The sequence below is a fragment of the Oenanthe melanoleuca genome, chromosome 14, assembly GCF_029582105.1.
Source record: "Oenanthe melanoleuca isolate GR-GAL-2019-014 chromosome 14, OMel1.0, whole genome shotgun sequence".
Lineage (NCBI taxonomy): Eukaryota > Metazoa > Chordata > Aves > Passeriformes > Muscicapidae > Oenanthe > Oenanthe melanoleuca.
In genome coordinates, this window is record NC_079348.1 from 3,816,324 (window position 1) to 3,887,034 (window position 70,711).

General features: G+C 43.5%; 4 protein-coding genes across 7 annotated transcripts in view; 2 read left to right on the plus strand and 2 right to left on the minus strand.

Annotated features, from left to right (window-relative positions):
* Positions 1–585: 585 nt before the first annotated feature.
* LOC130259340 (cytochrome c oxidase assembly protein COX19) lies at positions 586–5,441 on the minus strand. The gene is made up of 3 exons (XM_056503558.1): positions 2,667–5,441; positions 2,456–2,567; positions 586–1,090 (listed from the first exon to the last, which is right to left on the minus strand). Exons 1-3 carry the CDS (start codon positions 2,746–2,748, stop codon positions 1,006–1,008), a joined length of 279 nt encoding a protein of 92 aa, XP_056359533.1. The 5' UTR covers positions 2,749–5,441; the 3' UTR covers positions 586–1,005.
* Positions 5,442–9,675: 4,234 nt separating this feature from the next.
* Positions 9,676–17,824, plus strand: LOC130259315 (cytochrome P450 2K4-like). The gene is made up of 9 exons (XM_056503499.1): positions 9,676–10,036; positions 12,215–12,377; positions 12,542–12,691; positions 12,975–13,135; positions 13,601–13,774; positions 14,259–14,400; positions 14,951–15,138; positions 15,609–15,750; positions 16,130–17,824. Exons 1-9 carry the CDS (start codon positions 9,839–9,841, stop codon positions 16,315–16,317), a joined length of 1,506 nt encoding a protein of 501 aa, XP_056359474.1. The 5' UTR covers positions 9,676–9,838; the 3' UTR covers positions 16,318–17,824.
* Positions 17,825–18,476: 652 nt separating this feature from the next.
* On the plus strand, positions 18,477–29,200 carry LOC130259316 (cytochrome P450 2W1-like). Of its 3 annotated transcripts, none has more exons than XM_056503501.1 (9): positions 18,477–19,044; positions 21,992–22,154; positions 23,939–24,088; positions 24,169–24,326; positions 24,755–24,928; positions 25,916–26,057; positions 26,462–26,646; positions 27,126–27,267; positions 27,815–29,194. In XM_056503501.1, exons 1-9 carry the CDS (start codon positions 18,967–18,969, stop codon positions 28,003–28,005), a joined length of 1,383 nt encoding a protein of 460 aa, XP_056359476.1. In that variant the 5' UTR covers positions 18,477–18,966; the 3' UTR covers positions 28,006–29,194. The 3 variants fall into 3 exon arrangements, with proteins under 3 accessions (XP_056359476.1, XP_056359477.1, XP_056359475.1); XM_056503502.1 differs by lacking the exon at positions 18,477–19,044 and adding an exon at positions 19,065–19,210; XM_056503500.1 differs by lacking the exon at positions 18,477–19,044 and adding an exon at positions 19,996–20,435 and having other exon boundaries at positions 27,815–29,200.
* An 18,890-nt stretch (positions 29,201–48,090) lies between these two features.
* The window catches only part of C14H7orf50 (chromosome 14 C7orf50 homolog), a 118,762-nt gene continuing 96,141 nt past the window's right edge, over positions 48,091–70,711 (minus strand). For both annotated transcript variants that reach the window (XM_056502945.1, XM_056502947.1), the window contains 2 exons: positions 52,702–52,783; positions 48,091–48,446 (listed from right to left, as the gene is read on the minus strand). In XM_056502945.1, coding sequence (XP_056358920.1) covers positions 48,264–48,446; positions 52,702–52,783 — 265 coding nt within the window. In that variant the 3' untranslated portion in view covers positions 48,091–48,263. The remainder of the gene's footprint in view (positions 48,447–52,701; positions 52,784–70,711) is intronic.

The window sequence follows — 70,711 nt, forward strand, 5'->3', positions numbered from 1 at the left end:
CTAGAACTCAGTATGAGCAGATGCACAGTGGAGAGAGGCAGAAGCAAAAGCAGACAGCAGGGGAAGTGAGATGTATCAGAGAGGGGACACCAAATAACCAGGGAAGCATCAGAGAACTGCCTTGGCAGAGACAGCCACATACACAGAAAAATGATTCACTGGGTGAATAACAAGGACAAAGCAGCAGGGATAACAGGGCAGAACACACAGTGGGACATACATCAGAAGATTTACAAATTTATTGCTTGCTTGAAACACATTTCTAGGGGCTAATAGGCTAAATTATTTCTGCTTGAACTCAACGTTGATTGAGAAAGACTTCAGCTGCATTAGAACATGCAAGAGAAACACCACTCTTCTCAGTTAAATGATGAAAAAATTAGGTGAACGCTGCTGGCACAGTAAATAAAAGCAGAATCACTCCCTGACAGGTGCCTGGAACTAGAAATACTCTCCTAACAATGCTGGAAGATGAAATGACTGAAAAGGCACTGCACCCCAAGTACCCCCACAGGACCCAGTGTCTCCCACAGCAGGGTGGGACCACCCCAAGGACAGGCACTAATGCCAGTATTTAATAAAAAGCAATTTTAAAGTATAACAGCTTTATTTCCACCTGGCAAGTAACTCATGTGAGCATATCAGTACTGCCCATAGAAGATTAATCAGTATTTCAAGACCTACATAATAAAGAACTGTTTGGTTTGGGTTTTGTCCTCTTAAAATAAGACTTCACTGTTCTTACAGAAACATGGAGAACACTTTGGGCTGTAACTGTTTTGCCTCTAGAGAAATTAAAAGAAAGAATTTAAGAAATACTTGAGCAAAGCAGACAAAGGCAGTACATTTGCTCATTTAAAGAAAACTCTTATTTTAAGAAAATTAAACTTTGGAAAAAAGGTTCTTCCAGCAAACACTTCCTGTTGCAATATGAACAGAATGTACAATATGTACTACATTCAGAGTTATGCTTTCCCCTCATGAGGAGCAAAGCTGTCTTCATCATCACTTTCCAGGTTTTTCTTCTGGTTTCTCATTTATCAGGTCTTTAAATCCCAACTTTTCCAGTGGTTCATTAGCCATAAGTTGCCTAAGTAAAAAAGAAGAAAACAACAAAAAACATTTTAGAGAATACAGCCTACAACCAAGAGAACAGCAGCACTTTCCACCTCAATTACTATTATTTACCCTGAACAGATCCAAGACATCTATACAGAGTCACTGCTGTTTGACAAGACCTCAGAAAATTCACTTGAAGGAAAGCAATTTCCTTCAAATTCAGTGATTTATTTTTCCCCCTTAACAGTGGTTTTCCAATTAAATTTGTTATTTCCCCATTTTAGGTGCTGAGTAAGAGTTTTGTCAGAAACCAACCTGACTCCTGGTTAATTAACACATTGCATAAGAGCTTCCTAAAATTCTACCAATGCCATCTACATTTTCAAGTGAATCTGGTTTAGAACAGCCTCTGTGGTGCCACTGTAGTGATTTTCACACTAATTTTTGATTTGCAGTGTACTTTCCCTAGATACAGGGAAATTTGTGCATTTTCCAAAGTTCCCTGACTCACCCTTGCACAGGAAGCACTGCAAAGCAATGCATGAGTGGAAACATCCCTGGAAAACCAATCACCAACACTTTCTTCACTTGAACTGAGGTACAAAAACTTTTAACTTGCCTGCTTGAAACATATTTCTAAGGGGCTAGCAGCCAAATTATTTCCACTTGAACTCAGCATTAATTAAGACTCAATTGCATTAGTGTATCCAAGAAAAATACCACTGGATAATTCATTATGTTATACTCAACACTTGTAGGCATCTTGAAGACAGTCAGTGCTTATTGAGAACACTTTGCCTTGCTCACTTGAAACAAAATGGTCATTTCACACCTTAAAAAATATGGCGTAGGAAATAGAATAAAATAAAATGAAGAAGTAAATATGCTATAAAGCACATTTTAAATCTTAAAAGGCATCATCATCTATTTCAATTGATGTCTGACGATGTGAACTGTACTGAGAGCAGTCTAGATTGAAACAGATCGCTGTGGATGTCACTCGAGCAGGGGTGGTAGGCAGGGAGCTGGTTTCACAAAGACACAGGCAAAGAAATTGTGATACCATATTTTGTCCAGTTTACAACTGAACGGATGGCTTGATGGAAAATAATCTGTCCGTGAGCAAAGCTTCTGCCTCCATGAAAAAGGCGAGCAAAGTACGGGCTACAAGTTAAAAGTTTAACTTGTAAGCACAATAGAAAAGAGAAAAAAAGCTTCACTGGCCGCTGTGCTGGGAAGCTGCCCGGCTCTCGCTGTTATCCCACCGTAAGGTCGGGACAGCATCCAAACCGCAAGGCGGGTAACCTGCAGACGCCACACGCAGCATCTATTTCCTGCACGGACACAAACCCCTGCGTGGCGGGCGCTCCCCGCCGCTCTCCCCGCCCGCACTCGCCTGTCCATGCGGCACTCCAGGTAGGCCATGGCGCTCTGCCGGCAGGCCGCGCTCTCGTAGCCGCTGTGGCGCAGACACTCCATGAAGCGCTCCTTGAAGGCGCTGCACTCCCCTGCAACACACACAGCGGGGCCGCGCTAGCGCCGCGCTCGGGGGCGGCCCGGGCCCGGCGGGGCGCGGACGGGCCCGGCGCTAGGCCGCGCTACCGCACCGAAGTGATCCAGCGGGAACGCGCCCTTGTCCGGCGGCCGCGGCGTGAAGCTCTTGCTGCTGAAGTTCATGGCGGTGGACATGTCGCTGCCGGGGGTCGCTGCGGTCACTCTGCGGTCACTCTGCGGTCACTCCCGGTCACGCTCCCGCCGCCGGGGGGAGCCGCGCGCCGAGCGCACCGAGGGAATCACGTGACCGCGGCAACCCGGAAGGGGCCGGGCCGCACAGCCGCGGAAACGGCGTGGGCGTTGCTACGGCAACCGGAGCGCGGGGCGCGTCGCCATGGAGACGGCGCCGCCGCCATGTTGGGCCGGGCCGGAGCGGGGGGATCGCTCCCGTCCCCGCGCCCAGGGACCGATTCCTCCTCACTGTGATAACTGATAAAAGATCCGTGTTCATCATAAAAGTATTGGGGTTTGTATAAACCAGAGTACTTAGGTCTGAAATTAAGCGCATGATACTAAAGAAAGGAAAATATATGATTAAATAATTGTGTTTTAAATCCCCCTGCTACTGACAGCTTGCAAAACAAGGCTTTCACATCCCGACAGATCCTGCAAAATCAGGTTTCCTGCCCTTATGTGATCAATTGCAGTCTATCCCTGAGACCAGACTTCCTGACTTCTGCCATTTCTTATCTACCAAGACCAGATGTTATCTATGGGACTTGACAAATTGTCTGGAGACTCACATCGTCCAGCGATCCCACGGACCACCACTGCTTACCTGGCCAAATTATGACAACAAAAAATAACAATTATTGGTGACTACAAGGAAACTATGCTATAAAAGGGAGCTGCAAACCAAAGTTCAGTGCAGCACGGAGTGGGCAATGGCCCCCATGTATCCCCAGTGTGATAATTGATAAATGATTCGTGTTAATCATAGAAGTTTTGGAGTTTGTATAAACCAGAATACTTAAAAGAAGAAAAGAAGATGGACCTAGATAAAGGGAAATATATTATTAAACCCATTCTGTTTAAATCCTGTTATGAATTTTGTATATTGAAATGGTGAACTTCCAGATCCTCAAGATGTACAACAAAGAAAATCAGCCTTTCTGCCTGAAGGTTTACAGCACAAACTCTGCAGATTCACAATCTTCTGAAAGGAAGATGAGAAATAGCTTTAATTTAACTCTCCAAGTGTTTACCGTGGATTATGCTGGCATTTCTTCTTCTTTGCCCATAGCTGCAATTGGTTTAAGACAGTATTTTATCTTTTTTAAGTTGATTGTCTTTTAATTAAATAACTGAGCTAAGCAGAAAGAATTTGAGACTGGGAAAAAAAAAGAAATGAAATAGCTTCAATTTTTAAGGACAGCCATTATGGAAATATTAACTGCAGCTCCATTTAAAGTGTCTTTTGTTTATGCTTTGATTGCTTTCTTATTACAGTATTGAAATTGTAAATGGAAAATTACACCATGTTCTATTACATAAGCAACTGGTTTGCACAGCTTGAAATATAAGGTTTTATTACGAGGTTTTCAGGGATATGAACAATAGATGGGTTTCATTATACAGTAAATAGCACTTTTCCACTTGACTTCATTATAACACTTAATGGTAAAAGGGAAATACTCCTCTTTCATAAATACATGCAGCAAGCTGTCTCCCAGATTTCAGATGACCAAGCAGCAGGGAAGCAACTTTGGTTTATCTGGACAAGTTCAACTGACGTGTCAAAGCACTTGATTTTAGCAAACTGTGCAAATTGCATTCCTTACTTTCTGTCACAGTGATTTCCCATGCAATGAAGGAAGAAGCCAAAGGAAAAAGATGTGCAGAGATCCCACAGTGGAATTATTCCCAGGCAGACAGCACCAACCCTTTCCAGTTCTGTTCAACATCTTTACCAATGATCTGGGTGATGGGGTCGGGTGCACCCTCAGTGAGGCTGTAGATGACACCCAACTGGGCATGAGTGTGGATACCAGGAAAATTCACTTCCCCAAGCATTGCCACAGCTGCCCAGGGCAGTGGTGGAGCCCCCATCCCTGGAGGTATTTAAAAGCCACATAGATGTGGCATTTGGGGACATGATTTTAGTGGTGACCTTGGCAGCACTGGGGGAACAGTTGGGCTCAATGATCTTAGAGGTCTTTTCCAACCTAAATCATTCTAAGATTCTCTGCAAAGACTACATTGACTTGCTATATTTGATTATATCCTTTTTTTTTTTAACCTATTTAACTCAGGGTCTTAAATGTTGTAGTTACTCAAATTCAGGTCAGGTATAGTAGCAGGTGTTTGGTTATGATTACTTAATGTTTTTATTGCAAATGCCAGTTGTATCTTCTAGAATTTCCTTTAAAGGTACAGGTTGTCATACAATCTAGTACACGTGCTTTAGCAATTTAGGATATATTTTTCCCATGGAGATCAAATGAAACCCCCATTAGATAACCACTGTGAAGGAAAAAACCTCATTTGTGGATTAAACCAACCAGTTCCAAAACAACTCAACAAAAACAGAGCCACAAAGAGCAGTGCCACAAACAGAATTAAATGCTTTTCACATATTATCTTTCAAAGAAATGGGAGACTTTGAGAGCATCAGGGAAATCTGAAATAGCTGCTTCAGCAAAAGGGTGCCCATTGTACAAGAGAGACGAGATAATTCGTAGTGTTTCACAGTACCTCTAGTCTGGAGTCCTGAGCCCTTGCCAAAAATTAGTATGCACAAATTACAAGACTTCCCAAACTAAGGAAAATCTTGTCTCTTCCCCTTTCAAGTTACACAGCTTGGTAGTCTAAAAAATAAATAAAAATCCTTTGCTTGAATCAGTGATTTTCATCATTAATTATTGACTGAAGTAACATTTAAAACTGTTCTTTTCCAATCTTGTCAGATAGTGCTGAAAACTTATTCCACTACTGGTATTTATCCATCAGCTGGACAAACTCCTATTATATACTCACTTTTTGGAAGCACCAAATTGAATAATACTTCAGAGAAGAACCTTTATTCTTTTTTACAGGCAGGGAAACGTCCATGACTTTCATTATTTTCTCTCTCACCATGCTGCCTCTTTTTAGAGCCTGCGGACTCAAATTATCAGGCAGTTAATTGGAAAATAATTTATTGACAAGCCATGAAAGGCTCGGAGTAAAGCACTAGGGGATTTCATAGCTTGACTTGGGATAGCTGTAGGAAATTAATGAGTTGAACAAGACCAAGCACATTCAGATGCTGGAATTTGTGCCCTTGAGACTGCTGTTCCCAGCCCAGGCACAGGCACACCTCAGAGAAACATCCTTCCAGGATCACTCATTCCTACGCCTCACCTTCGCCAGCTCTTACATAAGGCCTCTTGCTCCATCACTGCCACAGGCTGTTGTAAACCATTTTTCTCCCTTTTAATCCAGGTTCCTAGACAAGCAAAAATGCAGAATATTGCCAGAACAGTCTGGGGAATGGGGATTTCTGTTGTGGATGATTAATGAAATATTATTGTTTTGAGCTTACAGGGAAATTGGAGTTTCATGCCAATAAGGTCAGGGCCTTAATATGTTATGTGCTCTATAAAGATGTACAGATAGTTTATTTTCTGTTATTACTGAGCCAAAGCCTCATCAGTTTAGAGAGGACCTTGTAGAAATAAACCTTCATCTTAAATTGCTCATTGCAATTCTGGTACATCTAAATCCTCATCTCCACCTGCATCAAGATGGGCCCAGAAGTAAGATGCTGGGACCCTGCTTCTGTAGGTACCAACTAATCACCCTTCATGAAATGCCTCTAATTTCTCTTGGATTAATACAATTTCTGCAATATGTTGATGAGAGAGATGGAAGCCAGAGACCCAGAACAAAAATCCTTGGAGCTGTGTTGAGAAATTTGATTTATCAGCTGTATTTTGAAAATAATCTTTTTATAACCCAACCTACCCAACACTCACCTCCCAGGTCAGGCAGCCTTGACTGTAAATGCAGATCTGGAAGATCATGGTTCTAGCTACAGTTACAAGAGATTTTACTGAAAATCATATTGTAGATATGCATATTGAAAAGTAGATTACCAGCACCAAAGCCAAGGATCTCCCATGTGTTTTCTCACTGGGTGAGACTCAGGAAGGAATGGCATCTATTCAGTCCAAGAAGGAGGCTGTTAAAAGCAGCAAAACTCCCAAGTGTGGTAAATGCTTAAGACAAGTGGGAAATACTCTCACCTTAGGCTTTGCACAGGGACAATGCACTAATCTCATGTACAGATTTTTTATTTTCTTCTCCCAGTGACCAGACTCATCACATATAATCTTGCAACTCAGAATATGGGGAAAAAAAATAAAACAAAACAAAACAACCCAGGAATCTCTTTTTTTAAAGATTGCCATAAAATAAAGACTTTTTAAAATATTTTTCAGGACTTTTTCTTTCCAAAGGAGATTTGCAACCCACACTGATTTGACAGATGAATGAAAAATTAAAGAGTCATTTGTATAGAAATGAGCAAAGTGAATATTTGAGATAATGATCACTACCCTGTAGTGATCCTGTAGAAATAAAGATTTGCAGGGTGGGAAGAAGTGGGTGTAGTCCAATAAAACAATGCAGTAATGATGAAAAATTGAAAGAGGTCAGAGTCGGAAAGCTTTTGATTTCTTTTTGCAGTGGCATTTGTCAAGGCAAGCAAAATCCATTAGCAAAGAGCAGTCTGAGTTTTAACACATCTGGGTCTTTAAAAATGTTAATGTTTAATGGGGTGTGCTCAGGCTTTATGTATCCCTGATAACAATGCATGGCTGATAGGCATCTCTGGTGGCTGTAAAGCAGTGGCAGAGCCTTGCAAGGCACACAAGCTCTTGCTGTTCACTCTCATGGTTTATGATGTTATCAGCAGTCATTGACTGAATTATGGCCTTATAACAGCTCTTTCCCTGCATTATCCTGCAGTTACTGTAGCTCTGGTAACCTGTGTCCCATTAGAAGGTGCTGTGACCTTCTCCAGATGAGCACACAGGACTTAGAGTGGTGCTCAAGTGCAGACTCATTTTCCAGGAGGAACTGATGAGTTCCCTGGGCTGTGCCCACAAAATCTGCTCCCCTGAAGGTGGTTCTGCCTTAAACTGGTAGAAAGACAAAGACATAAGCTGGGAACAACATTTTCCCCTAGTCCTGTGTGGGATCCTCACCTGTGAGCCTGTGGCTGTAGGCTGTGCTCAGGATTGTACATTGCAAGCCCAGGGATGTGAGGAAGAAATTGGGGTGAGGGCATCACATTTGTTTGTATTTTAAAACTGCAAAGATTTCCCTCCCTCCCTCTGGAGAGCCCATCCATAATTTCTCACAGGGCATCAGTCCAGCAGCCTGTAAGTCCATGGGCTCTCTACTTGAGGAAGGATCTCACCCCATATTGTCACCACAGAGTGAAGTCCTAGGAAAGGTGCTTTTGCTGGCTCTGGCACCAGCCAGCTCTACTCCAGCAGAGCTCTGTGTAAACAGCAACAGATTTCCTCCTTTAGTGCCCAACTGGCCTCACACAGGGTTTTCTTCCTCCCTCTTACTGCACATTCTAAAGTCTCAGGGGTCCCAGTAGTCACACCATTTGCTCAGAGAAGAATCTGGCAGAACAGGATATTCTTGGAAATGTCTGGGAGAGGAGGGTGCAGGCCAAGACCTCATAGCTGTGCAGAAAATCTTGAGACGGACGTGACCATCCATTGCCCTCCTTTTTTTGCCCACTCTGCCTGCTCCTCTTCTGCACAGGAAAGTTCCCTGTTGTGAAAAGCTCCACTCCTGATAACAAGCCTTGGAGAGCAGGCAGACATGCAGGCACCTTTTTCATGTCAATCTAGTTAGAGTTTATTGATTCCCCTTGCCTTTGGCTAATGTACTTTTATTATTATTAATAAATAATCATCATTTTTCCATCAGTGTAGCCTGCACCCAGGAGCCTTGGAGGATTCTAGCAAAAGAATTATTAAAACTAAAGATTTCTAAAGGGTTGAACAGCAGCACAGCCCAGTAATCTGCCAGAATCTGCAACTGGGGAGTAAAATATCCCCACTGGAGAATATGGGATAGAGCATCAAGTCAGCTCCTTCCCCCCAGAGCCACCATTTCTACAAGTGGCTTCCTGTTCTTGGTCCCTTCTGCTTTGTTGTCATCCCCCCAAGGATGCAGAGGGTGGGGGTGGCTCCTGGAGCTGTCACCTGGGCAGGTGGGCTCTTGCAGGACCCTGCCCTGGCTTGGGACATGACTCAGTACCTGCAGGGCCAGAACTGCTGCCATCTGCTCCTCCTGGCTGGCATCTCCTTGGCACCTCCATCCTCTGCCTGGCCAGCTGCAGAGTCTGATCCTGGCTCCTCCCAAGTTCCAAGGAGTCAGGATCTCTTTCCCAATCTAGGCAGGATTGCCTGCAGGGGATGGTTTCTCACAGAGGATTGCATGCAGCTGTTCATTAACAGAGAGAGTCATCACCAGCTGCTGAGCCAGGCATGGCCATCCAGACACACAGTTCTCTGGGCAGTAAATTGCCAAATAGTGACTGAGGTGGTTTCAGGGGCATTTTGGGATTGCTGGTAGAGGATTTTTGGGACAAAGACAATAAAAACACTGATTTCCTCAAGGAGATGATTTTAGTGGGGTGGTAGGAAAGCAAAAAGAATCAGAGCTGTCACCTGTAAATAGATCTGCTCCTGTCAGCAATCCTGAATTAGCACATCTTCATGCAACCACCATTGCAGCCTCTCTGTGGTCAGCCTTGCCCTCCCTGAGGGCTTGCTTGCCAGGTGCCCCCTGGGCCATGCATTATTTGGGCTTTCCCTCCTGTGTCCTGCTTCCTCCATTGCATCACCAGTGGTCCAGCTGAGTCCTGTGACCTGGCACAGTGACAGCAGTCCAGCATGGGCCCTGTCCTTGAGTTGTGACCCTTAAATCACGTGGAGAACAACACACCCATAACACAGATCCTCGCTGGAAAACAAACACCTCGTCCCAGTGTTGTGGATGAAATAAGAGCTCTAGATTACGATAATCCATGGTTCAGAATAAAAGAGGGTGTTTTATTTGGCAGGAAAATGGAGTACATCTGGTCTGAGTGGACGTAAACAAGTCTGCAGAGCCCTTTACTCTGTGTAAAACCACTTCCCCAGAAGGTGTGTTCAGGCAATGACAGCAGGGCTATAAAGGGACCCCAAAATGCTCAAACCCTCACCTGGCTTTGGCCATGGCTGTGCAGACTTTCCTGCAGTACGTGGGCTCCAGCTGGCTGCTCTGTCTGGCAGCAGGGCTGTTTGCTCTCCTTTACTTTCTCTCCAGCTCCAAGAAGTCAGTTTGCAATTTGCCCCCTGGGCCACGACCTCTTCCTCTGATCGGGAACCTGAACGTGGTGGACCTGAAAAAGCCGTTCCAGTCGCTGACAGAGGTAGGGGCTGAGCGAGCAGCCAGGGGCGAATGTGCAATTCCTGCCACCAGAAATGCAGCTGGGCAAAGAGAGATGGGATTGTGTTTCCTTTGTGTGGAGGGCAGCAATGAGATGTGGCACATGGGCAGGCTGGCAGAACGACTTTACCTTCAGAGGTGCACACACACACACACACACACACACACACACACCTATTTCTATATATGAATATAATACACTCCTGTCTTTATACACACTCAAGAGTAGACCACACACCCCCTTCAATCCACTCCAAATTTTTGGTGTTTTGAGCCCTTCAGAGGCTGCAGGTAAAAGACTTGAGTTGGGCCAGGCTGCTGCCATCAAGAGATGTCTCCCTGCCACCAGACCTCTAGGAAAGATGGGTGGATGGAAGGGATGAAGCAAGAAAAGGTATCATCCCTACAGCAGAGGGAAAGGGGATGTCCTATGCACACCTTTTCCCAAAATTAATTGTGTCTCTGCAATGCAAAGCACAACTCTGCCTCCCCAGCCCTCCCCATGCACACACTGCTCAGCGTGGTTAAGGACTCAATGCGTGGATTTTATATGTCTAAGTAAACAAATTCCTTCTTCTCTATGAATACTTATATTTCTAAAAGAGAGGGGGAAAAAAAGACTTAAATATTAAAAAGCCAGGGGCAATGTTTGTTTCAGAAAGTGTCTGCTGTGTTCCCAAAGGGACCTGGGGATAATTCAGTGGGAATTCAGATTTTATCTGGTTGCTGTAGAGACAGTTGAGGTGCTGTGAGGGATCTTGCTCTGTGTGTGTGCTGCTTCCTGGACACTGTGGTGGGGGAAAGCTGGTCCCCAGAGCACTCCTTCAGCCACTTGAACATCTGCAGTGAGAGGGCAGTGCAGACACTGCAATCCTCCAGTTAGCTGTAGAAGAAGCATCCTGTGTGCCAAAGAACAGAATTCCTACAGCAGGCACACAGTGCTCATGTGCCTTGATTTATGGGGCAGAGGATTGTGTAGAGATCAGTTCTGATTGGCCTCTGGTCCTGAGCTCTCCTCTGATCCTGGGTATGTTTGAGGATGTTGGTATGAAACTATTTATGAACTATTTCTGGTAGTACCGAGAGATTTTATGGTACAAACGTCACGTGACAGCACCAGACTAATTTTCTATAATCTACCAAGAAGCTTTATTTGGGCTTTCAGGCCTGCCACATCCAATATTTGTGCTGCTGAGTAAAACCAGAGTGGATGCCAAGAAGCAGTAATGCAAGGAGATGGCCAAAGGAAGGCTGGGAGGCAGCTGTGATTCCCTGCCCCTGGGCCTGCCACACTCTCTGTGAGCTGCCAGGGATGAAGGAACCAGTGCTAATGTTATCTCCCAAGCTGTCAAACCACTGTTTGATGAAAACAAATTCAATTTGTCTGGCATAATAACGGGAGCTGCTTCTAATCTGAAATTCAATTTGTGGAATCTATCTAATGCATGGAAAATGGTAACCCAGGCACACCAGAAACAAGAAGACATTTGCAGTGGATGGCTTGCAGTGTGTTTAAACGAAGCCTAAAATACCAATGAATGATTAGCTTGTCAAAGCCACCTTTCAGGGTAACAGATGATTCATTTTTAATTTGCTATAAAAGCCTAACACTCCTATGACATTATCTACCAGAATATGCTTCCTAGTAGGATTCAAGTTTCTGGTGGCCAGCAAATAATTCTGTGATGACTGCAACACTACCCACCTTGCCATAATTAGAGACAAGTGCTGTCCTGAAAGAAAGAGTTATTGTCTGGCTTTGTTTGTGCAGTGTTTGTGGCTTCAGCCTCAAAGGTGTGTGCACGCCCGCTTGCCTCAGGTCACCAGCACTACAATAAACAGGTCTGCCTGCTACAGCATTCTCTAAGCAGCTCCCAAGGTGGTATTGCTGGCCTGTTACTGCAGAACACCACAGGAATGCAATGGCACTGTTCTGGCTGCCCTGATAGAGCAGTGATAGCAGACACCTTGTTGTGCAAACAGGGCAAGCAGAGATGCTGGCAATCGATAGCTGCTGCTCACTGCCTGAATTACAGCAGCACCTGGAGACACCAGGCAGGGCTGAGAGCCTCCTTTTGGTCTAGAAGCCACCTAGAGTGGCCAGTACTAGTGTTTGAGTCCAGATCTGGCTTTGAATGAACATATCTATTCCCCTTGACAGCTCTCCAAGATATATGGCAACGTCTTCACGGTGCATTTTGGACCCAGGAAGGTCGTGGTACTGGCTGGATATGAAACCATCAAGGATGCCCTTTTAAATCATGCTGAAGAGTTTGGAGAGAGGGCAGAAATACCCATATTTAGGAAAATGACACAGGGAAATGGTAATTGACCTTTTGCTTGGATAAATTTTGTCTCTGTTCATTATATTCTCACAGCAGAGAGTACTGTCCTCTTATAGATCACTTTTTGTGATCTTAGGAGGTACCAGTGTGTAAGAACATTTATGAACCATGGGTGCCATAAGGATGTTACACCTTTATTTCAGGCATAGCATTCAGCCATGGAGAGCTATGGAAAACTCTGAGAAGATTTACCTTGTCTACATTGCGAGATTTTGGAATGGGAAAGAGAACCCTTGAGATCCGAATCCTGGAGGAAGTAAATTCCCTTATCAAATATTTTGAATCCTATCATGGTGAGTGTCAAGTCTTTCCTCCAGAGACAGAGAACTGGTCTAGCAGAACAATAAAGATTAATGAAAGTTTAACTCTGAGCAAATGGTATCTCGTGGTTAAAGTTCAGCATACAGTGCAGGAGGTTATTGAACCAAGGCCTTAAAACACTGAAACAGAATTCCCTGCTGAGAATTCTGGGTGGGGAATGAATTTTGTTTGGGAGCTCAGGACTACATTTCCATAAGAAACCAGACTGAAATGAGCATAGTCATTTTGCCATTTGTTTTCATGCTTGAAATACAGGGAAACCATTTGATACAAAAATGATACTCAACAATGCTGTATCCAATGTCATCTGCTCTATATTGTTTGGAGAGAGGTTTGAATATGATGATCCAGTATTTCTAACTTTGCTGAAGATGATAAATCAAAATACTAAGCTGTTGGGCTCCCCTATGGTTCAGGTAAGAGCTTACTTTTATGTTTTACCTGTTAGTTTTTATGGGGCCATCCCATTTCCAGCATTTGTTCTCCTGGCCTCCCACATTTTTCTTCTTTAGAACAAGAACATTATCAGCCAGTCAGCCTGTACAGAACACACCTGTTGTTCTGTATCTTCAATGCACAGATTTCCAGACTCCTGAAGCTTATTAGTAAAAGAAAAAAACAAAACAAAACAAAACCAAAGTCTTCACAAAATGAACAGCTTTACCCTCTTTGAAGAGCAGAAGCACAATTCCAAACCTGCTCCTTGAATTACAGAAAGAACACTCTATTTCTGCAGGAATCCAGAGCTCCTTAGACTGCAGAAGGGGTGGAATTACAGCCTCACATGTCAGGGCATAGGACAAGGGACCAGAAGTGTGATTTGAAATACCAGTATGTGTTAAAAAATGCTAATTAATATTAAGACCTCTCTTGATCCACAGTTATACAACTTCTACCCATCCCTTGGCTTTCTGTGTGGAGCTTCCAAGACTGTGCTACAAAACATCAGTGAATTGAATGCTTTTCTCCAGAAGCTCTTCCAGGAACACCAAGAGGAGCTTAATGAAAATGACTTAACAGGCTTTGTTGATGCCTTTCTGGTGAAGCAAAAACAGGTACTTTAGTGTTTCTGTTCGCTTAGCTCTGACTTATTCTTAGGACTGGCCATCTATCAGGGACTGGGAGTGAGTGGAAACAGAAGAACTGTAGTGAGCAGGATATATCAAAGCTCATACACTGAGCTGTGCTGGATTTGCTCATGGAACTGCTGGTTAAAATGATTTAGGTGTCCAGACATCCTACAAGGGTGAAGTAAGTTCCCACTCAGCACACATAAGGAGGAGCTCATCCCAAACCTTCCTGCAAAAATGATACAGTGATAAACTGTGTTGTACTAAATAAATTCCAATTTATTGGAATTATTTCTAATATCTAGACTTGGGGATATGCTTGGGACCAGACAAATTCCACACAGCATAGCCCTAATGCTAAAAAGTTTTCCAGCACATAGAAAGTCACAAAGGCTAAAATGCAGATAAAAATAGTGGCAACACAGTCACATATGGGTATCACTTGCTGTTTTACCCACATGTTTTGAAGGAGTCCAAGAAACCACACACTGCATTCAGCAATGGAAACCTGATGTTTTCAACCCTGGACCTCTTTGCTGCTGGGACTGAGACTACATCCACAACTGTGCGCTGGGGGCTGCTCCTGATGATGAAATACCCAGAAATTCAGAGTAAGGAGGACAAGTCTCTTGTACAATTTATTGTTGCATGCTTAAGGCTTTGCTTGTGGAAGGGAGTGGAGCTCATTCAGTGTTGCCTAGAGTAATTATTCTGAGTGCTCTGAAGGAGATAACAAGCGTTGGCTTTTCAAAGGAATTTTATTCAGCTGGATTGCAATAAACCAGCCCAGCCAAGTGGGAGAGGCTAAGGGGCAGCCTACAGTCACAGCAAAGCTCCCCCATCATTATTCACCTGCAGGCAATGGGCTTACGTCACTAAAGGTCTCCTCAGGAGCTGATTCTGATCTGGTTTCTGTTGAAGGTTATGGGGTAACAAAGGTGTGTAATGAGAGTCAGGCATGAGATGGACTGTAGTGACTCCATTCAAGCTCCCTGAGCTCAACAACAAACCTGAAAGAACCTCACCATGCCCTGATTTACCCACTTCTGCCCTTCCCAGATATTTACAGTTTTCCCTTTTCTTCGTCTCTGCCAAACTGGTCGCCATTTCAGTTGCAAGATGAGATTGTTATCAGCTTCTTAATCCTTTCCTTCCTCCAAGGAAAGATTCAGGAAGAAATGAACCATGTCATCGAACCAGGAGAGCTGCCTAGGCTGGAGGACAGGAAAAAAATGCCTTATACAGAAGCAGTATTACATGAAATACAAAGGTTTGCCAACATTGTCCCCATGGGCGTGTCACGATCGACTCCCAGAGACGTGAATTTCCGAGGCTATGTGATTCCTAAGGTGAGTCTGAGGCTGGCAGCTCATCCTCACAGCTTTCTTTAAAGCAGATGAAGAAATGCATAAATTACTAAAGACACGGAGATGCATGGTTTAATCTGTGCTGTGACCCTTTGTCTTGGATCCAGGATAATTATTATAAACACACAATAGATTGTGGTCTGGTACAGTTGTTTGAATCATGATTAACCAGAGATTTAATTAAATCACACTGGTTTGAATCTTTTATGTCAAATGTGGAACCTCTACCCCAGCACCTTTGTTGAAAGATCTGACTTTGTAAGAGAGGAATGTTTTGTGGTGCAAAAAATAAAACAGCAGTTACTGAGAACAGGCAGAGCCACAGTGGGGCAGAGAAACATTCCCCAGTTCTATTTGTCATGTCTTATTTGCCTCTTCACGTTAGGAAAAATAACACAGGCTCAAGTAAGGGAGTGATGTCCTCTTCCATGAGTTTCTTTGATCCCTTTCAGGGCACTGAGATTATTCCACTGCTGACCTCTGCTCTGAATGACGAGTTACACTGGAAAACCCCGGATCAGTTCAACCCTTCCCATTTCCTGGATGCCAATGGGAGCTTCATTAGGAGAGAAGCATTTATTCCATTCTCTGTAGGTAAGAGGGGTGTAGGTTCAAGGCTAATGGCAGTTCCCCCTGCTTTCAGGAAAGTCTGAAAGCCAGGCACACAGAACAGAGGATAAGGGATTTCTGGTCATTTCTCCTGTCCACCATTGGTGTAGGTAACCACCTCTTCTTTGGGAGAGATGGGAGACATGGATTTACTCACACTCACTGAACAATTTCATATATCTACAGACTTCTGTGTAGTTTGAGACCAAACCAGTAGCACCTCTAACATACTGGGAGAAGGGAGGGAAAATTTCCTACCTCAGCAGCCTGCTCTTCCACACTGCACCTCCAGTTTAGAAGATCTCAGACATCAACACTAACAGTTCCAGTGCTGATCACTAATTTCTCCCCTGGTTGTTTTCAGGACGAAGGGCTTGCCTTGGTGAAGGACTGGCCAAAATGGAGCTGTTCCTCTTCTTTACAGGCTTGCTCCGCAAATTTGTTTTCCATCCCCCTCCAGGAGTGGATAAATCAGACCTGGATCTCACTGCTGATGTTGGCTTTACCTTGACTCCCATGCCTCACCTGGTTTGTGCTGTGCCCTGTGAATGATCAAACAGCACAGCATTAGAGTAGTGAACACTTCAAGCTTTAAAGCAAATCTAGCTAGAGTAGGGAAGAGCTGTCCCTGAGCTTTAGGGGAAGGAAGACACCAGGCACTGTTATTTTCTCTCATTCCTGACATTCTCTCCAACAGCTCTTGCAATGTCTGTATAATTTGGACAGCTCTGAGTTCTGCTCTCAGAAACTCTGATTCATTCCTGGAACAGCACATCAGAAATGCTGTTTTCAGGACAGTTTGAAAGAGTGAAATGCCTTCAAACCTCCTCTATAGATGTAACCCATCAGAGCTCTCCCCTGACAGCCTCTGTGGGGAATTTCTCAGCCCAAAGCCCAAGCCCTGTAGCAGAGCTGGTAATGGATGGCCCAGCTGGAGACAAGAGACACTGAAAAGATCTGGAAATCTCCTCAGGATGGTTGTTCAGCTGAGCCTCAGACTGAGCTTCCATTGTGCGACACAACCTGCCTTATCTTTATTACAGAGTCCCAGACACAAGGGTATAACATGGGCTGATGCCAAGACCCAGGCACAGGACAGTTATCAGGAAACATCTAAGTGGTTTGGGAAGTGGGTTCTTTCCACCTCACAGCAGGCACTTCATGCTGAACAGCCCATTTATGATGGGGCCAATTGAGCAGCTTTCCGCTTCTGCTAAGAAAGGCATTTCTACCACTCCCTCACCTCTCCTGGCTTCATGCTGGCTCTGGCACCTGTCCAATCCCTTATTGGGCCATCTTAGATCCCCAAAGTGGCAGAAAATGGGCAGCCATGGCAAGGGAAGAGTCTGTGAATCAGCGTGGCTGGAGCTGGGGCTGGGCAGCAGCACTGCCACGCTCTGCCAGAGAGCTGGGACAGGCTCAGCCCTGCTCAGCAGCTGTACGTGCTCTGTAGGTCTTCTCTACCCTTCACAGAGAGAAAGGATCCTTCAGGGGATGAATCAGCTCCCACAAGGTTGATTTATTTCTCACTCTCTGCACTGGCTGCAGGGTGAACCATCATCCACAGGCTCTTAATTCCAAACTTCAGTCTCAATTACTGGGTGTGTTGTGGTGAATAGGGACAGTATTCAACTGAAAATGGGGCAGTTTTGGTAAACCTTTACAGCATCAAACTAAAGTCACTGTCATCTAAAGCTGAGCTGTGCTGCAAATGGAAGGAAAGAAAGGGGAGAGAATATGAAGGGATGACAAAGTACAGCAGCCTCTGGCCAAGACACTGTTCTGCTTGCTAGCTTTAGTTCACAGTGCTAAAGGAAGAACTCTAATAGTGATTCTGCACCTTCTACTGGCATTGTCCTTGGCCAGGGGCTGTGGCTCAGCCCCAGCTCCAGCTCCTGGGCACAGCTCAGGGAGTCCCAGCTCTGTCACAAGGAAGCCCCTGCTGCTTTGCCTGCTTGCGTTTGTTTTGCTGTTGCTCTGTTTGCAGTCTAACTGCTGCAAGCCTGACCTTATCACTTACTTAATCATTAAATATTTTTGTTCTGTTGCTGTTGATCTATCTGGTGTGACAGTATGAAGTTGATTTCAGGTCAAACTGATAAAACTGGGCTGCACCACATTCAATACCCCTGCACGAGGGAGGTGAGCACAGGGATCCATGGGCAGCCTGCAGCCAGCACAGAGTGAGCAATGCTCACAGCCACAACACCTCAAAGAAAACAGCTGGATTTCTAACTCCAGAAAATCACAACTGCTGTGTGAAGGAGGATGTGGCCCCTCTCAGTGGTTCCTGTGTCTCTTGCCCTTGCTTACAAGGAACCCATCACAGTAAAAGCCAGCAGGAGTTATCTGAGGCTGCACTGCTGGTCAAGAATGGGACTGGCAGGGAAGGTGCAGAGATTTTGGGGGATTTAAGTTAAAGGCTGCAGGGCTGGTGTTTGAGTGGCCCAGGCTGGCTGACTGGCAGTTTGTGGCTGCTTTTAATCCACATCCTCACGAGCACCACCCGGGTGACAAGCAGTGGCAGAATGCCACATGGGCAGGAGAGATGGAGGGACAAGGGGGCCACCAGCACCCTGAGGGGCCTGGCTGCCCCAGGAATGCACCCAGAGCAGTGTCAGTGCCTGGCAGGTGCTCTGTGCTCACCTCTGTGTGCTCAGGCAGGGCAGCACGTAGCAGCAGCTCCAGAGTGAAACACGTAGCAGACACATTAGTGAGACAGGAATTTCTTGTCATCGCAAGACTTTTACTTACCTTTGTCATTTTAATGCATTGCACTCAGAGCCTGGCTTGGAAAAAAAAAACAAACCACAATATGCTCCCCCTGGCTTTTCAGAGATAATTTAAGTTTCTTTCTGAAAGGCCTTTTTATGAGTTCAGAGGCTCCCAGGGCAAGGATGAAATACCAGGAGAGCAGCAACAACACCTAACACTTGCCCTGCAGGGTGCTGCTGGTTCAAGAAAACCCTGCAGGAACAAACATTTTGCCCAGGCAGAGAGCAAAATGTGCCATTGCAAGTTCTCATCACAGTGCCCACGTCCTGCACCCTGTGCCAGCCACGATCCTCCTGCCTGTCTTTACAGCCCCTCTGCCTCTCAGCTCGTGGAGCAGGCAGGGCTGAGTCATGCTGGGCATGCTCTGGGGGAAACCGTCGCCTCCAGCCCATTTCTTGGAAACTAATAAAAAAATAAATCCCAGAAATGTTGCGACACAATTGCTGCTTCTGCTTCTGGGTGGCTGTTGTGCTGCAACATCTCCACACCACACAGGCAGCTCTGGTGAGTGCCCAGCAGCCACTCGCTCCAGGACCCTGCTGACCATGCCCCACTCTGGATCAGATCCACCTCCTTCCTTGCCTTCTCTGCATTTACAAGGCTGAATAATGGCTTTTATATGATCTAACCTTTGGACAAATGTACCTTTAGCCTTGAGCTTCCTCATCATGTAAGTTAGCCCTTTCTTCCCTGAATGATTTTATTCCTTTGGCTGGTTATGCCAAACTTCCTCCTGAAAACCACTATTCAACCAGGTAGACCTCAATTATTTTCTAAAGGCTTAAGTCTTTATAAGGGATGCAAGCTCCAGGTTTTTAGTATCTTTGGCTTGAAATCATTCCCTTCTCCTGTCCTGTCCCCCTTCTGGAGCCTGCCAGACCAGCTGTCTTCATTAACTTCTTCCCTCCATCCCTTAGAAGCTGCTCTTGCAAAATGAAGTCCTCCCAGAAGTTTCAAATCTAATTTTGTCTTTCCATTGCACTGATGAATCCACTCATGATCACTTGATCCAAGCTAATTTTCTGTGGCTAGCTATTACATGTCTTCTACCTCAGACACAAAGTCTGAAATCACAGCCCTCCCAGGCACTGCAGAGCTGACTTTATGAAGAAGTTTATGGGCTACAACCCCCCAGGGATAGTTGGGGCTTTACCATTATTAACAACCTTTGATCTCCACTTGACACCAAGAAAGACAAAGTCTCCTGTAACAATACTGATTTTTCTCTCTAGCAGCGTGGAGATCTCGAATCCTAGCTAAACCTGAATCTGGAGGTTCTAACAGGATTCCAAGAGCCTTTTTATTTCCCTGTGTCAGCAGAGTGCTTGGAGGGTCATAGTACTGCTAATGAAGGACCTTGAGGTCTCAGGGAGGAGGAGGTTATAGAGGAATGCCAAGCACCTTTTCCCATGTGTATGTTCTTGCACACACATGCATGGGTTTGTAATTTGAAACTCTCTTTACTTCTGGACAGGCTTTGCAAACTGCTTAGACCACATTCTCTGAGGTGTTTAAAGAGGGTGGAGTATGCAGTATTTATTTAGGTACTCTACAAACCTTAATAAGAATTGAGTGCTTGTAGCAATTGCAGAGAGCAAACAGAGAGCCAGCTGGCAGAAACTGAACAGTGCCACTGCATTTTTATTGCTTCTAACCCCAAAAAACAGATTATTACTAAAAAAAAAAAAAAAAAAAAAATGTCTTTTTTAATTTCGTTTTTTTCTGATCCTGCATTAGTTTGTCTGCTGTGTGCAGCAGTGTTATTAGCTGTAACCTATTTTTCAACTGGCTATAAAAAGTCAGCTTTTAAATTACCTCCTGGTCCAACTCCTCTTCCGATCATTGGTAACCTGCACTTGGTGGATCTTAGAAGGCAAGATAAATCACTAATGAAGGTAGGACAAAAATCCCTAACCCAGACCCTCATAGATTCTAACACTGCCTGGGATGTATCAGTGAGAACGTTTTGTCTTTTTAAATTCAAACTGAATTGTAAAGGTGTGGAAATTGCTTTATAGTATCTTTTTTTGGCTTCTTCCAGTCAATGTCTGTGTTGATGCAATGTAATTTAGGAGCAATCAACCATTTAAAAAAGACCTCTGGGTAATATGGGATTTCTTCATGTAATTGTGATGATGTACATGAAGCCTATAATGCTTGTGGGGTTTGAAATATTAATTTGACAGCTTGGACACCCAGAAATCTTTTAAAGCATTAGGATATAACTAACATGAATTAAATTGCTTCCCTCCCCTGTGCCCTGGAGATCTGGCAAGAGGAATTCCACAATGCAGTGACCCCAAAACTGCCACGGAGAGAGCCAAACCCAGGCACTCCATTGCAAAATCCCTTTCCCTCCTGATGAATGGGATATGCATTAAAGTCTAGATGGCAGTGCAAGGGAGAGATGGGAAAGCTGTGCTAAGGAACAGAATGAATTACCTGGGAGCTCTTCCACTAAGCTGTAATTAAGACAACTTACCCTGTGATGGTGGTGAACTGTGCCTGGGTGCAGGGTGAGCTGTTCCTGGGGCACTGGGGTGGGTTCCCCTGGTTTTGGGGGTGGCTCCCTCGGGGCTGACCCACGCCAGGGTGAGGAGAGAGTGAGCAAACAGCAGGGGGGTCACAGCCAGGTGTCCACAGGTGGCTCCTGTGACAGCAGGGCTCAGCAAACACCGTGCTGCTGGGGCTGCTGCTGCCGTGGGGTGAGGCTGCAGCACCTGGAGCTGTTATGGGCAGTGTCAGGGTTGGGGTCAGTTTACCCAGCAGGGCTGGGCAGACGCTCTGAACGTGCTTTGCAGTTACCTCTGTGTGGTATTGCCTGTGTTTGCCTTTGCTTTGGGATTGCTCCAGGGGGTTATCCCTCCATCTCACCCATCTCAGAGCAAAAATTGGTGTTTGCAGCTGGCACCGACTGGGGTTTGGTGGGTGGGCACTGATGGGTGCCCCCTTTGTCCTGTGAAAGAGACACTGCTCCTCTGCTCTAGCAGGATGCAGGAGTTCTTCAGTGCATCAGGAGCATCAGACCAAAGCTTTCACTGTGTGACAGCATCATTAGTTGCACTGAACTATCTTCTCTTTTTTGGTCTTCCTCCAGTTTACCCACTTCAGCTGCCATTTGAGGTCCAGTCTTTAGATGGTTTTTTTTTGTTTGTTTTTCATTAATTTTCTCCTTAACAGCAAAACCAGATTAGTGATGCACTGATGGGGGTAGGGGCTCCTTCATGCCAAGAAGCCTGAATTCCATAGAGGTGCCAGTGAGGCATCTGTACAAAATGCCTCATGTTTGACCATGATGAGCTCTGGCTCTCACGTGCCCTTCTGCAGGCAGGACTCTGCAGCCATTCCCAGCAGGATGCCAGGATGGAAAACAACCTTTCACACAGCAAGAGGTGCTGTTCTGTACATGCTCCTTCCCTTCCTGACCATCACAGCTCTCCTCTTTTTCCAGCTTGCAGAAAAATACGGCCCCATCTTCACCCTCCACTTTGGGTTCCAGAAAGTTGTGGTCCTGACCGGGTACGAAGTTGTGCGAGAGGCGCTTGTCAACTACACAGAGGAGTTTGTAGACAGACCATCCATTCCAATATTTGACCAAATTCAGAATGGAAACGGTACTAGAGCAAGGAGTGGGGGGTTGGGAGGGACAGTGCTGTCTCTTAGTGCCCGTGGTGGTGGTGATGATGAGGCACAGCCTAACTGTGCATCCCTGGAGCCCAGCTTTTAAACATCCCCTTGGCCCTTCTGAAGATAACTGGCTGCAAACATTTGGCTTTCCTTGCATGCAATGAGTCCTGGCTTTCCATCATTTCTGCTGATGCACTTGCAGCCCATCCATATCCCAAAAGCTGGGGGGTGGGAGGAGTGGGATTTGGAAGGCACTGTGGCAATTGTGGGGTTAATCTCTGTGAGATGTCGCTGTCACCACCGTGTTTATGAACCCTCTGCACGTTTCCAGGAGACTTTGGACTACCTGGCTTGGCTGTTGGGAGCTGTTGGGTTTTTCCCTTTCTCCCAGTGCCTTTGTTGTGTCAGTTCCCACACCTTTGCCTCCCCACTAAAGTTCTCAGGTTGACCAGCCTGAAACAGGTTCAGGCAGAAGCAAGAGGCTGAGGCTGGAAATTCATCCCCACCAAAAACCCCACAGTTTTTCCAAGGTAACTTTCCAGCCCTGACTATTTCAGAGGACTTTTTGAGTTGTCTATCCTCTGCTTCATGTGAGGCTTCAGCTGGGAGAACCAAAAGGCAGCTTTATATGCCAGTCACAGGCTGAAATTGGGATTAGAATTAGAAATTAAATTACCCAGCGATAATATCAATAGGTGAATTTATCGCTACATAAATAAAAGGAATCCATGAGCAGAAAGGTATTTTTCAGAGCTAATTTACATGTAAAACATCCCTGTGGGAGCCTATCAGTATTGCACCATAAGTCCTTTCACATCTACCTTCTCAGCCCAAGTCTAAAGCACTTAGAGGTGACCTAAAGATTCAAGTTCTCAGGGGCTGTTAAGCAGCAATGGTCACAAATTTTCCCATTAAACATTTTTTTCTTCAGAAAATGCCAATTTGTTGACTGTGAAGATGCTCTAAGAGAAGGAACGATCCAGATGAAATTGCATAAATGAAAGAAAAACTTAAAATTGTAGTTTAGAAATTTGCTTTGACATATCCAAATTAAAACTACACTGCTTTAAAACAGAAGAGCAAGCGTATTTAAAAGTCTCACAGCCACAATGAAGATGTGAAGTGCTGGCATCCAGCTTTTCAACTGACCACAATCTGAGACAGTTTTTGGATTATTGACCCGACTATTTCTTTACAGCACTCTGATGGGATGAAATATCCATTCCTTTCTTGGAGGTGCTAGAGATCATCGTGGCATGAGCTCAGAACCTCCACAAAAATGTCAGTATTTTTGTCACTGCTGAAAATACAGCATGGCTGGGAATCCCCATAAAACAGTTTAGGGTTGAGGAGCCTGAATTATCCCATCCCACACAAATAAATTACCTTTATGAGTAGAATGGGATGAAGGGAGAAGCTTCAGAGGCACAAGGTGCTTGTGGCCCTAGACTTGCACCCAGCAGGGTCAAAAATATCCCATGACTGACTCAAACCAACACCTCCCCCCAGCTCTACAGCCAACCCACTCTGGTCTAAAGCCACACCTGCCCATCTGCCACTCAGGAGAGGACTGGGGTGCCTGAGCTGGGAGGGAGCTGCTTTTCCCAAACCACAGGAGAGCGGAGCTGAGAGGGCACAGGGATGAGGCGCACAGAAAGGGGGCACCTGGAGCCCCTGAATCCACGTGCAAACAGGCATTAGGAACAGCTGTGGAGATGTTTGGCGTGGGGGGCTCTGTGCCTGAGCCCAGCACGTCTCTCCTCGCTGCCAGGTCTGTTCTTCTCCATCGGGGAGCTGTGGCGGGGCACGCGCAGGTTCACCGTGTCCAGCCTGCGCAACCTCGGCATGGGCAAGCACCTGATGGAAGGCAGGGTCTTCGAGGAGCTGCACTTCCTCATCGACAGGATCAAATCCTTCAAAGGTGAGCTGGGGACAATCCCAGGGCGGCCCAGCCACGGCTGCTCCGCTGCTCACAGCTCTGCCATGCTGCTCCTGCTGCAGGGGAACCCTTCAGCCTGCCCTCCTTCAACTGCGCTCCCATCAACGTCACCTTCGTCCTGCTCTTCGGGGACAGGTTTGACTACAAGGACCCCACGTTTCTCACTCTCTTAAGACTCATAGATGAAGTTATGATTCTTCTGGGATCCCCAAATTTAAATGTAAGTAACCTGTCCCACACATAAACAATTTTATTATTTTTTTTTTTTACGCTGGCACGTGAGCCACATTAAGTATAGAATTTACTTCAGCAGTTTTCAAATGTTCAGAACCAGCCATCACACCTAAAATGTGACAGTTCTCCACATGCCACTTTGGTCACCAAAATCTGCTGCCAGATTCCCCTTGCCTACTTTCCTTTTGACCCATCCTGCACATCTGTGTGGAACTAAAATGAGAACTGAACTATGGTTGCTTTAGCTTATGAAAATCTGCCTGGGAAGTCCCTGGGATGCTGAGATATTGCTCCTAAAGACAAAACTCAACAAATACATTGTCCCTTAAGAAAAAGCTGTTTCAGCATGTACCAATGTGATTCTGTGTGGTATTTCTGCAGGCCTAATGCTTCTCTTTTTAAATTTTTCATTAGTATTTCAATTTCTACCCGTTCCTGGGATTTCTTTTCAAAACCCACAAGATTATGCTCAAGAAAATCGACGATGTGCGTGCCATTTTGAGGCAGTACATGAAGGCAAGCAGGGAGGATGTCAATGAGAGCAGTGTGAGGAGCTACATCGATGCACTGATATTCAAACAGCAAGAGGTATTGCACTGCTTAGTTCTGCTGGCCTTTTGCAAAGTTTCCTTTGGATTTTCTGCCTAAAAGAGTTGCTGAGTCTTGATTTCAGTCATGTCATGTAAATCTATTCAAATCCATGCTGTTACTCCAGTGGTACTTAAATCACATGCCAGGCTCTTACAATTGGTATATTTTTCCATCAAAATTAAGATACAAAAGCTACTCTCAGTCTGCCCCTGAAACAGAGCACTAATAATGTGAGATCTACTCCTTGCTTCTGGTAGAAAATGCATGAATTCACATGAAAGCTGACTCTGCCTTTCTTTCTATGAAAACAAATCAATTAATCATTGATACTGTTGCTCCATCAAGATGAATGATCCCCTTAAAGTACTTGAATGATAAATCATCAGTACAAGTCCAAACCCTGCCCTGCATCTTACTTAGCAGAGGCTCGGCAGTTTCACACATCAGTTGATTTCATTCAACACAAAATATTTGGTATCTGAGCTTTTCCTTCTTTCCAGATGCATCCAGGCTGACCTTAGGCATTAAGTATTCTACTCAGCTGTGTGGAGGAGGAGTTAGCACAGCTCTAAAGCCCAGGCAGAAAAGGCCTGGAAGGTGATTTTGAGCATTGCTGGGGATTCAAAGCTGAGGATCCCGTCAGAGTCCCTCAGAGCTAGGATTAGCTGAACCTGCTTCTGTTCAGGGCAGAGCCCAGGCTCTTTCCAAGCCTGCAAGGCTGAGTGTGTGAACAGCAGCTGGCTCTGGGTTTCAGCCTGCTTCCAGGGGAGATGGATGTTGAACCAAAACTCCCCTCAAGCCTTCCATCTGTGGTGCTCCATCTCTGGTGGATGCTGTGCATTCAAGATCAGGTCTATTTTATCACCCAGTTCACAAACACAAAACCACAGCCAGCTGTGCTCTAGGTTATGCAGCATTTCCCAAGCTTGCTGAATACTCAGACTGATGGTTTCATGACTTTTCTTACCTCATGTGTTTTTCAAGGAGAAGAACAAGAAAGACAGCCTCTTCCATGATGACAACTTAATGGCATCCATACTTGACCTGGTCATGGCTGGAACAGAGACCATTGCCACCACGCTCCAGTGGTCCATCCTGCTCATGATGAAATACCCAGAGATTCAAAGTGAGCAGCTTTTACCTCCCCTATCCATGGCAAGGCTGAAATGGGGAAGGAAGAGGCCTGGCCTCAGATCCACAGCAGCTCTTTTGCCTTAAGAGCTGAATGCTAGCTCTCCTCTGTGATGAACTCCTAATGTGACTAGGTGCTGATCAAAGTCACAATAAAATAGCCCCTTTGACTTGCTAGGAGAGAGGATGAGTGGAGATCAGAGCATGATGCTGAGGAAACAACCCACCCACATGCCTGAATTAAACAGAGCAGGGAAACCCACACACTGCTGCTTTAAGAATCCCCCTCTCTTCAAACTCTGGAAAAATGGTTTTTTTCCCCCACCTCAAACCAAACCAAACCCAAGGAGGGAGTTGGCTTCCCTGCTGGGACACATCCCTTTTGTTTGTTCCTTGCAGAAAAGGTTCAGGAGGAGATTGGGAGGACAGTGAAGGCTGGGAGCTGGGCCACCTACGAGGACAGGAAGAACATGCCCTACACCAACGCGGTGCTGCACGAGGTGCAGAGGTTCATCACCCTCCTGCCACACGTGCCCCGCTGCACTGCTGTTGACACCCACTTCAGGGGCTACTTCCTTCCCAAGGTGGGTATCTGCTCCCTCCCAGGAGTGCAAAACCCTCCCCAGATTCCCCACTGCCACTGCAGAGTGGTTCCCTTAAAGGAAATTGCAGGACAGAGCCCAAAACCATCCCCAGAAGAGTTTCTATACTGAGCCCAGAGTGTGTCAAAGGGCTCAGTCCAGTCCCTCTCATGCTCAGGATTTCCTCAGTCCATGAGTAGCCCTGGTTTACCTCCTTGCTGCATCTGCACAGTCAAGTATCTGCAGAGAATTTGAAGGATCTTACCCTCCTGTTGAGGTTTTCACAGCACCATGTGGGATTTAGTTTCAATCCTGGTGGGAAAATCTCACTGATGTCTCTCTGCTGGATGATGGGATAAAACCCTCATGGTCTCCATCTGTCCCAGGTGGAGCAAATCTACTGGGACACCAAAGTCTGTGTAAGAAAATGAACCAAAACAGCACTTAGCTATCTTTTGTGCCTTTGTGTACTTTTCTTCCAGGGTATAATTGTAATCCCATCCCTTACCTCAGTGCTGCTGGATAAGACACAATGGGAGACACCACATCAGTTCAACCCAAACCACTTTCTTGATGCTGAAGGGAATTTTGTAAAGAAAGGAGCTTTCCTGCCCTTCTCCACAGGTAACTAAAGAGCTGGTCTGCACAGAGCTGGGGCTTTTCATTACAAAACATATTATTGAGGTCTCCATGTCTAACTCAGTCAATAACTAAATGGAATCAGTTGTTCTGCATCTGGGCAAGTGGCTGCTCTCAGGGCACAGCTCTGCCACTGCTAAATATAGCACAAAGAAGGGTGATAAAGAAGAAACACACTCTTATCTAAAAGTGGTATATAAAGATAAATTCCACAGGAAAAGTAGTTTCAAACTATTCCACTTTGGAAGGTGGTGGGATTCTTCTATCAGGCTGCTTTCCAAAAGAAAGGGTTAAAGATGCTGAGAGGGTTGGAAGAGCTGAGGAAGGAGTGGGCACACCATAAATGTGTAATAACCCTGTGACAGAAGAGACCAGGCAGGAGCCTTTAGCAGCACAGGCCCCTCTAGTCCAAAACGCTTCAGTGCATTTCAAGGTTTCCCTCCTGCTCCCATTGCACATCTCAGATGCTGTGTCCATGGCAGACATTGCAGCTGGGCTTTTCCAGGAGCAAACGCTGTGCTGTCACCCGCAGGGCGGCGGAACTGCATCGGGGAGAGCCTGGCCAAGATGGAGCTGTTCGTGTTCTTCGTGGGGCTGCTCCAAACATTCACCTTCCGGCCCCAGCCGGGCGTGTCAGAGGCTGACTTGGACCTCACTGTCCCCCAGACGACTTTCACACTAAGGCCTCAGCCCCAGGCAGCCTGTGCTGTCCTGAGGGAATAACCATGGCTTGTCCCAGAGCTTTGGGGTCCACGACCCCAGGTTTGCTCAAACTCGCCATCCCCCCTCCTGCCACACCACCACATCCCCTCCCACTGTCTCAGGCACTCCCTCCCTGCTCCATCCATCCCCCAAGGGCTGCTCTCTGCCCCTGTGCTGTGGGGAGATGCACACACACACCGTGGTGCCGGCAGTCACTCTCCAGACAGACAGTGCACGGAGCTGCTGCAGGACCAGGCTGCAGCCCACGAGCAGCAGGGACAGCACCCAGGCTCCCAGGGCTCACCCTGCCACAGAAATCTGCCCAGAATCCTGAGGAAGAACAGACCAGGCTCTGCTGGAAGCCACAGAAAGAATCAGTGGGTCATATGCTCGAGCCATCCACAGACACCTCCTGAGCTTTTCCAGAGCCCACAGCAAAATCCTACCAGGATTTCACCACCAGGCAGCCAAGGTGAACACCAGGAGTGAAAAAACTGATTGGTTCATGTGATTTGAGGACTAAGTCATTTCTGCCTTGGAGCAGTGTCCTGGAAGATGCCCCAGAGTCTGCAAACCTGTTCAGATGAGTGCTGCAACCCAGCTCAACCCTGCTCCCCAGGCAGAGCAAAACAGGAGCTGCATTTCTGAGACTGCAATTTAAACCATGAGGCCACATGAGATTTGCACCAGCATCCGGTCATAAAGGGCTAATGACACAGAAAAATAAACTACACCCACTGCTGGTTTTACACATCTCTGTCCTTCCTGACCTTGTTAAACAGCAGCAAAGACTGTTCCCTCTCTTTGGATATCCTGGTTAATGTTAAGAGCCTACACCAACAGTCATTCTGGTGTTTGGGATGGCCTGGCCTTTGGAACCAGCTGTGAATTGCCCTGCAAATGCAGTCAGATTTCACAGTGCTGGTTCTGCACACACACACACACACACAGAATGGGGATCAGGGATTAAATGAGAGGTGGTTTTGGTTGGCTTCCTTCCCTCTGCAGTTCAGCCTGGCTGTTGTCTCCATCTGCAGCACTCTCACATGCCATCATATTCCACAATATTCCTTATTCCAGCTGACTTATAGCTGAGGCAATTTTCCATCCATTTATCTGCCTGTGACTTCCCACTCCTCCACATGCATTTTCTTACCATGTGCTTTATCATTTTGTTTGTTTCCCCTCCATGGGAACCCAATAAAGTTTTAATTCCATGTCCTCGTTACATTTCCTATGCCTGGCACCCAGCTTGGCAGCACACAGAAATGCAAACACCATGAAAGGCTGGTCCTGAGCCCAGAGTGAGCACAGATATAATGTTAGCTGTATCTCATGGGTGAGCATATGCTCATCCTAGTAAACAGACCTTCCATGCCTGCAGGGTGGTTTTCACCAGGGCAATTTCCTCAGCTATGGGCTGTGAGACAGCCTCAGTTCTTCCCTTCTCTGCCTCTTCCTTGCAGAGACTGAATTAAAAATTGCCACCACAGCCTCCCTGATGCTGGCTTTGGATGGGAAGGCAAGGAGAGACAGGTAAAGCAACTGGGGAACAAACCATATGTCAACTCAGTGAAGGAAGTCTTGGTCTTACTGAAATTAAAAAAAAAAAAACCAAAACTTTTGGCTTTTGGCTTGAGAAAGGCCAGGACTGCTCCAGTGTTAAAACCCCCAAAAATAGTGTGAACTCAAAAGTTAGATAAGGCAGCAGTGTAGTGCTCTAGGGAGCAGCACTGAGCTGGGCTCCACTCTGCACAAATCCACTGGTGGAACCTCAGACCTGCCCCTGGCTGTGGGCTCTCGGGTTCTTGGCTTTGAAGGAGGGAGATGGATCCCTTCCTCCACAGCACAGCAGCCTGCAGAGCTGCAAGCACCCAAGGAAAACAGGTTCCTTTGATTCCTTTGAAAAATGCATCCTCCTTGTGCCTGTGTCAGCAGATGGATAGAAGTGATCCCTCCCCAGCACACTGAATTACACAGCTGAATATATCCCCACTAAATAAAGTGCCTGTCTCCCATCTATTTGCTCAGCCAAGCGATGGCAGAACATTGATTATGACTCAGCTATCTATTTATCTAGCAGAAAACATTGGCTCTCAGAGGTGGAAATTCCATTTCCACATTCCTCAGTGGCCCTCAGGGTCTTCCCTGTAGCTGCAAAACTTGTTTGTGCCTTGCACCTCTCACCTGGACTGGAGGCAAACACCTTGGGGCAGGACAGGTGCCTTGATGCTCAGACTCAGATCTGAACATCACCAATTCAATCTGTGGATCCCTGGCAGCTGTCCCATGGCCCAGGGCTGTGTGATGGTGGGACCAGGGGCTCCTGCCCTGAGAGGGGCAAGGATTGCAAAAGCTCCACCTGCAGCCCCTCTGCACCGGCCAGAGCAGCGAGCACTGCACACAGTCTGATTTCTACTTTATTTGTGCCACGAGATGGCACCACGATCCCTCTGAGTCACAGCCAGCCCAGCCCTGTGGTCCTTACTGGGCTGGAACAGCACAGGAGAGTCAGGACAGCAGTGACACATCAGCTGCACTGCCCCTGCTCCTGCTGCTGGTGGGGAACGTTCCCTGGTCACACTGCCCGGCCCAGGAATGTGGATGCAAACACTCAGAGAAAAAGGGCAAACACAGGCTGGGCCAGACTCCCACACAACTGCTCCTGTTGTGAAATCCAGCACGTGGGAGCTGGTGAGGGGTTTGCACAAATGCCACAGGAATTTCTGCATCCCTGTACTCTGCTGCCTCTTCCCCTGCCCCTAGGGAGAGAGCTGGAAAAGTGACATTGCCTCACCCTCCAGCAAGGAATGCACTGCTGCTGACAGCTGATGACAAGTTTTTCTGGCTTTTCCTTCAGTATGAAGTGTTGAACCTACTGAAATAGGAGGATGATCACCCAAAATTTAAATATTTCTGTACTAACAGTCACGGAGTGTGTTCATTAGACAATAATCTCATCAGCATCTCTGAATAAGGTACAGCACTAGGAATCATCATATGGTCAAAATGCCTCTTGTTTGACAACCAAAGCTCAGGTTGTTCTCGTTAATACTCCCTTTCCTTGAGGTTTTTCTTTATGATCACACCCACATCTTCTCCCTTTTTCAGTATCATCTTGGGAGGTTTGAGAAGTCCAAGGAATGGGTAGAAATTAAACAACAAAATAGAAAACAGGAAAAAAAAATCAGAATAAAATTAAACCCACCCATTACCTTGCAACACTCAAGTGTCTTAATGGAGGAATCACTTATGTGAGTAACCACATGATGTGGTTGGAGTCTCATTTTTTGGTAACTAAAAAATTTTAATGTGTAAAAGGGCCTCCTCTTAGTTCAAATGCTCTACAGAAATGAATTTGGCTTATCAGACTTGCCTAGATAGAGCCTATAAACATGAATTTAAAAAATACAATTAAGAGAAAGTGATAGTAAATTCATGAAACAATGAAATCACTTTTTTTAAAGAGGTAATAAAGCAAAAAAGATAAAGCATTTCACAAAGAAAACTCAAAATGTTTAGTAAGCCAAAACACTTCTGTTTTGCAGTTAGATCATTGATTTTATCTTTCACATGAATTATAAATCAATTACACTCAGCATCATTAAATTTCACAGCACAATAAGCAGCTGCATTTTATGTGCAGGGAAGTTACTTACACCATTTCTCAACGTTATAGATAAACTGGCTGCAAAATAAGATTCACAAATCTCTTGCTCTTGCTAACTGGCTAGAATTTTTGCTGGTTTCTGTAAAGCCCTAACTTAGAAACCCCCAAATACACATGCAATTGTCCCTAAGACAAGAGGTTAATTCTGGACATTCACAGAATCCAGCAGAAAATAACTGGAATGAGCTTTTCTTTCTACATCCACAAAGTCAGTTTTCCAGGAGTTTTATCACTTTGTTTTCAAAGAAAGGAACTCTGGCTATGCCTCCCCTGATTCCTCTTCTTTCCTCTTAGCCTTGCTTGGACTGAAAATCCTAGAAAATAGAGCACGTAGGTATTTTGTGGTTTATTCTGGGTATTGCTGCAAAGAATGCTGACAAAAGCAAAGGAACAAGCAAATTCCCCCCAGAAATCCCAGGCATGCAGAACGTTCCTGGGCAGGAGGCATTAATTCAGGCAAATTCACACCAGAGCTCTGGGCTTGGCTTGTCTGTCTCTAGCTCTGTCTCCTGCAGCCTGACACAGTGAGAAGCTCAGTGCTGGGATCTGTCTCAGGCTCGTTTTTCCTTAGAAAAGTGACCCAGCTGTTTCAGAGAGCAAGGCTGGGAGCTGATGACACTGCTCCACCCCTGTTGTGAGCAGGAGAAGGGATTTCACTGAAAAACTTGTGGTTTAGGGGATAAACTGCAGGGGGACAGGAGGGGTGGCAGGTGTCACCTCTGCTGATTGGGGAACTCCCTCCCCCAGCTGGCTCAACCTGCAGCCAAAAAAAAACTCAGTCAGGAGGGCATGGATGTGTTTGGGTCCAGTGCAGAATCCTCCCTGCCCAGGAGGGCTCTCAGGGCTGAGCAGAACCAGGATCTTCACCCAGGCACAGGGTCCCTTCCTCACTCTGAGCCTCCCCCTTAACAAGCAGATGAGCCCCCTCACACACATGCTGTATGCATTATATACACATTAGCTCATCAAATCTTTCTCATCCAGCCTTGGATTATTCCCTTCATTGTTTTCCAATGTCTAGTCTCAGGCAGTGTATTAGTCTTTAACATGCAATTCAGAAACATGACCAAACTCTGTTTACAGAGCTAATTGTCTGAGGTACAAACAGCCCGTGCTACTGCACTCCTGCCAGTTCTTGCAGCCTTTACCATGAGTCATCATGATCCATGCTCTGTCTGAATTCCCAGTAACTGCAGAGGGGATTGCATAAGGACCTCAGTCTTTGCATTGTCAAAAATAGTTTTCTTCCCTCTACACTGCAAAAAAACCCCAAAACCTTGAAATGCCACCCAAGAGCCACTAAAAACAAAACAAAAAAAAACCCCAAAAAACAAAAACCAACCAAAAAAAGAAAACACCAAAAAAACTGATAAGGGAAAAAAGACACCCAGACATATTTTTCTTAATTAAAAGAAGTCCCCCAAGCCCTACAAGAGTAGCCCTGACAATAAATACAGAGCTCAAGATTCAGTTCAAGACTGAACTGAGACCCCTGAAATTTTGAGAAGCAGCACAGCCACCACATCCTTGTCTGCTCCACCTGTGCTGTGCCCGTGCTGGGTGTGACAGAACATGGATCCAGCTGCTCTGCCTGCCCTTCCTGCCAGCCAGCAGCACCTCTGGAAACCCCAGATGGACTGTGAACACGGGATGTGCCTCTGCAACACAGAGGAGAGAGAAATCCGAGCGAGGAGATCAGCAGGGGGAGTGACAAGTCCTGCCTGGTGGGTGTGAGGGACCTTCTGGCACTCCTGGCAGTGGGAACAGCACTTCAGTAAAATGACCCTGATCTCACAATTGCTGTAAGCTGGGAAAAGCGTTTGACATCTGTTTTGTCTGAGTCCTTTCAGATCCCCAGGATGCTGCACTGCTCCATACTGTGCTCTGAGATTGCATCAGCCTTGAGGATGCTTGGGGGTTGTTCCAAGGGGCAGGAAGGGTCACACCTGCACTGGACACAGCCCCCCCCATTTAAACCTGTTCTCTCCCATCTCAGGAGGGACCTGGCAGACTGGAAAGGACACGACCTCAGCTTGCTGCCATCCTCTGCACCAGCCAGGAGCCCCAAACCCAGGGGTGTCACAAACAGCAGTCTGTGGTGAGAGCAGGAGCCTGGCAGTCTGCACATGCACATCCTCATCCCTGCCTGGACAAGGGCTGCCTGTGTGGCTCTGAGCAGACAGGGCTGTGCCCCCAGTCGGCCCCAGGGTGTGTGTTGGGCTGGTGTGAATGAGCCCTTGTGCCTGGAGCCCCACTCTGGGGCTGGCTCAGCTCTGACCCTTCCCCATCTCATTTCTGGGAGGTCCATGCAGAGAGGAGGTAAAGCAGGGCACACTGCAGCAATGGCATTGTCACACAGTGTAAGAATTACCAGAAGCAAGGGGCAGAGAGATGTCACTGTGACACTAAAAATGTGTTTATGTTTCCCAAAGGGAATGGAGAAGGAAGCAATGAGACCCCCTCTGCCAGCCCTCAGCCTGCCCAGCAATAGGACAGGTTACTCATTACCTGCTGGGTGAAGCAAATGAAAGAGGCAAAGATAACACTTCTTAGATAGCCTACAAAAGCATTGACACCTCAGAGACACAGGTTAAAAATTAAAATTAAAATTAATGTTTATCTAGGAGTAAATGATCTCTCAAAAAAAAAAAAATCAAAACTTCCCCTGTCAGCACAGGGTCATGTCACAAGTCACAGGAGAAATAACAGAAAGGGAAGCCCAGAAGAAAAGACAGGGAGCCCGGGGTCTGCACCACCCCCAGGGCTGCAGCTGGGAAAGAAACTTATTCCTTGGGCTGTGCAGAATGATTTAAATCAGATTCTCTTGGACAGAGAGGATCAGAGAGCAGAACCTGAGGTCTCCCTCCTGCACCTTCCCTTGGAGCCAGCCAAGAGCAGGTGGGGCTGGGGACATGGACAGAGCCCAGGACTGGCAGCTCTTGCAAAAGAACCCCAAAATCAGGGAAAGCCTCCCACCAAAGGGACCACTCCAAACAGGAGCCAGCCTGGCCAGGAGGACGGGGCAGGTCCCAGCTTGGGTTTGCCAGGCTGCATCCTGGAATCTGCCATTCCTCTTTCAGCAAGTGGCCTTTCCCTCCCACTGCTGTCTCTGCACAGACCCCTAAGAAAGCACCAGGGTGCTGAGGGCTGTGCCCTGGGGGGCTGGTGGGACCCTGGACAGGTCAGGGCTGGGGGGATCCTAGTGGGACCCTGGACAGGTCAGGGCTAGGGGGATCCTGGAGGGATCCTGGTGGGATCCTGGACAGGTCAGCCAGGATGGAGCTGCAGTTTCCAGTGTGGGTGGCCTCAGCAGCACTCTCTGCTCATGGCCACAGCTTGCAGGCGGCCACAGGAAAAAACTGAGCCCTCCTTCATTTATTTTTCTTGCCAGCTGTGTTTTAGCTGTTCCCCTGAAGGGCCCTTTGAAGCAGCACAAGCTGCCCCAGACCCTTCTCAGCTCACTGCCTGTGCCGACAGCCGGCACCGCCTGGAGCAGCTGAGCAGGGACAGCCCTGAGCGAGCCCTGGCCCAAATCCATCCCCCCAAACCTGCCCTCAGACTCCTCTCAGCCTGCCACAGCCAAAATGCTGCTGTCCCTGAACCCAGCAGGCTCCTTTAAGCCATTAATCCATGTGCAAGCTTTGCCTTCCAGGCTGGAGCTGCCTGCCCTGAGCTCAGAGCTTGGGGGCACCAGCTCTTACTGGGCTTGAGAAGTCTTGGGTTTTCTGTTCAGAGCTGCAGGTCAGGCATTTGTCAGAGGAAGGTTAAAGTGTTTAAATGGAGTTAAGTGTGATACCAGCTTCTACAGCCCTGTGTCTTTAAAAAGCCCCATCCTCTTTCTCTGTGCAGGGAGTCTGTGACACATTTCAGCAGCAACTTGAATGTGAAGTGCACTCCAGCTAAAGAAATACCATTATCCCTGGCTTAGAGAAGAAAAATCCAGATGGAAAAGATTGGTTTAAAGGCCACATGAGACAGTGACAGAAACATGATCAGAACCAGTCACCACTAACAGGTGTACCAAACAGGTAACACAGTAAATGTGCCCCCAGCAGATAATAAATAACAAAATCTATCAAAATTCAGGTGTTTTATCACCCATGAAGCACTTGAAACAAGAGTTGCAATTGCAAAATCCAGCCTGTGGTTTTATACCCATGGTCTCAGCAGTGGCAATACTGAGAAACGAGCTCATCTCCACCTAAGAGCTGCTTTAAACAAACCCTGACTGCCCTGGAAGCATTTCAGGGATTTCCAAATTGTGAGGTTCAGAAATGCTAATGGATCATGCACAGCATCACCAGCCAAAGGGGGACAGTGATCCTTTGGAGATTACAGATTAATATTTAATCCAATCACTAATTTTAAGTTAAAATGTATCAGTGTTACCTGCCCAGGTTAGCAGCAGGGATGGGCACCAGGCTGCAGTGAGTGAACGAGGCACTTTGCCCATCTCAAAGCAGGAGCCCAGCACCAGGCAGCTGCATTTCACTCCTGAGTGATTCTTCAGACACAAAATCCTTAGAGGTTTGTTCCATAAATCATTAGCCAGTAAAAGTCTAATTAGGTCAGAGACGTGTGGCCTGAACCAGTAAAAAATCCAGCATCAGTGACTACAGTGCTATTAACCTCACAAAATGTGATGTATTTCAGAAGCTGCTGGGCTGAACATTGAAAACTGCACCACATTCAGTCTTCAGCAGTGAGACTTTGCTCTCCTAAACCAGCAGAAATGGCAAAAGGTTTGCCAATGAAAACTGCTTTTTTCTTGCTATGATTTCAAGGATGAGCATGAAGATGCCACAAAAGATCTTTTCAGAAGAGGCTTTTCCCAGACACTAACATATCCAATGTTGAGCCCACCTGTACAGGTGAGCTGAGCCATCACCCCTGTGAGCCTCAAGGAAACACCCCCAGTTCCCCACCATGTCCCCACTCCCTGGGCAGGTGAGCCCACAGCTCAGATCAAGGCACTTTCTAACTCCAGAGAGAGGGGATGTCCTCAGCTTGCCTCTTGATTTATGTTTCATCTCATCCCACTTATTCTGGGCTCCTGTGGAGTGGGAAGTGATTCAGAGGGTTCTGAGCTCTGGGATGAGATGCTTTAGGGAAGATGGATCAGCTTCAGCAAGGCCAACTTTCACCAATTTACTTCAGCTGAGCTTTCCCATTGTTTATTTTAAGCTTGCCAGTAGCAACAGCAGGAATTTGAGTCCCTAACAGGCTCCAGCAACACTCACTCTCCCTCTCAGGTGTCCCAGTGGTGATGTGCCCTGTTCCCTCTGGATTTACAGTTTCTCTGGCACAGCATGAGGCACATGCTGCTGTCACCAGCTCCACGGGGATCTGAACCAGTGTGGCCACATCTCCAGCCCTGCTCACACACAGACATGCACACGAGGGAGGCCAGGCAGAATTTAGCCCTAATTTGCATGTTCTGTCCCTGTAATAAACTCTGGGAAGTATCTTTAAATGGAGACTGCTTCCTAATTGCTTCTTTAAAAAGCCTTCAACGTGGATCCTTGGCATGACTCAGGGCTGCATTTCTAAATCCAGTTTCTCCCATGAAGTTCACCCTGGCTGTTTGGTTGGGTTACATCCATATGCTATTTTTATTTTTTGTAATCATCAAGCCTGTTTACAGCATGGAGGAACAATATGGGAACAGAAATAAAGCTGGGCCAAGCCCAAAGGAATGAGCCCAGCAATGGCACTGGCAGCATCTCTGTGTGAAGAGCAGGAGGCCCTGCAGCTGGGCCATTCCTCAGGGAGACCCAATTCACTTTTCCCTTCTGGCTGTGCATTTCAAACCTCAGTTGTGTTTGATTTACCCATCATCTGCAGACTTAATAGCAAACAGTTAAAATGCCTGCATGTCCTTCTGCTGCCAGCTTTGGATCTGTGGTGCATTACAAGAGAGAATATTTTCTAGAATACAAAGGCTGAGGGACTGGCTGTCACAACAGTATCACTTTTGGCTTCCTTAAATACAGTAATCAAAGTATTTTGAACAGTAGCCTACAGCTACTGAATACTTTTCTGTCTCAAAATAGACACAAGTCTCCTCCCACCTTCTGCCAGGAGCTCTTTGGTCACTCTGAGGTTTTGGTGGTCCAGTCCAGCTCCTTTTGCAGTATCCAGTGAGCTCAGCCCAGCCAGCTCCTGGATCTTTGATCCAAATGCTGCCAGGTTATTCTGTGAAACAGAGTCAAAAGGACACAGAGCGTTCACAGGGAAGGTTTGAAAAAGGAAAGATTGCCTATGTTTGCATTTACATTTTTAATACAGTGTTGTCTAGAGGCCAGATTTGGGGAATGGAAACCAGGAGCCTGGTTTCTATTTTCAGCACAGCCACTGATTGCTCTGTGTTCCTGGCAAATCTTTTAATCTCTTTTCCTCTGTTTTACCCATCTGTAATAAAGGGATGGTCAGACCTCCCCAGCTCTGCCTTGTGTGGCAGCATCTTCTGATGAAACATGGCAAGGACAAAGCATTAATAATCATTCCAAATAGAAAAGCCAAGAGGTCACAGGCATTTAAGTAAAGTTTAGCTATTCAGTGCCCCTTTATGCATGCAGCAAGCCTTGATGTTAATAGAAGTTATATATTAAAATGGAATGGAGAAGTAGGCCCTTCAGGGCACATAAATAACCATATCGAGAGCACCACTAAATAAATACAATATAAAGATGAAAATCAGTTCAAATACTGAACAAATTGAACGGCAAGGAGACATTTAAGAGGAAAAACAAAGTCATGCAGCCCTGCTCCCAGCTGACATCCAACTGCCCTCAGCACAAAAACAGGGATGAAAAGGAGGGTCAGGCACCAAGAGGGGACCCTACAAGTGGTCCCATAAGTGGTTCAGTGTTCTCAATTTCTTTACCTCTCTGGCACCTTCCTGAGGAGATACCAAGGAGGAGAGTAAAGGACTGAGCTCCTTAAATGCTCATGTTTAATTGACCCTGTAAATTATCCCATCAGTCCATGCCTGCATCCTCCACACCTGCCCACGTGTCCTTTCCCCCCACAGAACTGCCCTGGGGCTCCTTGCACGCAGCCACCCTGCCCTGCCAGGCACCACAGCCCCTCTCTGCTGTTCCACAAAGCCTTTTGGATCCCTGCACAGCTGTCACAGCTGGGAAATGCCTGATGTACCCACCTGCTCAATGCCAGCTGCTGCACCTCTGGCCAGATGTTTCACACTCACTTTTGTGAACATGAATGGCCTCTGACACCATTCTCAGACCAGGGATGAGCCATCCCTACCACGAGCAGCCTCTGCTCATTTCATCCACAGTGAGCAGCTGCACTGGCAGATTTTGGGGAGGATTTGAGGGATCTTGGTGATGAGCAAAGATCTCTCCAGTGGACCACTGCAGCCAGAGCAGGGTGTGTCTCTAAAACCTCCAGCATCCTCTTGTCTACCCCTTCAGTCCAGTTAATGAAATAATTTCAAACAAATCAGTGCTGCCCAAAGCTGTTCAGCAGGCAAGCTGCTTATTCCTTGCACAGCCTCTTGGCTCATCTCAAAATAACGTGCATATGCTTTTGGGGCAGGGACCAGCCTTTATTTTGAGAGATGCTTTAGGATCAGGACAGTCACCACCAGCTCATCACATTTACTATTCAGGATTATTGGACCACAGGCGACCTTTGGGTTCTTAAGACTTGGATTATGAAGGGCTTTATTTACTAAGCCTAATGACTTGAATTACAGCCTTAGCATCCTGACAATCAGAAAGGGACTACAGGCATTTTACTTTCTTCTATCCACAAAACAGCTTGGGCCAGATTTTGAACCCATTTCAAGGTTATGTCAAGCTGGTGCCCATCAGACTGATCCAGCTGAGTTGCAAGAAAGGCAGGATGACCTAGGTAAGGGTCATGTCTAAGAGAAATGACAGGATTTTCTAGATAAGCCAGCTGAGACATCTGTTTGCTTTCCTCTGAGACAATTATTTTATCATTTCCACATATTAAAAAATCACTCTGAAATGCTACAGCACATTTTAATCCATGGGGCTGTGGTAGCAGTGTATGGTATTTTGCCATTTCCAAATCTCAGTGGCAAAAAGTTTAATGGGATTGATAACTACCTTCCTGTAACTGGCTGAATGGAAATGTCTTTCAGCCCTCAAAAAAAAAAAAAAAAAAAAAAAAAAAAAACCAAAAAAACAAGTATCAGCAACTTCTGTGGCACATGTGCTGTTGTTGCCAGTTTCAGTCAGCACACAGTTCCACATGACAGTGAAATTGGTTTCCTGTGTAAAATGTGAGGTTTCTGTTCCCCATTACCTGCACTCAGGTGCCCTTTTCCAGCACCAGTGATGGAGCCCACCCAGCACCCTCTGAATGTTCCTCTGCACAATCCAAACCACCAGTGCCTTCAGCTGTAGAGCAGGTCAGAAGTTTAATTTGACCCTTAAAGCAACTTTTTGAGGGAGACAGGACCCACAGCAATGATGCAAATAAAGGCTGACTGATCTGTTCTGCCAGCTGCAATCCCATTCCATCAGCAAGGAGAGGGAACCCTGTCACAAGCAGAGCAGAAAAGTGAGGAGTGCTGTCTGCAGAAGGACAGCATTGTCACATTCCCATTATTCTCTTGGAGCAGTACCTGCAGCACCTGTGTGGGGAGCAGCACAAACCCACCTGCCACCCTTTCAGCTTCTGCTGGGACCCCTCAACACAAAAGCCAAACAAAAATGAAGTGACACGCTCTGTCTGCTCTGTGTTAGCAGGGTGATCCAACAAGAGTCACTGTTTTCTCATTAAACAATGGCAAGATGAACTCCTGAGCTCTCTGCGGTCACTTTTTTCCCCTCCCTTTGTCCAAAGACAGCTGCAATAATAAAAAAGGGATTTAGAAAACAACGGGGGAACCCCTGGTTTTTTCAGCCAGCCAATGAATATTTTCTAGGACTAAACCAATCTCTGGAAATAATTGTCAAGTTTGCTGTAGTTTTCCTTCCACATTGTGTGCTCTGTAGTTGGCAAACCTGGCTGCTCAAAAGAAGAGAAACACAATAAAGTGCAGAGGGCTGTTTTATGCCATATTGCTGCACAGGTGGTAATTTTGGAATGAGTTTTATCAGACCTAGAATCCAGACTTGTCCTATTTTTAACTTATGCATTTCCTAACTTTGATGAGCTGTCTTCCTCCTCATCTTCTTTGCTAATTCAGCCAGCTGAACTTTTCCATCTATCAGTTAAATTAAGTTGTAATCTGCTCAGGAACTTGCACAGGAAGGCAAGAAAGATGCTGGTGCAATATTCAAAATGCAACCATCTGCCCACTGCAAAATGTCCATCTCTGAGATTAAACACCACGTTAAAAGCACTGGAAATTCAAATTATATAAAGTGTTTTCTTCTTTTTGATCATAAAAATATCTGACTATGGTCTGGGTTCTGACTGAGGTGTGTGTCCCCTACAAGGAATGAATCATTTCTAAGAGCAGCATCTCCCTGCCACTGTTCCTTCACCATGTTCACCCTTCCCACTGCTGAGGGGCTCATGAGCAGCCCTGTAATTTGGCCAGGGAATGTTTGTTTTCATGAAGGGACAGCCTAGAGAGTGACCCTGCACCCAGGAGCCAGAGGAGGCACAGCAGGTGTCACTCCCAGACAAGAGGCAGAGCCTCACAGCTCTTACCAGGGCACTGACAACCTTCTCTTTGAAGGTTCCTTTTAAGTCATCTCAGGCACTTCTACAAGTGCTTAAATAATTTCCACCACCTCAGTCAATTTTTACAAGACACACAGTCTGGGATGAGGCTCAGACTGGCCTCATCTCTTCCAAACAAAAGCAGGTCCAGATGCAAGGTCTGCATTTGTTTGGTGGGACGTGTCCCCAGGGAACAGCTGGTGGGATGGAAACCCAGAGCCACCTTGAAGGAACGTGGGGGAAATTTTAAGGATGGTTTCATTCTCATAACTACAACATCAAGATCTTTCAATCCTCAGTGCTTCCTGCTATCCTAGCTGAAGTGCCAAGCACCTGAACACTTTTTCCACACAAAGACAGAAAGTGGAAGCACAGTTGGGTGCACGGGGGTGGTGTGGGTACAGCTGGGGGCCTAAAAGGGAAGTGTGAGAACCATCTGCTGACAAATGCTCCTGCTTGCAGCAGGCACTGAAAGCTGCCAAAAATTTTTGGTAAGGGCTACAAGTAACAGCTGTACTGACCTGAGAGGGATCACAGCCAAAGGAGAATGGTGCAGGCAGAGCTGAACAGCCAAACTGGAAATCAGCATTGCCTTTGGCAGTCCTGCAAGCTGCCACTGACACAGAATGTGGCTTGGAGGCTGCAGGGTCATCACAGCCAGCCTCTCATGGCAGGCAAAGGAAAACCTGAGCATTACCAGCACTTTAAGATGGTTCTTCAGCTGAAACCAAAGCAGGCACTTCCCTCATGGGGCTGGGAGTGACCCACAGGTGAGGTGGGTGAGTTTGAAGATCACCCACAGTAATTCCACAGCTGCTCCATTATCCATTTACTGCAAGAAGCCCAGAAGGTGGTCCATGGACTGCAGCTCTCCAGAAGCTTCTGAGGCTGCTGTGAACACACAAATCCTCTGTATTTATGTTGTAGTAACACCATCATCACAAAACAGGAGCCAAAGTCCTTCCTGGCACTGAGTTGTCAGCAGTGAACTGGGCTGAGGCTGCAGCTGAGCATGCTTAGACACTGGAATTTCACCCAGATTTTGCCTGTTTAATGCCAGCAGCTCGTACACAGGGCCCTGCTTGCAATCAGCCCTGGTATTTTCAGCTGGCTTGGCCCTAAGCACTAACCACAAGACTTCTGAGAAGCTCCCTATTTATTCTTTCCAGCATATCATAGTGCCCCATTAAACAAGGACAAAAGATTTCCTTATGTAATAGGGATGCTATTTGTTATTTTTAACCTTATGGCAGGCAGGATTTGTGCCAGGTGGCGTTCTGCCTTAACCAGGGCCCTTCAGGAGCTTACATTCCTCTGTCATCCCTGCCCTCTGGCACAGCTGATGCCCAAACATGGTTTCCTGGCTGCCTGTCCCTGTGCCTATCTGAGCATTTATTTGTGACAGCTCACAGAAATACCAGTCCTGTTTAACAAGGTAAATCAGGATGCTGATCAGTCCTTTCCAGGATGCTGCAGGAGCTTCTGCTTCTAATAAAGGGTCCTGTCTATGTGAAACCCATGAAGTCTGTTTACACGTATCCATGCTACCAGAGAAACACCATTTCAAGCTGAAGTTTTCAATTACTCCAGATAGCTTTAGAGCTGTTTGTTTAGTCCAATTAAGCCCACAGAAAGCAGACAAATAAAATGGTGGCAACTCCCAGCAGCTCCAGAGTGAGAAGAGAGGGCACTAAGCCATGGGCTGAGCATCCTGAGCAGCTGGGACCCTGCAGCCTCCTGGGCTCACATCACTGCCAGCCTGGCAAATTCCACCAGCAGCATCCCTGGGCCAGATTTGGGCAATTTCATGGAGCTTAAGCAAGCCTGGCTGGTGCAAAGGATGCTGCCAAAGCCTGTTGTACCTCCAGACCAGTACAGGGAAACACAGTGCCAAACATCCTTTGGGTCCAAAGGAGCTCAACAGCAAATGATGATTTTCACAGTGCCCTGGCTGGTCTGGCTGTTTGTAACCAAGTAAGAGTGACAGATCCTGTGTCCCATGGCTTAGAATTTTATAAAATACACATGGGACCTTGAGGAGAATAGATGTAAGTTGTCACAGATGTGATATTTCAATTAGCACAAAATATTCATTACATAATCTGAATAACTAAAGCTAATAGGGAATGGAACTCCACCTTCCTATGAATAGAAGGGTAACTGGCAATTTTAATATGTTCACATAATTTAGAGGTTTTTGCTTGTTTGCCTCTAACACCATCCCCCTTCATTCATTCAGTCTCCAGGCTGGAGGCACAGAGAGGTAGAATTTTAATTCTTCTGGCCATTTATATACATGTGGCATTTCTTGACCTTTAAGGATTTGATTTTGAAACCTATTTAACTTTTTGACGTAGGTGTTTTTGTGGGTTTTGTTGGGGAATGCCAAAAATTTTCTGCATGTAAGGGAAAAAAAAAAATCAATAAGAGCAACTGTATGAGTGTTCTTCTGTTTGTACCCTGAGGGCCCTCCCTCTATGTCTGCAACACCAGTTTCTTAGCAGCACAAGCTTCTTATTCAGCTTTGTTTTGACAAAGAAAGATAAACCACTGTTTTGCTTTGCCCTTCCCCCACCACTTATTAATTAGTTTTATTTAGTTTGCTATTCCCTGCTCCTTGCAGGGGAAAAAACCCCATATTTTAAAATAATAATTATTTAAAACCGCATTAAGTTGTTGACTATGTAGGTCCTTATGAAGAATTTAAAATAGAACATAATTATAAATCACTCTGAAAATGAGCTTGTCCTGCACAGGCAAGGACATTTAATTGTGTCCTTGTATGACTGGAATCACTGTAAACAACTAATATTCCTATTTGCAGGGACAGAAATAACAAGCTCATTCAGCTGTACAGAAAGGAAGACATAAAAGGAAACCAAAGGCTACATCAGAATAAGCCACTGGAAAGTTTTATGTCAACAAAACTGGATTTAAATTAAGTAACATCAATTGGGTATTTTGACTGTAAATGAATCAGAACATTAAAACATGTTTTAAAGGGAACATTTGTGATGAAACATCCATGACTGGTTCCTACACCAAAGGAAATTTCCTACTTACTTCTGTGCAGGATCAAAGCCCAGCTGCAAAGTTACTTCTCTGGCTTTGGGACTGCTTTGTAGACCTACCTTTTGAAAATGAGAAGAGCAGCAGAACTGCAAGGAAAACACTGAATAAATAACTTACCAGCTGCACACAGAGGAAAACACAGCCCTGATGACATAATTAAGAATTTCCATCCTACCACATACGCATGAAGGAGTAAAATTTAAATTACACAGACAATTTCCATTCTTATGTTTTCTAATTTTCTGACTGCTTGACTTTGCAACTTAAATCTCTTTTATGATTGCTGTTTTTGACATTGATTTGCAGAAACGGGAGTAGATTTTAATGTTTTTTACTTTGCCTTACTCAATGGCAAAATTTAGAAAAACCCACAAAACAAAACCAAAACCCCCAAGCTCAAACCAAAGACATGCATTTCTAAGCTATTTGAAATAATGGGAGATGAGTCAATAGTCACCTTGCTTTAAAATGAAGAGAAACACAGCAGAGCAATTTTCCAGTAAGAGGAAATAAGGAAATAAACTACACATTCAACAACTCCAAGATGCCCTTTCCACATACAAACAGAATTCATTTACACAGCAATTTTACAATGGTGATAACAAATTAAAATTGTAGGCAGACAGTGGAGAACCAAACAGATACACAACCCATAGCAAGGATCAGCCAAATTAAAGGGAACTTCTTCCACTGTCAAATTTTGAGTAATTAGTACTTCCATTAGAGGCACAGTTCCAGCTTTAAGCAATTCTAAGTAATTAGTGTTCCTTTATTTTGCCTGGAAGTCCTGACTTCAGCATTCTCTCAGGACATGCATTCTGCTAGCCAGAGCCACACAATGCAGATTAACTCGACTAGAAGGCGATTAGCGTGGGCAGATGAAGATATAATTTGTCATTCTGTGCACACTGCTACTTCTAGCCTGGGATGCAATTTTTATTAACACAGCAGACTGATTCAAACAGAGGCAGAGACACCATTTTGTCCTATCTGTGCCCATATGATTGCCTGAGATACAAGCAATGTTGAGATTTGAAAACTAATGACAAAAAGTGAATAAAGCACCAGAATACATCTTCCCACACAGCTCCAACCAGCTACAGGAATTCAGAACTGACTGCACACTTAATTATTTAAGATAAAGAATTCAAAATGGCTGATGGAGGAGATTCTTCTAGACTTATTCATCACACCATGTAAACCTAGGGATGAATATGCCAGGCTGGGCAGGAAGCAGAGGCTGGTGTGGTGGGCAGCACATGCACAAGGCAAGATCTGCTTGCCAGAGGCACTACAGCATTTGCACAGTGTGTGGGATGAGCTCTCTGGGTCTTCACAATCTTCTTTTAAACAGGCCTAGCAATACAGATCTCCCAAAAATGTCTGTTCTTGCATTTCCTGGCTGTTGTGAAGATGACCTGTTTGCCAACCAGATGAAGATTCTTAAGAAAAGGTGCGAAATAAAAACATGAAATGCAATTGAAGTGTCCTTTTCTATTTGCACTACAACATCAAGTATTAGACAACTCTTTGAATATTCCATATTGAGCTCTGACATGCAAGACACAGCACCAGCATGCAGCAGTTTTATAAATCTTTTACCCAATTTCAAGATCCTTCTGACCATTGGGCACTACCAAAAGGCACATGGCAGGAGGCACCATGCTTTGCTTTCTCTGCCAAACACAACTACAGCAACAATTATCTTCAACAGTAGCTTCTGAATTTTCCATAACTGCAAGAAGCAGAGCCCCAGGACCATGACCTTCATCCAGCAACCAGTGGGACTGAAGGGAAAGCTGGAACTGCAGCTGAGGAAGAGAGGAGCAGAGCAGGACTTACTCCCAGGAGTCTGTTACTGTGCTGGTGAGACTCCAACTCCTCTTTTCCAAATACTACTGTTCACATGGTCTCCAGATTGACAGGTCTTGTGTGCTTTTAATATTAATTGATATAAAATGAAACATGACAATCAACAAAGCTTCTCTTCTTACAGATTTGTCAGCATTTACATATGGTCAGAACTAAGGTCCAAGAAAGGCAAATCCTGCCAAATATGTCAAAATCATAAAAGATTCCCATATTTTTGCCCAGATCTTACCTTTATCATCTTTTTTACAATTCTTTCCCAAAGTGCAGTTGCAATGTGCTTGTGCTTTTAAGCTGGGAGGTATGTTAAGTGCACAATGAGGACCCACATTTTTGTGTGACAGAGAAATTAAAAGTAGTGATGTTGAAATATCTTGAGGGAGAACAAAAATTCTTCTCTGACACCTAACATGCAATGATAAACTCACAAAAAGATACTTAGAAAACTTCATCCCTGAGAAATTCCTATTTTCCCTCATGGAAAGAAACAAGCTTCTGCCTGGAGTGACAGCAGGGTTTCCCAGCTGCTTATTCTCACATGTAAAATATATGACCCAATGATCTTTATGAGTTCACTAAATGTCAGGATCACTTCTTTTTATTACAGATCCTTTTCAGCAGGTTTCTCACTGGAAGATCAGTGCACACAGCTCAGAAAGGCTTTGGCTCTGCCTCCCCTGCAGCCCTCATCCAGCTGTGCCCCAAGGCACCATCAGCAGCTCAGTGGAGAACCTGGACACTGCTGCTCAATTCTGCCCATTCTTCTGCCAGACTCCATCCCAATTATTCTTTTGCTGGTTTCTAGTCTTTTTTTGGCTGAAAACATCCTCCTCAGCAAGTCAGAAAGTGTAAGTTATTTGTTATTAGTAATACATTTCATACCTTTAAAGATTTGTACTAAGCCATGGCTATGAAGGCTGTCAAATCCACTCAAATGCTTCTTATTGGAAAATCAGGCCTGCATATCCTCAGATCCTCCCCTCCTTCACCCACTCAAATTAAAGCTGTAATTCCCAAAGACAGCCACTCTTCTACAACACCACACATTTCATATAGTTGTTATTAATAAAGTATGAACAATGTTTGCAGAAACATTAAAGAATCAGGTCAAGAACTCTGTCTGGATACCAGTGTTATTAAATAAGCCAATCATCCAACTTTGAGTAATTAATGTCCTTGGTTTTTACTTCAAAGCCTCATTTTCAGCACATTCATAAGAGACAAATGCCCCATGCCAAAAGGAAGGAACATGAATTAACTCTTTTGGATGCCAGTTGCAGGAGGAAGAGCAAATGCAATATTGGCAGGCCGGATACAGCACAGCACTCTGGACTGTAGGAAAAGTTTAGCTACAATTTGATGATTTCACCACATATAGTCAAAGATTTGATTTGTTCCCATCTGTGCATTATCTGAGTATCTAAACAACTGCCCCAGTGCATTTGAAAACTTTAAAATATAAAAGGAAAACCAACAAAGCTGATGGTATCTCCAGATCACCGTGTGAAGTACTAATAAGCAACTGTGTTATACAACCCATGTTCAACAGACTGAAAATGATCTTTCCCAAATCCAAGTGACATCCTTGTGAAGCTGAAAGTGAGAGATTACAGCTGGCTGAGCACTCACTGTACTGTACACTCATTTTAAAAGCTGCCATTGTAAAAGACCCTCCAGGCTTTACATTGGTTCCTTTGCTCTTCTTATTAAGAGCTGGAACATTCCTCATATTTAACAGTAATTAGAGGGGGAGATGGAGAAAAACTAATGAGAGGGAGAGAGGTTTATTTTTCTAAAGAGGTGAAGTAAGACTAATAGCAAGACTATGGGCTATAAATGTTATTTTTTATTTCATCACCTCCAAACACAATAAATATTTTCAGTTGGAAAAAATCATGAGTATAAAATTTAGTATTATCTTTACAAATCCTTTACAGCCTCTGTATGTGAAATCCTCTCCTTCCCTCCACCAGACAACAATTATGACACAGAAATACTCTCAGGACAGCAGCTGTAGAACTTGTCTGATGCGCTCACACTTCTCCAGCAGGTTTGGGTCTTCTCCATCAGAACCATCAAATTCTTTCATAAAAGCTTCAGCTTTCTGCACAGTTTTGTCTCGTGCATTGCCCCGAAGCCCTTGCAGATAATCCAGTAAAATGGTGAAATACTTGTCTGGAACCTTGAAAGAAAAAAACAAAAGGAAGGAAAAACAGCTTTATTTTCTCCCCTCTCAGTATGTATTCACAATCACATCACAGCATCACCTGAAAGACAATCAGGAGAATGGCACAGGCTTTGGTGTTTGCCAAAGTCCAAGTGGAAATCCAAGTGGAAATGTTTCCTGGCAAGGTTCAAGCTGCCAGGAGGGATGGACCTGGTGAGAGAACTGTCATGTGCTCGGATGGGCAGAGCATCTGAGAGGAAATGCTCAGCAGATGTGGAAATGCTGATCAGCAAATGCAAACACTGCCTGACAGGGAGCCCAAGGCTTTGAGGGTTGGTGGAAGAAAAAAACAAAACACATTAGCCAAACCCTCCTTTTGGAAACACACATGTAAATCTTACTAAAATCAGTGAGAATTGCATGCATATGTCTGAGGGAAGAATTCTGCTGGAATTCCCCTCCTCTTACCCAAAAATTGTTTGCTGAGATGAGATACCACCCACCATTGCACACTTTGACAGAATGCTTATACAAAGGACTAGAATTTAATTTGGAAAACAAACTGAAATTCAGACATATGGAAATAATTTCAAAATCATGCTGACTAAAACTGATAGGCTCTACCAACATGTCTGACATTAAAAGTACTTTAGTCATCTACAGTTGCATTATCCACGTTTCACTCCCTTTCTAATTAACTAGTCAGAGATTAAGTTTTAGCTTATCTGATACAACATACAATTTAAATGATCATTATATTAATCTTGACAATAACTTAGCAAGGACTTTGGAATGATTTATTCAGTACTTCATACTGAAGTACTTTCAAAAGGAATATGTGAACAGACCTACGCTGATCTTAACTTCATCTTGTGTATCTGTGGAGCACGTTTCAGCCAATAACAGGATATTTTTTGCTGTGAATCATGAGATGTTAAAATGACCTCATCCTGCAAATATGTTTCTCCATGTTTAACTTTACACATTTAACTTGACATGAGTCAAGTTAAACACATACGTAAGTATTTAAAGGATTTGAGACTAATTACTCGAGGGCGGTTTCAATTCTGCAAAGTATCAACATTTCAGAGAAGACAGAGCTTCAACAGACACTTAATTTACAACTTACTTCTCCATGGACATTTGGCAGCAGAACTTTGATCACTAAAACTTCTATCACTCCAAAAGGAGAGGAAGAAAGAATATTCCAACCCTGCCTTCATCAATCAGGGGTATTACAAAGTAATAAATCAAAACTTAAGTCTGTGTTCAGCCTCGTAATTTGTACACTATGGAAAACCTTCTAATTCTTCACACAAACACTCTTGCATTAAAGAAATAATGCAGAAATGGATGATATATGAAGCGTTGTTATACTATACAAATCAAACACAGTGAAAAATATCTGTATTTTTGAAAGTTTTCATTTCACTCACAGAAAGTTGGTACTAATAACACATGAACCCATTTAGGCACAAACAATTCCAGTGTGACAGTGTTCCTTTAATGTAGATATTCAGTAGTGAGCTTTTAAAGTCAGCAACATTTCCACGTTTCAAACCTTGGCCAAATTATCTCTGTAATTTACAACTCTTTTTCTCAGAGCTCATGGCATAGACATGTGGAAGTACAGTTATTATTATATCATTTAAGTAAAATCCTTGAGGGGGCAGTTGAAAGCCTGCTCTAAATTTAGAAATCCTAAGTGTGCAGACTTAACATGAGGCTGCCTGAAGCCTAGAAAACATTTAGCATTTGGCCCTAAGGGTGTTCAAATGTTCAAAAAGTCTGATTTTCTCCTTTAACATAACACAGCTCTGAGGTTTATTTCATCAGGAGATCACAACACAGCACCCTGTGGGCAAGGTAAGATCACATTTCCTCCTGACTTACACAGACTGTAGAGCCCTAGCAAGGACTGGAACACACAAAGCTAATGAAATCCAAATTTGAATTCTTCAAATACAGTAGTACAAAAGCAGTAATTTCAGGGGTCTTGGCGAGGTTTTCCAAGGAGGAACACAATCCTTGTTCCAAGGGCACTTCAAGGCTGGTTTGAAATTGGAGATCAAGATCTCCCAGCTCTGGAAGTCAAAGCCAGGCTTATGGGATTTTGTTATTATTCTTTTGTCCTTTTTCTTGTTTCTTTTTCTGTCTCACACACCAATCCTGCTTCTTTCCTAACTTCCTAATATGCACTGGAGCTGATTAACATGGAAATAATCCCAAGTGAAATAATTCCTGTCTTTGGGAAAAGGAGGGAAACACTACGAAAGAGTACTAGGAAAAGAACAGTTATCACTTCTAAATTATCCTCTGCACCTCTGTATTTTCAGACCTGGAGACCTGCAGACACCCACATATTTTGCAAAGCAAACACAGACACCAGCAGAGAGAAGCTCAGTTCATTGCTGCCAGGCTGAATTTTGGGTCACCTTCCAAGGGAGCTTCAGCCACCCCACCATGCCCTGAAGTCCAGAAGCTGAAGACTAATGTAATGATTTCTTAAAAATGCTGTGCCAGATGATAAAGACCAACAGATAGCCTAGTGTTTATTTTATCCTGGGTGCTGCAGAGGTATACACACCATAGGTACACAGGTCTGGCTTGGAAGCTGCCAGCCAGCCACCAGATGGATTTTAAAGGAGCTTAAAAAAACATTTATCTAGCAAACAATTTAAAAACCTCAACTTATTTCTGACAGAAAGAGCCTATCAGTACAGGAAACTCGATTCAGGCCTTTGCATGGCTCTTCAGCAGGCATCCAAGTGACACCATGAGATCAAAGATGTGGCTTAGGAAGGAAAGAAACTTATGTCTCCTTTTGTACGTTAGTCATGCTTGGATTACCAACAGATTTTATTCTGCAATGGACAGGAAGTTGAATTTGGGTATTAAAAATACTCAAAAGAAGCTGGGTGTGTCCTCCCTATGGTCCTGATGAAGAAAGACACTTCATCAAATGCTTAATTGTAAGCACTTGAGCAGTTCTACTAACTTCACTGAATCTGGATGCAGATGTTAATCACCCTCTGAAGCTCATATCCAATGCTCCTCCCATTATTAAACTACAAAATATGTGAATTTAAGTGAATCAGAGCACTTCCATCAGATTTTTAAGAAAAAGTTTCATTTAAGTGTTGAGAAATAAGGAGTTAAACTGTGTTTTGACACATGAAACAAATGCTGCTTACAGTTCATTGTGTCCCAGTATAGTCCAACACAAACCCCAAAGTAAACAGGTAAAAAGACTAAAAACACTCTTCTGCCTGCCAAACAATTTCTAGGTACCTTTGAAAAGCATGCATTGATTTTGAAAGGTTGATAAAGACTTCTAAAGGAGAAACTTAAAAAATAGAAAACAGAGCAAACAACCCAGAAACCAAAATCAAATTTGTATTCTGCAACCCATCTTTTTAAAGTATTTGCACCACATGAACATTTTTGCCATGATGAAACTCTGCTGTTAATTATCTGGCTGTCTAAAAAGGTAACACCCAAGGTCAGGTGATTGGCTTAAGAGCTGCTGACTAATTTAGGTCAGGACGATTGGTATGAGCAAATGTTCAAGTGCACACAGAAAAATCAGCAAAAGCAAGTGAATGTCAACAAAATGAACCATTAAGTGAGGCACTGTGCAAATGGGCAGAGGTTTGTTCTACTGCACAACAAAATGAATGACCTGGCACCCTCATTTGATACCACAGTGCTCAGATATTTACTGGAAATTCAATTTATGTTGTTTTTTAATGTTATTAAATGAATGGATTTCAATATGGATTCAAGCCTGGGTTCTGTTATACTTCATGCTTTTCACAATCAACATCAGGTTTCACTTATATTTAAATGAGAGAGCTATTTTAACATCTTGGCAATATGGCTGTACATCTTCTATGGAGCCAGAGATATCTGAAACAAATACTGTGGTTAGCAGTATTGGGTTCCACATTAGGAAATTCAAATTAAGGATATGACTCAAATTCTCTCAGCAAACTCCAGATTTAAATAAATCATGAATCTGCTCTCTTTATGCTTGCTATACATCAAGTATAAAAATGCAGTACACACAGGACACCAACAAAATAAAAAGAACAACGACAAGCAATTAAAATGCTTTAGCATCTTGGTTAAAAACAAAGTAATTTGTAAGTTATTAAAAAATTATGAGACAAGTGCATGGCTAGTACTAGGAAGTTTTGGTTAATAAAGAATAGCTATAACTAATGTATAAGACTGTTACATATATAGAAAAAGCAGCATGAATACAAACCTTCTCTTTATCATACATGTGCAGGAGGAGCCACGTCTGTCTTGTCTTTTGAAACTTCCATTCATCTGGGGTTTTAGACCAGCTGTAGAAAATTAGGGGAAAAAAAGGAATATTGTGGTATCAAAACATTCTTTATTCAGAAAATACTCCCTGCAATGCTTCCAAGTGACTTTGTATGCACGACACAGAGTGTCATGGCACTGGGACACAGATACTGGCACACATTTTGTACAGAAGCCACCTGGATTCTGTGCAAAAAATTATGGGAAATATTATAGCCAAGAAGGTTATGAATTTTCTTCAGAAAGCACTAATTCCTTAAAGTTAAATATCAAATCCCACCTCCCAGCTTTGGCCAGTCCTTTATAAAAGGTCATTGCCCTCATTTGACCAGGACGACCAAACACCCCAAATCCTTACTCCTGCTGCAGGGCTGAGTACTTGGGGAGGTGCAGGGAACAAGAATGAGGTTTGGGTTTCAGGAAGTTGCTATTTCACAATTAACTGAAATTTATATGAAATTAAGCAGCCTCTGAAGGACTGGAAGGAGAGATGTGTGCTACAATGGTCACCTCATCCTTCAGGAGCAAGTGTTTTAAGGCTTGGGCTTGTCTAAATGTGTGACTTAAATATTTATAGTCTAGAAAAAAATTTTTTTTTGGTCTCTCTTTCTCATGAAGAATACCCAATACTTTTAAAAGTGAGAGGCTGAACAAATTATTAACATCTGCATATGTTTGTTGGCTGTTTAACAAACACATTTTCAATATACAAAATTTTAGTTGGGTTAAAATGGCACATTCATGAGCATCCTGAACATGTTTTTAAAGCTGGTATATTCTGGGTTAAATGAAGGCATTTATTTCTATAAAAAATGAGCAAACCAGTAAATCTAGCTATAAAATGAAGACTACTTTTTAAAATTATGTGCTTGAAAATTAGTATAGTAGCACATACAAAATCTGACAGTACACTAAAGTATCTTTTGTAAAGAAAGAATAAAAAAAGCATAAAGAGAAAACCCAGAAACTTTCACATTTATTTGATTTTTCTCTAAAGAAAAGCAGGTCTCCTGAGGGTAGCATGCAAGATGCCATCAATGTTCCAGCTTGTTTTACACAGCAATAGAGAGCACAGAAATCATTTGAAAAGCTAGCTGGGTATGAGAATCAGTATTGTTTAAACACTGTCAAGTCTAATAAAGCAAAAGAGTCCTCATCTTTGGTGAATGCTGCACCAGCAAATACATTGTTCAGTCAATTCAAAGAAAGAGAAAAAAAAAGAGAACACAAATTTGTATAGAAAGGTTTCATGGAAGCCTCTGAAAAAAACCTAAAGAAAGAAATTATTGTCTTGATGTTCAAATTCAGGATAAAAAAAAAAAAAAAAAGAATCACAGTTCATTTGGGTTATCATCAGCTAAATATATCAAAATAGCTTATAACCTAAATATAAGGTAAAAATCAGACAATTAATAGTAAATCAGGAAGGACAGACAAAATCAATAACCACAATATATCATCCTTTACATGCTTGAGTTAAATCTATGGATGAGCTAATTTAGAGGCTTCTTCTGGAATAATAATATAGTAGCCAAATAAGCAGGCAGAAGTTTGCAAAACAAATATTGCACAAAAGCAGGAGGCCAAAAAGCTGACTGATACAAGTTACAGAATCAAATAAAAAAAACTATTATTATGGTGAAACCATCCCTTCTCCCAGCCTGGAACCCAAAGAACTCACAAAACAAAATCACACCACCCTTGGTGTCACTTGTCTTTGCAGGAAGGTGCCCAGCTGGACAACAAGTGACACCACCTGAAGTGTGAGGAGCCAACAGAGAATGAAGTAAAAATTACTTTTCATGTGGGTGCAGTTTGTGGGGTCAACAACAACCTGCTCATCTGTACCCACTCACTCTGTTTGCCAGGCAAACACAGCAGCTCCTAACAGAGAAACTTCTGCAGGAAGCCCTTCAAAACCAACAAAATAAAGCAATGACACTGTTGCTGATTTTTTAGCCAGCTCTTTTATGAGGCTTATTCTCAAGAAGAAGAAGAAGAAGAAGAAGGTAAGTTTAAAATTATTTTCTACATAAATAAAGCCTGGGAACAGTTCACATTACAGTCTTTGCAAGGTGACAAGAACAGGCTGAGTGACAGATCAGTGACTGCATCCCAGGAAAACAGTTCCTCTGCTAATGAAAACCTTTAACACATGTCTGTATTTCTCTGAACTATTCTATGTATTTCAGTTGTGATGATATCATTGGCTGGACACACCATGGAGTGCTCTGAATCTTCTACTCTGCTAATTTTATGTTTCTATCACAGTATCACCTGTGTACTGTTGGCATTAAAACTTGAAAAACAAAGCCTGATTTCACTTAATCTCCTGTAAAACTATAGGATGTTAAAATATCTTTATTACCTAGTTTATAAACAACTGAGACCAACAAATGAGTGCACTATAAGGTTAATTGCTCTTATTAACCTATTACCAAAACCATATGCTCTCTTCTACATGTTAAGGCAAGTTGCTGTACTCCTGCATTCAAGGCTCCATATGGACTTTCATTCCTGTGAATTCTCTTGCAGAAACAAACAAAAGTTTTAGTTTGTCTTCCTGAAAGGTTCTGCTCTATATACACCACAGTAATTCATGTAAACAACAAATACTTCAACATAATCCACTGCAGAAAGTACATTTATGTCCATTATAGCACCAGAGCCTCACAAGCCATTTATTTTGTTTTGTGATCTGTCCTATTAGAATTAAACTCTAAATTATTACAAGAAAACACAGTATTTTCCTTAATAGCTATAGATGTACTCCTATTTTCAGGAAATACTCCAAAGTTTTTTAAGTGGTACTGGAACCATGGTTGTATCAACAATGCCTGTTTGTTCCCCTTCAGGAAAATGGTCCTTGATCCAAATTCCTATCAAACTGTGGGCAAAACACTCTTGATAATGGGTGCACAATCTTTAATGCAGATAACATGACAGTTGCTGTTTTCCACTGATTCCTATGATTTTGATAACTTTTTCCTACTCCTGTGACAGCTTTAAAATCTATGGGAAAGTATCACTCCATGACAAAGTTAGAGTATCTCCTGTTATCAGGATGACATCATTAGTACATTTTTAGAAATGCCCATCTTCTAAACTAGAGAAGTTCAACCCTTACATCACAAGAGAGATTTCATTTTGCTGTTTACATGCAGATGCTGCCTTGACATACTCCAGCAGGAGAAAAGGCTTTTCCTTCAAGTGATCAAATATACAGAGCAAAACCAACACTACGGTTTTATAGACAATTCTATATGTCTTTTTAGAGACAATTGCAATCTCTTTCACAGTTTGAATTCATTTGGTGGCTTCTGGAATTATCTGTGTCAGGATCTAGTACAAACTATGGAATTGGATGAAAAATATGCATGTGTAAAACATGTATTTTTCCAGTGTGCCTTGGGCTAATTTTCAATATATTGTACAAACACTAATTGCCTTCTTCACACAGCTGATGTTTGAATCTTTCTCATGAGCTTCAGCTCATTGAAAAAACACATTGGTTGACTTTAGTTATAAAGAACTTAAATGTTTGTGCAAATGATCTTCTTAAATGGCTCTGAAATTGAATAGACGAAGGAAATGAATCAAGTAAATCAAGCAGCTTAGGAAATTTTACATTTGGGTTTTTGTTTTTTAGCAGGAGTGTCTCATGTAGAAAAGCTGCCCAAGATTCTCACTAGTCTATCCCATAAATGACTTCTGGTGTCTGCAGTTGTCTCCCATAAATCTATTTCCAAACCATGGGAAACAGGCAAACAGAAGGCGAGTGGGAGCAGGCAGAGCTCTGGCTGGGGTGTCCCGGGACAGGGAGATGGGGAAGGGAAAGCAGGCAAATTGCTTCCAGAAACACAGCATGAGAAAAACATTATTGTTACAAATTGGATTCAGGAAATCAACACAATGCATCTGCTGACACTACTGGCCAGGACAAAACTCTACAGAGCTGTCACAACTGGCAAATAATCACTGAGTGCAGAAAAGCTCAGTGCTGAGAATCAACCATTTTACTGATCCAACTTGAAAAAAATTATTGGGTAGGAGAAAAGTCTCAAGAAACCAGAAAGCCAGACAGGGATGTGACTGCTGCCACCTTCCAGAGCACAGGAGAGCACTGTGCCAGATGCAAGGACACCTCAGCTACATCCACAGCTCCAGATGAGTGCCCCAGCCCAGCCTGGATACACCTTTCAGCCTCAGAATCCATCCAAGGACAAGCAGATTGCCACCAAATTTGGAATTCTCCAGCCTACAGCCCAGGCTTAGCATCTGGTAAACCCTGGAAGTTTTCTCCAGCCCTGAGGACCAGCAGAGCACAGCCTCCTGCAGCTCTCCTGTGATTTATGCCATGCCTGACATTCCCAAACTTCCCTCAAAAGGAGAGCAGAGCCACAGGTCTGGCCCATTGCACCAAAGGGCTCCACTGAGAAGATCTGTGGAAAATGTTAAAAGCAGCATTCTACAACCCTGCCCAGAAATGGCCACATTCTTCCCACCCCATTCATCTGGGCACTTTCCTGTTTTGATACACCAATTATTCACCTGTCCTTAAGGATCACCTGTGTCCTTGCACAGCCCCCCAAGGAAGGCTGAGCAGGAGTTATGGCAGGCAATTAAGGCTTGCAGGAATCAGGTTAGGCCTTTATTCCCCAAACTCTCTGCAAACAGCATCACTTCTGAGCTCATTGCCCAACCCATAAAATGTGGATAACAGGTGTTTCCCCAATAAAGAACAACCATACTCCAAAAAATTCCCTGAAAGATATTTAAAGCCTTGCTGAAACACTTGGCACTCAAGGGATCTGCTGGAATATTTCACAGTGCAAGGCATACAACAGCAGTCTCTTTAAAACCCCATGCACTGGTGTTTAAGGCACTCACTGCCCTTATAAGGCCCAAATTTGGAAACTCTGAATGCTGTTATCAGGTCAGTGCAGAGGTGAGCCCAATGCACATATGGCCAACAGGTGAGCAGGGAATGCTGCACCTCAAAGAGGCTCCCTGGAACCCCTGGAAGCAGCATGGAGGGAGCAAAAATTTGGCATGAGCTCACTTTTGTGGGAGAAGAACCATTTTATGGATGGAGTTTTTATATGGATATATAAAAAAATATATGGATGTGGATGGAAGTTTAACATATGCCCTTATAGTGAAGTAGGAATAATAATTTTTTCTCCAGTTATAACACATACAATTCTTTAAAGGGAAATGTAAAAGTGTTTATTTTTATTGGGGGTATTCAGAGTTTCTTCTATTTCTCTCAGGGGTATTTAAAATGGATGTACTTTTACAAAGATGTTTTTTGAATGTCTGGTGTTCCACACAAGACTGCAAGCCCAGAAAGCTGCCTCATGCTGAACTTCATTGCTCAATCCAATGTAAGAAGAAATCTCTGTTCAAGTGTGTGTGATACTGATTGTCCTCATTTGGAAAAAATAGCCAAAATTTAAATTCTAAATAGATTTTTTGAGACTGGACTGGAGAGGTGTAGTTAAAATCCTGGAAGTACATATTTGTGGTAAGACTCAATATTAGGTATAAGAGACAACTACAGCCTTTAACTGTGTTTTTCTCATGTTATGGATTAGTTTGTTTATGTCCCAACTCTAATCCATGCAGAAAGTTAATATATTGATGCTGATATTCTCAAATCCAGTTTTAACTAAATTATGACTCAGATAAAGGTTTTTCTTATTTTCCTGGAAGAAAGAAAAGACACTAATGGAGCTCGTTTGCCAAAAGAAAACTTTCTAAAATTGTCAACAGATTTTAGAATCAGTGCCACATTTTTGGTTGAAAATCCTGGCACCATTTTTCAATCTGTGGTTTAAAAACATTTTTTAATATATTCTTCCATCTGGTTTAGACACAGTATAATGACTATAGACTTGTGAAAAGGCAAGAGGAGGAAGCTTTTTTTAAATTTAGGAGTCACACATGCAGGAAAAAATAAATGTGCTTTTAAGTGTCCCATTTTTTGTCCTGATGTCCAGTATTAGGACAGATTGTATCTGTGCAGCAAACAGGTCACAGGATTTTCTTAGAAAGTATTTATAAAGTGAAAGGAAGGGGCCTTTGTGCCATAAAGCCAAGTTTGATTAGATCTACATAAAATGTTTATCACAGCTTATCTTTTATTCTACGTACTTTTATCACTTGCCATTATTTGTAAGGTTTTCTATTATGTTTGCATCCTGCAGCTTCAGCCAAGCTAGAAATCCTCTTCCTCCCCCACCACAGGCTGTGTTAAACACAACATGAGACGTTCCCTTGAAGAGCTTCAAGTATAAACAGATGATGGTGGGAAGAAAAGTTGACCCAGAAAATTTTAACAAAGCCTGAAAACCATGCAGCAGGTCGTGAGGAGAGCTCCTGTCTCTCACATCTGGTTCAACACACCTGGGGTGCCCACTGTGATTCAGATTCTCACCCACCTGCAAATGCCAGCAGCATTCAACCAGGAAAAAAAAAAACCTTTACAATTTCCTCAAAAATTATTTTCTTGATACAGTTATTTAGTTGCTGGTATCTGCATTAGCCCACCTGCAGCAAAACTGCATTTTGATTTTTAGAAAAATATATATAGCAGTAATAACATGCTGAGAACTTGCTGTTGTTTTCAGTAATAACAAAAAGGTCAAGCTTGAAAGCCCACAGCTACCATTTCTGTATTTCTAAGCTAAATGTGCTTCTTATTTTACATACATTCATAAAAAGAAGTCAAAGAAGAGTTGAATTATCACAGAAGAAGAATAAAAAATAGAATTTGAGCCCTTCACAGCCAATCTGTTCCGCTCCTGCAAGGAATATACAACCAAGTGCTATCCCAGAGTCCCATCTCCTCTCCAGATGTCCATCTTTTCCTGCACTTAATTCTGGTCACACTGATGCTTGAACCAGAAATAAGGGAAAGGGAAAATGAAAACAACTGTTATGCCTCCCTCCCATGAAGAACATCCTGGGGGGTACGAGGAGATAAAGAGGGCCCCACACTCTGTATGGAAGTCATGGAAGGAGCCAGCTGCACGTAAAATCCTTCCCAAAAGTTGGCAAAAGTCCATTTCTATAAATGCTTTCTGCAGATCAGATGAGCTACCAGACTCAGAAAAAAACAAATATGGTCAATTCTCTTCTCCCTCAGTGTTACACCAAAAAATGTCCAACTGTGGTACAGAACACTCCTGCAAAGGCACAGATTCAGGGAGCTCATTTACATTGTTTCTGAAATTTTAAATCAGCTTCTAAAACTTTAAAGGTTCAAACAAACAACAAAACAAAAAATACACCATCACAAAAAAATAAAAAAAAAAAAAAAAGCAAAAAACCAAATACCCAAACTTTTGTTTTTTGTTATTTTATTAATAAAACACAGTAAATGTATGAAAGTGTGATGGTTTTGCATGCAGCAATGCTAAAAATAAAGCTGGAAGAGAAACAAATTTCACGTGGAACTTTATCTGTGAAAGTTTTTAAGGATGGATGAAGAAATGGCCACTTGGAGGAGATTTGGATACTGAAGACCTTGGCTGATTGGTTTTGCTTTGAACCACCCAAAAACCAATTTATTTCTTGCTGCACTGAGCTGAAGGTTCGTGCTGCTCAGCTCTGCAGGGCTGTTTCAGGAAGCCCTGAGGCTGCAAAGTGATGCTGGCACCCAGGGAAGGTGCCCAATCCAGCTGGGCCACTGATCTGAAAATGGGCTGTCCTTCTGCACCCAGATGTCTCCAATTTGTCAGGCTGGATGTTTCTGTGTGGTTTTTCTCTCTGCAAAAGCCCGAGGGATTTCCACAGCCAACAACTGCTCTTGTGCAGCTCCCAAGCCCAGAGCAGCATTTCTGACAGGAGGAAAGCAGTGTTCTCTCTGTGCTAAGGAGATGCCAAAAGCTGACCTGCAGCACAGCCCAGAAGCAAAGCAGCACATTTCTCCTCTCTGGCTCAGCATCCAGCAGATCCAGTCCCAGTGCAAGATTCCAGTTCTCTTCCTGTTTCCCAGTGGGGTTACCCCATGTCCTTGAGGAACAGGAGCTGCTCAGAGGGTGGACCTTGAGCCTGTGCTGCCTGTAACTCCTCTACAGAGCTGGCTTGTTCTGATGGCAATGTTCTGTAGGTATAGGGCTGTCAAACTGTCAAATATTGGATTGTCAAACTCCCACTTGGTCCCTTTACTTCAGTGAGTTCTCTTAGGACAACATTGAAGAACTACTATTTATTAATTTGGATACCAGCCCTTGATGCACTGTTGCAGCAATTACATTTGCAGTTTTTTTAAAATTCTAAATGAAATCCAAGTATTTTTATTGCTAGGCAAAGTTCATTTTTGCTAGAGAAAAATGTAGCCCTGTTCAAATAATCCATCACACAAGTGGCTCTTCCAGTGCATCTGAGAAGGACCACGTTTAGGGTTATTCTGGACCAACAGCAATATATATGGAAACTTAAAAAACATCCTTGTCATGTTTTATATTGCAGTCTGGACATGCCATGGCTGCATTCAGCAAGTGTGGCAGAGGCAGATGGAGACACAATGCTGCAGACCCCATGGCATCTGAATCTCTGAGCTGTAACCTTACAGAATGATTCACTCCTCTTTTTGCAGAAGAGCTCTAAAAAGGGACAATATCAATACCAAGATCAACCTAAAAGTGTTCAGCAGTTCCCAGCCCACTCACATTTTTCTGATTTAGCTGAGATATTCAGCTATCTCTCACTGCATAACAAAATCTGCTGTCACACCAAGGTGTTTAGGGCAGTGTTAAGATTCCCTTTTCTAATACCCTGTGACATGTGTTGCACTACTAAGATTTTAAGTCATGTATGCCTAAAGAAATAGATCTGCCAATTACTGCTTCCTGCAGATGGCTGTCATTCCAATCCAATTTAATTCACATGAAAGTAATTACTGATACCTTTTTAGGCATCATCATATTAATAAATGTGTGAAGGAGGAGACAAGTTTTATTAAAGATCTAGTTTTATTATTTCAAAAATATTTCTTGCTATTCTAACTCTGGTTAGGAAGCCTTGACAGCTCCCTGGAGCTAATTGATTAATAATCATTGCCAACTGCATTTTAAATTTTAATTTTGGCTTTGGCTGACTAGTCTAAATGATTCCCTAGGGCTAGGAAACTCCTCACCACTACTATGAGTACTTGGGCACTGGATGAATAGTTTGAATGTGTTTGAGGAAGTGAGTAGCAGTGTTAATTCTCCCAGATCTGAATTTTATGACACAGAAAAAACATAAAAACTCCCTTTTGCGTTTCTGCCATGCCAAGAACCCAGTCTGAGTGGAGGAGGATGGGTGAGCACATTTTTCTCAAAGCCAGAGGGAGGGTTAAGGATGGGATGCCTGAGCTGGGAGTCAGTGAGGCAGGGAGTTTGGAGAGCCAGGAAAGCAGACTTCAGAAGCTGGGAATAAAATCTGTGCCTCCCACTCCTCCAGTGCAACCTCCCTGCAAATGAAATATTCCCAAAAGAAAGTAAATAACCCCTGCCATCTGCTTTTAGTTAAAAAATATCAAGAGGTGGTTTGTTGTAATACTTAAATGTGAAATGGATTATTTTAATTATTCTGGTTTTATTTGACCTGACCAGTGCCAAATTCTCCCCAAAGACAAATGGAAAAGATCAAAGTGCTTGTGTGAGGTTTTGAGCACTGCAGTGAGGAGTGAAGATGTTTGCTTACTGTCAGGATACAGTCCTGAAGCAGACTGAATCTCCCTAATATACCTCACAAGGTTTCTGAAAGTAATATCAGATGAAATAATATATTAAAGCTGCTTAACTATTCAATTAGATGCAATCTCTTTTGTATAGTACTATGGAAAGATGAAAGCTGCATCTCAGCAACAAATATCTAATGGCTACATTTAATAAACTGTTAAGAAAATTCATTTATACTTGATTTCATTTTACTGGAAATGAGTTATTAAAAAAGGAGACATTACATTTTCTTAACCAGGTTTGCTATTTTACAGAAAAGAGAATCAGACAAAGAAACTTCAACTATTTTTATCTGAGTATTTGTGGATTTAATACATGTAATCTAATTTTCCCCATCTGAGGAAGCACTTCACAGTCCAGCAGTTAAGTACTGCTAAAAAAACTTATAGTTGTGACAACATATATGTGAACAATTTTAGAAGTTTTAACCATCCTATTGATAAAATTATCAGTAAATAACAGCAAACTAAATTTTGGGGGAAAAAAACCACCAAAAACAATTCACCAAGAATGCACTGGAAGCCTCCTCAGGCAATTTAGTCATCTTAAGTGCCACCATACATACATGGCAAACTTGGGAATTTCTGTTCCTGGTTTTCTCAGCAGCAATGAATGAAGCTGGAAGGGCAGCAGGAAGGACACCCCAACCAGGGGAGACAGGAACCTCTCCCAGGATAGCTGTGGAAAGGTTTGGAATATTAATCCTGCATGCCCACCATGACTGTGGCCTTCAGGACTGCCTTGAGATGCCACTGCAGAGCAAAATCCATGCAAAGTTCACCTTCAAAAGAAGGAATTGAAAAAATCCTGCAGGTCTGTTGGGAGCAGATATTGGGACAGGGCCAAAGAAAACAGAGTCTGTGCTCAGATGAGAAGAAAGTCAAGTCTAATTTCCCTCATCTCACTTCTCTGAAAGAAGAGCTTTGGACAGGACAGGGACTTTGGTGAGTCACAAACTTCATCACTGTTTAATTTATCACCTGAAAAATGGGGTAACATAACACTTTCTCAAAAGCTGCCATAACAAGACTAAATAAATCAGTGTCAAAATACCTTTCATTTATTTATCAAAAGACAGTTGTGATATGGTATCAGGAAAGGTATCATAGAAAAGCAAATTATCACTACTGTGTTGGGGAGAAGAGAAAGACAGTGTGTTTAAAAAAAAAATCTCTTTAAAGATGAGGTGAGCAGTCAGGTATTTTTCAATTGATCCTATAAATGATAGATGTCAGATGAAAGGATTTGTGAATTCATGTTAATGATGTTATTAAATACACTATTTCCATATGAGAATGTTTGAACAAAATGCCCAAGTAAATATTTTGACAGCTTTGTTTCACACTGAAAAAATGGTAGAAGTGCAAAGAGAGAGAAGGTTCCAAAGTAAATCACTCTGCAGCTTTTACTGAAATATGCTTTGAGAGATGTACTTGTGACCTTCCATAAAATTAATTCAGAGATTTAGAAAGACAAATAATTTGATTTAGAGCCATAAAGCAGGATTAGAGTTCCCTATTCCATTTTTCTCCTTCTGTTAAATTTAGTGACCATTTAGGGTTATGGAAATTAGAAAAGAAATCTCTTTCCTCTGAACAAACTAAATAGGACAATGAGCAGATTCTGAAAGATAGAAGAGCTTCTAACTCCTACTGAGGAAAATTTACCATGGACCTGATTTCTTTCCCCACTCAAGCCATACATTAGTGCTATCAAAGGGGTAAGAAAGCTACTCCAAACCCATTCTCTATAGAAAGTACTTTATCCAGGATAACATTAATAGCTAAACCATAAAAGTTTTGGTTCAGGGAAGGTTGTGCTAGTCCAGCTGCTCTTCCAAAGCTCAGCTGAATGAGTTGCATCATAAGCATTTACTAATTTGGCTGGAAAATCATGCAATCATTGATGTTTCTAAAAGTTACTTCTGAATGAGCTGAAAATACCACAGAAATATTTGCAACATCTCAGAACTTCCAGGCATAACTAAGCTTAAAAGTCTTAGAACCTGATGTACCAGAACCTCCCAAACACCTGTTTTATCTCTAGAAATCAGAGCTGCTTATCCAACAAGCTGGAAATAGCAAAATACATCCAAAAATATTTGTAAGTATCTAGGATCTTCACAATTCAATCCACAACTGTGGAGAGGACTTGCTAGAGATTATTAGACTGAAATAATTTAAAAAAAAAAAAATTGTGTCCATCTGGAGCATTTCCAGGATAGTATTACAGATACCCAGAATATATTGCTAAGGTTTGTTTTCTTCCCAGAAATTCTTGATAAAAATAGCTAAGATTGGCTCTGAGCCACTTAAAAGGGGGTTTTTGTTATTGTTCTTTCTTTTGGTTCCTGTTTTTAGGCTTGTGTAGTAAATGATACCATAATTTGTCAGCATTACCTTGAACTGACAAGTTTATCTTCAGCAGCAGCTCAAGAAGCCTTGGTGCCCTCTCTGGCTCTGGAAGTGGCATCACTTATAAATCAGCACCATGCAGTGCCTGAGCTCATCTGCAGAGAGCCACAACTTCTTCATTCAGGCTCATCTGATGCTAACCTGGTTATTCAGTTTCCAGACCCAAGTATTCCTGCACCAGCACTGTCTTCTGTTCAGTATCTGTGCAGGCATCTTCAACCATCTGCATTGCAAAATTGGATTTGAATGGAAGACCTTTCTTTTGGTGTGCACTCTTCACACAGAGTCTGGCTGACTCACTCTGGATAGCTGTATAATTTATAAGTGGAAAAGACCAGAGATGTAGATAAGGAACAGTAATCTGCATGATCTTACTAAATTAAGAGTAAGATATTCATGTGCTTCTTGCAAAGCAGTGAAATTGTTGTATTAGAACCATAAAAAGCAGCTAACCCAGCAAGAAGTTAATAACAGTTTAAAAGCAATTTCTGCACAATCTGGCATCCTGTGGATGTCATGTGGGGGTTAGAAAAACACTGGCATGTCTCCAACACATATCTACATATCACTTCCCATCAAGATACAGAAAAGTGAATCCAGAAGTCAATGGCTCTATCACAGGGAATGAAAATCATCGACTCAGGCTGCCACCAGACATCTTGATTAAACAGGCTGAAAGAAGCTGTATGGTGCTGTTACTGAGAGTGTAATGTGACAGTCACAGAATCCTAAATGCACAGTTTGAATAATCAGATGATAATGAGAACACTAACACCTGGAAATGGGTGTCATGAAGCCAACTCTGAAACAGGAGCCTACCTGACTTGCTGCAGCCAGGCTGCAGCAGGGTGAGAAACCTGAACATTGTATTACAGCTATAGTGGTATATTCATGCCAACACTGCCATGAATACAAAACTCAGTAATAGTTTGAGGGGAGGGAAAAAAAAAACCTTTTATTGTTCAAAAAATTCAATGTGAAATCTCAACATTCTATGGCTTAAAGATGAATCCAGTGCTGCTGCCCACAGTGCAAAGCCAGAGTGCCAGGGAGCAGGAGGAATCACAGCCTCTGTGTCCTGCTGGAAGGCAGCTCCTGTAAAAACACATTTTCCAGGTGTGCCATTTCCAGAAGGATCACAGGCATGTGAGTTCAGAGAGCAACAGAGCACATCAGGGACTGGAAGGAGCAGTAGGAGAGGAAGGATCATGGATGTGCTGCTTCAGAGGGGCAGTGAGACTGAGAAACCCAACACAGCCACAAGCAGGATGTAAACACCACGATGGGAGAAATCATTTACAAACTGTGGGGCAACACTATGATTTAAAAAACTTTGCTTAATAACAGGTTCATCACAGCAGAAGAAATTTTCTGATTCATATACCCCACCAGCAAGCTCTGTCTTCTGAAGATAATGAGCTTCAGCACAATAACAGAATATCTCTAAGCAGCACAAAATCTGTGGAGTGAAAACGCCCCCTCCACCCACCCCCACCAGAATAACTGCTGGCATACCAGCACCTAAAATAAGAAAGGTGTGGGCATTGCAACAGAGAGCTTTGTAGAGCTGGTGAGTAATGTCAGGGCTGCTAGGGAACTGCAAACAAACTGAGGTGGCTTCATCAGATGCCACTCAGTGTACCTGAAGTCACCAAGGGAGTGTAGGATAATGATAAGGTAACTCACTCTCAGCAAACTGAGACTGCTTTGCTACAAACAGAGACAGTGGCTGCCTTTAAAATGAGGAAGATCTGCCCAAGTATTGACATCAAATGGAAAACTTGCAGCTTTACAGACACACTGCTTTAGGTCAAGGAGAGGAATCCCTCTTAGAGGCAGGTCAGGCCCTGGTAGAAATTAAAAGTCAAGCAATACAGAAACTTGGAAAAGTGCTAAAACAAATTCAGTGATCTCTAGAGTATTAGGAGAAGTGCAAGCCTTTGAAATCAGATAGCAGCAAGTGCCTGCCCAAGTTCATATAAAACAGAACAATCCCACATGCAAATTTATCCTGTATCTGACTCTGGATTCATGAGGCTTTTCAGGGAACCAATGAATATAGCAAAATGACTAAAAGCATGTAGGAATAGATTAATTACATCCATAGTTAATGCTTGCCCCAGAACATTTGAAAAATAGCCCTGGGATTATTAAAGCAAAACTATTCCCCTTCACTATTCCCATAATCTTTGAGGAAATGCTGCTCTTTCAAGACACCTTAAAGCCCCAGTTGTTGAAGGAATTCAGGAACACTGCTGTGTCTAATTACAACAGTTTCTCTTAAGTTCACACACTGTTTTTGTTACTGGCCAATTGAGATTTATCACTTGAGCAGTTCTCCAATGTTTTATGAAATTCAAGATAACTGAAGAGCTTAGATATATGCTGCACCTTCCAATCTGGAAGGAAACTCAATTTCCATTTTGGAGAGCTGGGGAAGGAGAAATGCCATTAAATGCTAATGTTATCTGCTATCCAATCCAAAGAGTCAGATTCTGGAAGAAGAAAAAAAAGAAAAAGACAAGATTTCTAGTTTATCAGTTACTCTTAATATTCTTAATACTCTTCAGCTGTTGATGGTGAAACATGGTGCTATACAGCCCAGCACCAGCCTCTCCTGGTTCCTTCCAAAACCAGAAACTGAGTGAACACTAATCTACCTCTTGATTCCCTTCTCCAGATGGCCTCTACTCTAGAAGAAGAAAAAACCTGATATACTTTCTACATGTTATTTCTATTTTGACCTCTATATAATATATGACATATATTAAAAAATATCAAACTATAAAACAAAAACGCTTCCAGCAACAGCCCTTGAATTTCTGTATTCTTTGAAAGGAAGAACAACATTTCAGCTTTAAAATCTCCCAGGCTTGGCACAGTTTGTAATAAAGTTTGACTGAGGACCAGGATCTGTTTCCATTCTGCAAAGCCAGCAGATAAACAACTGCCCTGGGTTGTCCAGGGCTGTCAGCAGTGCTGCCACCACACTCAGCAAAAACCACCTTGGGATCTGCAGAGTCAGACAATTTCCTCACGCCATGGGAAATTCTGCCTGTCTCTCACTTTTCTGTTTCTGTAACATGCCCTTGGTTTCTGTTATTCTAGAAGCATCTTTTTGCTTTAAAGAAATCTCTGACATTCTCAGGATCTTGCCTGAATTCAAATTAGGCAATGAGAAAAACAAGACCTATATAAAGAAAAGTGGCATATACTAACAGCATGGCATAAATAATTTAAAAAAAAATTGTGCTTCAGCACCTTATTTTTCAAATTTTAGTACATGATAAATAGTATTGCAAGGCTTAGGCAATACACAGCACATCCAGATAATATTATCTATTATTTCTACTTCAGATGATATGAATCTGGTAGTTTCACATTCCTTTAGTGAGGTCTTTTCAGATCTCTTTCCATTCCTTTGATGGGTGATGGAGAAATCCATATGTGCAGATCCATACAGCAATGAACTCTCCAAGCCAAACACAAGAACAGCAGCTTCCAGGAGAGGGTGGCTTGCCAAGACAAACAAGTTCTGCCAACATTTTAACACCACAGAAGGTCAGTTACATTATAATTAAACCTAATTACCATTCTCTAGAATTGCAACATCTTTTCACTTGAAGTCACCTAATGCTCAGAAAAGGATGAATATTTATTCTAGTTTTTCCAAGAATCACGGTAATGAGACAATTTAATATTCCCTTTAAATCTGAATCATCACTTACCATCAGAAAGAAACAATGCATGTCATCATTAAAAGGAAGTGCTTTGAGCACTTTATTTAGCCACTAATACTTTGTCTTTCCTGCTTTTTCCTATTCCTTTACAGTAATTTTACAGGGTTTTTTTCTCCTCTGTTCAGTACCACTCTGGGGTTTTTCCATTATTTCACTTTTTTTATTTTTCCCTTTTCAGAGTTTTATAACTTTTCTGCTTCAGCTCCCTACTTTAATCCTCTCTCTATCTTCAGATCTTCCTGTCTGCTCCCTGGGCAAGCTGGGGATCTGACAGCAGTAACTTTTCTCTGCCAACTGCTGCCTTGGAAGAGAACTGTGCTGGGAACCACCTGAACTCATCTCACCAAGGAAAAAATGAGATAAAAATTGGTAAAGAAAACTCTTTGTTTCTGTCCCTCTTTACTTTTCCCACAGGTCAAGAGAAAGTGAGAGTGGGGGGAAAAAGCCAGGAGTCATTTGGCTGCCTTTCCTCCATCAGGAGTGCAAACCTGGTCGTGCTCAGCCTGGTTTTGTTCAAATGAGCAAGGAGCTGAAAATCCTGGGCTATCCAAGTCCCCCAGCTCACAGGGGAGACCCTTCAGCTCCTCAGCCACAGGAGCTGGGGGCTGCAGTTTGACTGTGCATGGTGAGAAGAGCCTCTCCCAGCTAGGATGGCCTTCCAATAAAATGATCATCTGATCCCTCTGGAGACTGGAAAGCATCAAGGACCATTTGTTTATAGACTCGAATAACAGAGCTGGAAAACTGGAAGACCTGCTCAGCTTGTGGCAGTGGGGACCCCAGCAGAGGGGACACAGGTTGGCAGTGCTGCCAAGGGCAGCCAGTGCCTCCAGGCAGCCCTTGCAATCTGGCTGCACTGCTCTGCAAGCAGCAGGAAGAGCAGGATGCAGGATGCAGGATGCAGGATGCAGCCCTGCCCTGCACACTCTGTGCCCTATTCCCTGCTGTCAATGCTCTTCATTAACTCCCCTGGACTGGCAGCACGAGGCACAGCTTTGTGAAAGTCACCCTGTGCCTCTACAGCTGTGCTCTCCTGCTGCAAACAGCCCCCAATAAATAAAAATGACAGTTTCAGTTATCATATGGTACATCAAGTTCCACCTGTCCTGCAGGACATTCACATGCCATCAGCAGTGAAGATGCCACTTCACTTAGCCACAGTTGTGTCATGCAAGGCTTTTATTGTGGGTGGGGCAAAACACAAATCCACAGCACTCTTTTTTTCTTTTGTTTACTTCCAATTATATTGATCTCTTGCATCTATAAGATTTACTTGTCCTCCCACAGATTATTCATGCCTGCAGCCCTGCAAAGCTGAATGTGTCTGAAACCCTTCACCCAACCAGTATGCTGGAGAGCTTGCAATGGCTTTCCAGAATCTGGATCTTTGTTTCCCTTTTCTAGCTAGTATATTACTTCTTGAAGTCATTTAAATCCAGTTATTTCTTTTGAAGTCTTACTGGGTTGAAAAAAGGTCTGAGGTGTAAGAGGAGCAAGCTGCTTTTCTATAACTAATAATGGTTCAAGATTGTCTGTGCTCATTTGGGGCTAGAATGGTGACTAGGGCTATGTTTGCTTGGCAGTTCAGCATCCTATGACTACCTCTGTTAAATCTACAAAATTCAAATTGTCTGTTGCTGAAATAATCCCTCACAACCTACTGCTGCACATACAACCCATAGACTCTGTACAAGACCAAATGACAGAGCTGGTTTTCTATTTCAGGGTAATTTGGTACAGGTTAAGTGAAACTCTAGAATCAAATTTGTTCAAATATCAGTTCAAATATAATTTCATATTCTCCCACAACAAACAAAGCAAAAATCCATACAGATAACAGTGGAATAACAAGCAAAGCCCCATAGCTTGTTCCTTTACTTTCCAAACCTGAAATCCATTATCTGTAGATCTGCTTCAAAGCTAACTGTCAATCCATTTGCAGTTCAAAACAGTGGTGAACTGCTCCAGCTGTTTTCCAGATCAAAAATATTATTGTCATTTCGCTATCGCTGCATGCTGAGGGTTATGTAACAAAAATGCACATGTCCCTCTGCCTGGAA

Bases quoted from the DNA above. Each gene is read 5' to 3' on its own strand.
- LOC130259340 (XM_056503558.1), bottom strand. From the start codon at position 2,748: ATGTCCACCGCCATGAACTTCAGCAGCAAGAGCTTCACGCCGCGGCCG. The intron at 2,568-2,666 runs GTGCGGTAGCGC...TGTGTGTTGCAG, and splicing joins GTTCCCGCTGGATCACTTCG to GGGAGTGCAGCGCCTTCAAG. The intron at 1,091-2,455 runs GCGAGTGCGGGC...TTTTTTACTTAG, and splicing joins CTGGAGTGCCGCATGGACAG to GCAACTTATGGCTAATGAAC.
- LOC130259315 (XM_056503499.1), top strand. From the start codon at position 9,839: ATGGCTGTGCAGACTTTCCTGCAGTACGTGGGCTCCAGCTGGCTGCTC. The intron at 10,037-12,214 runs GTAGGGGCTGAG...TCCCCTTGACAG, and splicing joins CGTTCCAGTCGCTGACAGAG to CTCTCCAAGATATATGGCAA. The intron at 13,136-13,600 runs GTAAGAGCTTAC...CTTGATCCACAG, and splicing joins TGGGCTCCCCTATGGTTCAG to TTATACAACTTCTACCCATC.
- LOC130259316 (XM_056503500.1), top strand. From the start codon at position 20,238: ATGTCTTTTTTAATTTCGTTTTTTTCTGATCCTGCATTAGTTTGTCTG. The intron at 24,089-24,168 runs GTGAGCTGGGGA...CTCCTGCTGCAG, and splicing joins CAGGATCAAATCCTTCAAAG to GGGAACCCTTCAGCCTGCCC. The intron at 27,268-27,814 runs GTAACTAAAGAG...TGTCACCCGCAG, and splicing joins TTTCCTGCCCTTCTCCACAG to GGCGGCGGAACTGCATCGGG.